The 61,405-nt window shown below is 57.6% G+C and overlaps 6 protein-coding genes across 9 annotated transcripts in view; 2 read left to right on the plus strand and 4 right to left on the minus strand.

The window, feature by feature from the left end:
• The window catches only part of CCT7 (chaperonin containing TCP1 subunit 7), an 11,766-nt gene extending 10,385 nt beyond the window's left edge, over positions 1 to 1,381 (minus strand). The window contains exon 1 of the mRNA XM_032187157.1: positions 1,299 to 1,381. Within this exon, the coding sequence (XP_032043048.1) occupies positions 1,299 to 1,304 (6 nt within the window). The 5' untranslated portion in view covers positions 1,305 to 1,381. The remainder of the gene's footprint in view (positions 1 to 1,298) is intronic.
• Positions 1,382 to 1,611: 230 nt separating this feature from the next.
• On the plus strand, positions 1,612 to 4,328 carry PRADC1 (protease associated domain containing 1). Its single transcript, XM_032186942.1, has 5 exons — positions 1,612 to 1,741; positions 2,401 to 2,501; positions 2,820 to 2,929; positions 3,457 to 3,624; positions 3,843 to 4,328. The coding sequence occupies exons 1-5, from the start codon at positions 1,612 to 1,614 to the stop codon at positions 3,961 to 3,963; spliced, it is 630 nt and encodes a 209-aa protein (XP_032042833.1). The 3' UTR covers positions 3,964 to 4,328.
• Positions 4,329 to 4,545: 217 nt separating this feature from the next.
• SMYD5 (SMYD family member 5) lies at positions 4,546 to 10,776 on the minus strand. Its single transcript, XM_032186624.1, has 13 exons — positions 10,630 to 10,776; positions 10,239 to 10,347; positions 9,478 to 9,617; positions 9,124 to 9,245; positions 8,439 to 8,508; positions 7,911 to 8,015; positions 7,480 to 7,542; positions 7,207 to 7,277; positions 6,800 to 6,906; positions 6,395 to 6,451; positions 5,991 to 6,085; positions 5,706 to 5,776; positions 4,546 to 5,565 (listed from the first exon to the last, which is right to left on the minus strand). Exons 1-13 carry the CDS (start codon positions 10,717 to 10,719, stop codon positions 5,427 to 5,429), a joined length of 1,239 nt encoding a protein of 412 aa, XP_032042515.1. The 5' UTR covers positions 10,720 to 10,776; the 3' UTR covers positions 4,546 to 5,426.
• A 2,716-nt stretch (positions 10,777 to 13,492) lies between these two features.
• Positions 13,493 to 16,902, minus strand: LOC116488473 (homeobox protein not2-like). Its single transcript, XM_032186028.1, has 3 exons — positions 16,734 to 16,902; positions 13,903 to 14,111; positions 13,493 to 13,651 (listed from the first exon to the last, which is right to left on the minus strand). The coding sequence occupies exons 1-3, from the start codon at positions 16,900 to 16,902 to the stop codon at positions 13,493 to 13,495; spliced, it is 537 nt and encodes a 178-aa protein (XP_032041919.1).
• Positions 16,903 to 23,627: 6,725 nt separating this feature from the next.
• LOC116488940 (homeobox protein notochord-like) lies at positions 23,628 to 26,586 on the minus strand. The gene is given in 5 exon segments (XM_032186943.1): positions 23,628 to 23,729; positions 24,536 to 24,562; positions 24,565 to 24,648; positions 25,728 to 25,903; positions 26,349 to 26,586. Coding segments are annotated over 5 exon segments (627 nt in total).
• A 7,887-nt stretch (positions 26,587 to 34,473) lies between these two features.
• RAB11FIP5 (RAB11 family interacting protein 5) lies at positions 34,474 to 60,706 on the plus strand. 4 transcript variants are annotated; one of them, XM_032186207.1, is made up of 6 exons: positions 34,474 to 34,960; positions 43,069 to 43,499; positions 44,671 to 45,382; positions 50,634 to 51,842; positions 56,960 to 57,143; positions 57,623 to 60,706. In XM_032186207.1, the coding sequence occupies exons 1-6, from the start codon at positions 34,533 to 34,535 to the stop codon at positions 57,833 to 57,835; spliced, it is 3,177 nt and encodes a 1,058-aa protein (XP_032042098.1). In that variant the 5' UTR covers positions 34,474 to 34,532; the 3' UTR covers positions 57,836 to 60,706. The 4 variants fall into 4 exon arrangements, with proteins under 4 accessions (XP_032042098.1, XP_032042099.1, XP_032042101.1 ...); XM_032186208.1 differs by having other exon boundaries at positions 50,634 to 51,839; XM_032186210.1 differs by lacking the exon at positions 50,634 to 51,842.
• Positions 60,707 to 61,405: the final 699 nt, after the last annotated feature.

Consider the following 61,405-nt stretch of genomic DNA (forward strand, 5'->3'; position numbering starts at 1 on the left):
ACGGCAGGGCTGGTACTCCCCTCTCAGTGCTCTGGGGCAGCCCAGCATGATCCCACTGCACAACGAGGCCAAGGACAAAACCTGCAGACCCCTCAAACCCCTCTGCCCAAAGTACCAGCCACTCAGCTTTTAATTTTAACCACACTGCTCCAAAGCAAGGCTCAAAGTCCTTCCATGGGATAACAGCAATCACTGAGCCAGCAGGATGTTTGGCACAACAGAACCACAGAATTATTAGGGTTGGAAAAGCCTCGAAGATCATCTGGTCCAACCACCCCCCTGTCACCACTGTCACCCACTGAACCATGTCCCCAAGCACCTTCTCTTGAACACCCCCAGGGACGGGGACACCACCACCTCCCTGTCACCCCATCCTTACACCTGACCGCTCTTTCTGACAGAAATGTCTCCTCATTTCCCACCTGAGCCTCCCCTAACACAACTTGAGGCCATTTCCTCAGTCCTATCACAGTTACCTGTGAGCAGAGGCCAACCCCCAGCTCCCTTTCAGGCAGTAGCAGAGAGCAATGGGGTCTGCCCTGAGCCTCCCCTTCCCCAGCCCAAACCCCCCCAGCTTCCTCAGCCGCTCCTCATATATTTCGTGTCCCAGGCCCTTCTCCAGCTTCATAGCCCTGCTCTGGACATGCTCTAGTGCCCTGATGTCATTCTTGTACTAACGGCCCATGCAACCCCAAGGAGAACAACTGGATAGCAATGTATTCAGAGAGAACGTGGTGAATGAACACAAAGCGTTCACAAAGCGACCACACCTGCCTGATGTCAAACGGGGGGAGAGGTCTCTGAAACACAGGCAGGGCCTAGAGGGCATCCAAGCCCCCAGCAGGCCCCTCGCTGTGCTCCACAAAGGGAACCGGGCGTGTTGTGCAGGCACAGCCCACGTCTGTCACCCCCAGCTTTAAAACACCTTGAGGGCAGGACGACCACCGCCAGGGGTGAAGATCCGAGGGCTGGGAGCGCCACAGCCCGCCCCACACCAAGGGCACCGTGTGGGGGCCGGATCCCAACGGGGAGCAAACCCCGCACCCCCCTGCTGGGACTACAACTCCCAGCAGGCCCCGCGGCCGCCCCCCAACCCCTCAAACCCGGGCCTAGCCCCCGGCCCGCCGCCCGCCCGCCCCCCCCCAGGCCCGGCCGCGGCGCCATCCGCGGGCCCAAAGCGCGATGGATCCCGCCGCATCCCCTCCTGCGGTGGTCCCCGGAGGGCGGCGGGGGCCGGGCGAGGCAGCGGCGGGGCGGATGGCGGAGGATGGGGACGGATGGCGGCGGATGGCGCTCACCATCATCCCTGCGGCGCTCCTCGCGGCGGCTCCCGGCTGCGGCAGGCCCCGCGCCCCACAATGCCCCGCGCGTTGCTAGGCAACCACTTCCGGCCGCGCTCGCTGGTCCTGGAGGCCAGAGCGGGCCCCGCCACGGGGGTGCCCTTCTATCCCCCGGTGACCATAGAGACGGGTGGGGCTCACTATTTCGCAGGGGGCGCGGCCCGCGACGAGCAGCGCGCGGGTATGGATCTGTATTTGGCAGGCCCGCTGGAGGACCGCCCCCCCCCGCTCCCTTCTCGGCCCCTCAGGAGATTGACAGCGGCGGCGCCCAATGGGAAGGCGAGGCGGGGGCGGCGCGGCCAATGGGAGCGGCGCGGGGGCGAAGGGGGCGGGGCCGGGCGCAGCCATGCTCCGCCGCTCGCTGTGGCTCTGCCTCTGCCTCTGCTCCTGCCCGGCCCGCGGTGAGCGGCCCCGGGGACCCCCGGGGACCCCCAGGGACATCCCCGGAGAACACCGGAGACCCCCGGGAACCCTCGGGGACCCTTGGGTTCAGGCCCAGGCGCTGCCGGAGGGTGCAGGGCCCGCCCGGCCCAGCGCCCCTCAGCTCCCCTCAGAGCCCCTCAGGGACCCCCAACTCCCCTCAGATCCCCTTAGTCCCCCTCAGGGCCCCTCAAATCCCTCAGACCCCCCCAGCCCCCATCAGAGCTCCTCAGCCCCCCTCAGGGCCCTTCAGCTCTCCTCAGAGCCCCTCAGGGCCCCCCAACTCCCCTCAGGGCTTCTTATCTCCCCTCAGACCCCCTCAGCCCCCCTCAGGGCCCCTCAGCCCCCCCAGAGCTCCCCAGGGCCCCTCAGGGCTTCTCAGCCCCCCAGCTCCCCTCATCCCCCCTCAGCACCTTTCAGGGCTCCTCAGCCCCCCTCAGGGCTCCTCAAATCCCTCAGACCCCCTCAGGGCCCCTTAGCACCCCTTAGAGTCCATTAGCCCCCCTCAGCCCCTTCCCAGGTCCTTTTTTATTATTTTATTATTATTATTTTTATTATTTTAATTAATTTTTCTATTTTTTGTTGGGGAGTTTTGTGTTTTCCCTCAGCCTCTCACCGCCTGCTCTCCCCCACCCCGCAGGCCTGCGCATCCACGAGTACCTGTACTTCCAAGTGCTGAGCCCTGGCGACATCCGCTACATCTTCACGGCCACGCCGGCCAAGGATTTCGGCGGGGTGTTTGTAAGTACAGCCATAAACCCGCGTCCCCTCCTGACATTTCACCACGGGGGCGTTTGTAAGGATGGGAATAAACACAGATCCCATCCTGACGTTTCACTGTGGGGCCCCCACCTTGACGTTTTGCCACTTCAGGGCCCCCGATACCATTTTTTTACGGAAAATGAGCAAATTTAGCAAATTTCTTCCCCATAAACCTTCTCCTGGCAGCTCTAAAGCCCCCCCGGGGCGCATCCCACAGGGGGCAGCGGGACAGAGAGGGGCGGGGGCAGCAGATTTCGTGCTCAGCCCCGCTCAGCCCTGCCTGTCTTGTCCTCGGAGAACACAAGGTACGACCAGATCCACCTGGTCCCAGCGGATCCCCCCGAAGCCTGCGGAGAGCTGAACAATGGAGTCTTCATCCAGGACCAGATCGCTTTGGTGGAGCGGGGGTAGGTCCGCGCTGCGGGAGCTGCTTTTGGGGGGTGGGGGGGGGAACCTCGAGGCAGGATGGAGCCGCTCGTGGGGCGGTTTGTGGCAGTGCCACGGCACGGAAAGGTGCTGCCACCACCCCCAGCTTCTCTCTGCGACCTTCCCCACGTGTGGAAAACGAGTGGGGATGCTTTCAGCCCCGAGTATTTCACGTGGCAGCTCTTAGAAAGCAGTTGGAAAAAGCTGTATTTTTTTTTTCTCTTAGGAAAAAGTGGCCCAACAGCAAAATTTGGGCAGTCACATCCTTAAATATAAACGCGGGGAGCTCTATTTTTATTTATTCGAGTCTGATTTACTCAAAGAGGCGTTGGGAGAGGCACGGTGACAGGGAGATGGATCCTTTCGTGGGTATCTCCAGCGCTTGCTGCCTCAGTGGTGCCTCTGCTGGTTGCAGAGGCTGAACCCGAGGCAGATACCCACAAATCTCCCAGCTTTGCTCCCCAAAAGCCCTCAGTTCGGACGAAATATTCCTCATCCCGTGCCCCAGGGGCTGCTCGTTCCTCTCGAAGACGCGCGTGATCCAGGAGCACGGAGGGCGGGCGGTGATCATCGCGGACAACGCCTACGATAACGACAGCTTCTACATCGAGATGATCCAGGACAGCACCAGGAGGACGGCCGACATCCCCGCGCTTTTCCTCCTGGGCAGGGACGGGTAGGTGCCTCGGGGGGGCTTCTCCTCGGCCCCAATCTCACAGAAGAGGCCGAGAAAATCCCGTTCCTGCTAAAAAGGGAGCTCCCGGCATCCTACCAAGCTTTGAGCCGGATTTTTGGTGGATTTTGTCTAATTTAACCAAGTTTCTGAGCCGGCCAGAGGTCTGTGCTCGCCCCGGGGCTCTGTTTTCCCCTCCCACGTCGCTTTTATCCTCACAGGTACATGATCAGGCGCTCGCTGGAGCAGCACGGGCTCCCCTGGGCCGTCATCTCCATCCCCGTCAACGTCACCAGCATCCCGACCTACGAGATGATGCAGCCCCCCTGGACCTTCTGGTAGCAGCGGATCGAGGACTTGTTTTTTTTTGGGGGGGAAATCCCTGGATTTCACCCCCCCGCGGACCTGTTCTCCCAAAATCCCAGCCCCACGGGGGAGATCTTCGTGCTGGCGTGGAGCTGGGCAAAACCCCAGCGCCCGAGGTGGGGCCTCGAGCAACCGAACAACCTTTGTAGGGACTTTTTGGGAGGGAGGGGACGGCCCGGCGCCTCCCCAGGAAGGTTTTAAGGACGCTAACGGGAGTTTGTGGTGCTGATTCGGGGGGGATGCAGCATTACAACCCGAAGGGGAGGGGAGGGAGGTGGATACGGGCTCGCCCATCCCCTGTGTATTTTTGGCTGAGCTAATGAAGTCTGGACAAGTTTTAGAGAAAGGGGAGTTTCTCTTTTTTTTTTTTAGCTGCGGATAAAAGAACGATTTCATCCCTTTTTTTTTCCCCCAGTACCCTTCCCAAGCTGCCTCCAGCTGCTGTGGCAGGGTTCGTGGCTGCCCTCACACCTCACCCTGCCCCCCCAAAATCCTAAACCCCATCTTTTTTGTACCTGCTGTCCCCCCAGTTCCCACATAACCGCAAAGACGCAGCCCTGGGGCTCACCAGGCTCAGTTTATTACCAACACTGAAGGGCCCGGGGGGGCCACCCGAGGCTGGGGACAAGCAGAGGGGCGTGGGGCTGGCAGGGATGGTTGTGGCAGAGGTGCCCAGCTCCCCCCAAACACCCCTGGAAGGGAACGGGCTGGAAAAACAGCTCCAAAAACAAACAGGGTGGGGGGAAAAAAACACCCCGGGTGCTTCCCAGCCTCGCTGTGAAACCCCAAACATTTTCTGGGCTCTGGGAGGGGGGATTTGCTTGCACGACCCAGCCTGTGGCAGCTGCAGCCCTCCCTAAACAGCCCAGCAAGGAAAGCTGGGGCTGAGGGAGGGAGGATTGATGGCCCACCCCCACGGATTTGGGTGTCCGAGCCACCCCGAGGCGTTTTTGCCCCACTTTTAAACCCATTTCACCCCTCAGTTGCTGCTGACCGAGCTCAAGGCGTGGAACGGAGCGCGCAGAAAGCCCCCAGCCCCTCGGCGTGTTAATACAGACATTAAATAATTCCCCTCGTGCACGCACACCCACACACTCACACTCCCCTCATCCCTGCGGGGTGGGAAACGACACCCCCACGGCCCCAAGAGCCCCTCCAGCTGCCCCTACAACCACCACTCGGCCCCAAGAGGTACCGGGACGAGGCAGGGGGCTGCTGGCTCGCCCCCAATCCTCGCAGGGAGGACGGGGACGGCCTCACACGCACGCACACACAGCACGAGGGCAGGTGGAAGCGGGGCCTGCCTCCTGCTCCCTCACTGCCCTGCTCCGACACAGCTCCACGCCCCCCGACCCCACAACACAACCCTGTTTTTGAATAGTTAAAGCTGCAGCCCTCCGGGAGGACCCTTTCCTCTCGCCCGGCCCTTTTCCTCTCGCTCACACGTCGGTCATCTCGTCCTCCAGCTCGGCGTCGTCCGTCTCCCCTTCGCCTTCCTCCTCCTCGTCCGACGTCGCGTCGGGGTCGTCGGCTTGCGCCAGGCACTTGGGACACGAGCAGGTGAACAGGTAGTTCTCCCTGGGAGAGGGGAGAGGAAGGAAAAAAAAAGAGGGAGGGAGGTGAGAGGGGCGCAGATCTGACGAGGCAGGGGGCTAAAACAGGTGGCACTTGTGGGTTTGGGGCTGCTGGGATGGGGTTGGGGGGTGTCTGCCCCCTACCTGAGTATCTTGTTGCGGCTGTGTCTGCTCCGCTCCCTCTGACAGCAGTCCAGGTAGCTGATGCAGATTTCCTGCCAGCAAAAAGAAAAAGGGCCGGGCTGAGAACCGCCCCAAAAGCCTCGTGGAAACGCGGGGTCAAGCGGCAACTCCGTGGAGTAAGGCTGAAATTCATCCCAGCCAGGGAACCGTCCCGTGGCGGGACAAATAAAGAGGTACAGGGCTGGGGTTTGGGGTTTGGGGTGAAGGTAGGGAACCACCGGGTTCGCCCGCACGCCTCTGCCTCACCTCTCCTGCTTCGATGTCCTCCAGAGCCGTCAGATGCAGGAGGAAATTGTTGTCTGGGAAGGACGTCTCGGCGTTGGGGATGCAGCTGTGGTTACCTGGGGGGGATGAACGCCAGTCAGGGCTCCTCCAGACAAAGGGAACATCCAGGACCCCAAAACAGGCAGCGGGGCTTGTGCCAGCCATCCCAGGTGGCCCAGGAGCACGTTTTGCTAGCCAAACCCTGCTTTTTTGGCTACTAAGCAGTGCCTCCAACCGGGAGGGCCACAGCTGGGCTAAGGACACGACGCTGCGACCACCCCACCCGCACGGGGGACACGCTGGGGGCTAGGAAAAGGTGACTCGGGCCAGCAGGGCGCAACCTTTCCCTGGCTGCCAGCTCCTCCCGCAGCCCTCCTCTTACTTACAGCAGCTCTGCAGCACGTAGAGACCCGATCCCTCGCAGTTGAGGAACTCTCCCGATTCTGCAGCAGAGTAAGGGGAAGGTTAAGAGCAGGTTAAGGCTTTGTGGGGGCTGCTCTGGCTCTGCCACGCACACAGCATGAGGAGAAAACCCCCAGCCAGCTCTCATTTGTGGCAAGCAGGGAGAAATTTCTTCCCTCTGCACTTCCACACGGCCTTTACTTGTTGTTTTTTCCCTTTCCCCTTTAGTTAAATCGTTTAATAATAGTTTTTCCTTAATAATTCTGCGTTCCCGTTAATTAACTCATCCTTATCTCAGCCAAATGAACAGCACAGGCAGGTCTTTGAGTGTTTTGAGTGTTTTTTCCAAAGGGGATCCCTCGGCTGAGCCTTCCTTTTCGAGCCCTCACCCTTCTCGATGTCCTTGTAGAGCTGGTCGATGAAGGCGTCCAGCTCCTCTCGCTGCAGCATGGGGAGATCCAGCGCGTCGCAGGCGTGCACCCACTGGCTCAGGGAGCTGTCGGGAAGCAGAAAAACACCACTACAGCCCCACAGCGCTGCGGGGGCACGGTGGGACCCCATATGGGGTGGTCTAAGGGTTAAATTCGTGTTTCAAGCAGCCACGGTCTGGCAGAGGGACACTAAAAGGTTGGACGGAGCCTAAATGAAGGGGCTGCTTTTAATTTCCCCCCCCCAGCTTCACCCCTCACATCCAAACCCAGAAATTACTGAGGTCGATGCAGATTTGCAGGCTGTGCACCCCCTCCGTGCCCCGTTTTCACAGCCCTGCAACAAGCACCCAGGAAAGCCTCGTTACCTGGTTCCTATGCCTTGGCCGTTGGTCCCAACGAGGGCGAAGAGGGATCGAAAGCCTTCTGGGGTGAACCACTGCAGAAGGGAGGTGAGAAATCAGCTGAGGCCAGGCCAGTGGCTGCAGCACCTCGCCCTGCACGTACCCCAAACCCCACAGGGAGCTTTAGGGGCAGCGAGAAAAGGGGCAGAGTCCCAGGGCAGACGTGAGCCAGGGGAACTGGCACCCAAAAAAAGGTCCTGCCACGCTCCTGGGTTAGGAGCAGGTGACTCAACTCACCCTGCTGAGATGCTCATCGTAAAGGGCTTCGGTGAAGAGCAAACGCAGCAGCTCCAGCTGGCCCTGGCGGAACACGGGAACACCATTAGGGTGCATCAACACCACAGGGAGTCAGCCCAGCACAGGGCAGGAGGCTCAGGAGCCAGGCTCCTCGTCCTTCCCTGCAAGGCTGGAGGGTTGACGCCCTTAAAGCAGCAAGAAACCGCTCATTTTAGCAGCAAAACCACCTGCTGAGGAGACAGCAGCTCAATATCATCACCCTGTCCCGTTCCCAGAGCTGAAGCAGTCCCACAACAGAAGGGCCAGCAGGTTTTTGCTGCAGCATCCCAACCCCAAAGCCCTCTAAGCGACCTCCTTCCTCTCTGCCACAGGCACAGGCAGGTCGGAGGGCTCCCAGCACTCGATACACCCACGTCCTGCCAGGCTCTTACCTTAAATTTGTCCCCCAGCAGTTTGTGAGCGATCTCCTCCTCCTCGTTTGCTGTCTTACTGCAGAACTGCGAGAAGGCCTTGATCCACCAGTCCTTGTCCTTAGCCTGAAAAGGGAATCGAGCAAAGAAACTGCACCAAAACCGCTTTCTTCCCCTGCCAGGAGAACTGGGGGGAGAAGACGAGCCCCGCTGAGCTCAGAGGTGTTCAGCCACCAGAAGCAGTTGCATGGCAGGAGTTTACTGCCAGCGAAAGCATCAAGAAAGCCAGGCCAAAGAAGCAGAGCCAAAGGAAAGGTTCAATCCTGCCTAATTAATTTGGGATGGAAAAAAAAAAAAAGATCTGCTTGGCTCAGGACACTGAAGCCTCCTCTGCTGCCTGCTCTGTCTACAACCAGGGATCTCTAGACATTGAAATCTCTTCAAGAAGGAAAGCGCTCTGCCAAAAAGAGATCAGTCCCTGGAAGTAAAAGCCACAGCAGGAGAAAGAAACCTCACACCAGCAGCCGTGGAATCAAACGACAGCCGTACCTGTTTGACAGTGGCAACCATCCGGGCCATCAGCATGATGCTGGAAGTCTCCGGTGGATAATGCATGTTTCTGGAGAGGAACAGAGAAGGAAGATGAGATCAGTGCTGGTACGGAAAGAAAAATCCAGAGGGAGGCAGGGGCAGCTGCTATCTTTGTGCTCAGGCCTGAGCTCATCACCAAAGCGGCCAGCCCAGGGAGAGAAGCCTGCACCCACCTGGGAGTCCAGAGGATACAAATAATCCCCTACAACTCCGCTAAACCAGAGCCCAGGGAATAGCCCTGGTCCCGTGGAAACCCAAAGGCTGCACAAGAGCTGGGGTTTGTGACTGGGTTTGGGGCAGGGATGTCACTTCTTCCCCCTCTGTGCCCATTTTGTCACTTGCAAGCAGGGACGGCAATTTATGGACGTGCAGGAGTTCTGTGAGACAGATCTCCAAGCAGCTGGAGATGTGGCAGGCATGCTCTAAAACTGCAGGAGCGAGCAATGTGCAGCTCAGGGCTTTGTAGCCCTTTACTGGGTGAAAAATAAGAACTGCTCAGCCCGTGTCCAAACCCACAGCCACCCCATGCAGGGATGCAAAGCGAGAACGGTCTTCAGAACTGCTCCCAAGTTAGTGTCACCCAGCCTGTGACACTAGAGCCACCGCCTCTGCCCGTGAAGCACCAGGCAGGTCGATCCCCTACCTCCATGCCTCCTGCAGCTTGTTGAGGGGGTGCGTGGGGTCGTCACGGGACGGGCCGAGGCAGAGGACCTGGTGGTACTGCTCCAAAGCGGCCTGCCTGCATTCAGCACTGCAGTACGTCACCTAGAGCGAGGGGCACAGCGCCCGGCGTCGGCTACAGCAGCAGGAAAAGGGCTCCTGGGCCCCGCTGTGTCCCCTCCCTGACCGGTCTCTGAGCCCCAGCTCTTTAGCGATGCGGAAAGGGGAAAGGCAGGAACCCATTTTGGGGCAAAAAGCTTTACTGAGGGCCTGGCCAGATGCTATAAAGGACTCAGCGACCCCAGGCAGGCCACGATCCCTCTCGGTAACCCCATACCTGGCAGCGGGGACACTGCTGGTGCAGGTCTTTCCGGATGCTGCACTGCTCTGGGTGAGGCAGCACCAGGGAGCTCTTCCCCAGCAGCCGCTGGGCGTTCTCCTCCGCCGTCTCCAAAGCCCGCAGGCAGTGATCGCAGGCTGGAGGGGAGAAAACACAACCAGACACGCAGTGAGACGTGTGTTTAAGGGCTGTATGATGCACACCACAAGCATCCTCATTTTGCTGATCAGCTCAGCAAGCAGCGCGGTCTACGCAGGGCAAGGCTCGGCTTGTGTACAAACCCCATTTTTGCATTTCTCTTCTCCAAGTCACACTATATCATCTCCTTAGACCCAAAAGCACCAGCCCAGCAGCGCAGTTTAAGCCACGTACACTAAAAAAGTTTAAAAACCTTGCTTTTCCAACCAGTGCCCTGCGTTTTCACACCTCCAGAGCACTTCGGCATCCTTGCGGGCTCTACCTTGTGCTGGGGTAATGAGGATTGGCACCCAAACCACACAAAATTTGGGGTCCTCACCCTCTCGGTGGCATGGGGTAATGGGGATTGTCACCCAAACCACCCAAAAATCAGGGTCCTCACCCTTTGGTGGCACGTGATGCTTTTTTTTTCCAGCTTGAAGGCTGGGCGTTTATCCCCTCACACCATTCGCAAGGCAAAACGCCAGCAGTGCCACACACCTGGCGGTGCCAAAACCAACCCAAAAACCCTTCCTCTGGAACAAAAAAAATAGCAATTTGTCAATAAACCTTCACCTCACCTCGGTAGTTGTACAGCGCGTTCCAGAGGAACTGGGAGGCCACCACCGGCCGCTCCACGAAGACGGTCTCCCCTTTGCGGATGCTCCTGGTGGCGAACAAGCCTTTCCCCTGCGAGGGAAGAAAACGTGGTTCAGGGGAGCAGAGAAAAGGGGCCACACACCCCAAAGCGAACCCCAAGTTTTGAGCTTTTCACCCCAAAACCGAGCCCGCCCGAGCACAGCGCTGCCTGAGGCGAGGCGGGGAGCCACCCCCCTGAGGCGGCGCCGGGGCTTCTCCCCCTTTACCAGCGGGGATCCGCCAGGGCTGTGGTGGCACCGGGGGGCTCAAGGGACCGAAGGAGGAGAGCTGAGGGACAGGGGGAAGGCAGGACGCCCCTCGGGCCGGCCTCACCTTGGCGCTGCTGATGAACCGAGCCTCAGCCGCGGCCCCGGGCTGGGCTCCAGCCGGGGAGCCGCACACGTCCCCCGCCGCGGCGGCCATCTTCGGGCGGCGACTTCCCCGCTCTGACCCGCCGGGGGCGGGAAGCGCTTCCTCCTCCTCCTCCTCTTTCATTTTTTTTTTTTCTCCTCCTCTTTTTTTCTTCTCCTCCTCTTTCTCCTTCTCCTCACCGGCCGCGGCCGCCCTCACCCCCTCAGCCCCTTGTCCGAAGGGCGGGGGCCAGCCGCCATCTTAGCCCTCCCCTCACCTCGCCGCCACCCTGGTCCCCTCCAAAACACACCAAAAAACACCTCCAAAAATCCTCCAAACGGGGCCTCCGCCGTCAGCCGGGAGCGTGACTGGCTCTCCGCTATAAATTAGTGTTTTATTTTAACCACCCTGACGGGGAGGGACAGCCCCTGTCAGGCGAGAAGGCGCTGTGCCCCTCACGGTGTGAGGAGACGCGTCCCGCCGCCCTCAAAACCGGCCCAGCCTTCTGCAAAAATAAACACAAAATTTACACACGTTAACATGCGACCTTGCTTTCCCCAGCTTGGCTGTCTGCAAACGCCTAAAATCAATGAAAACAGAGAGTTCAGTTGTATTTAATCAGACTTTAATTCATGCCGACGCTGACAGAACCTGCTTGACTCAGCCCCGCTCCTTGATCGCGGGTTTGGGAACGGGGCATGGTTTCTTTGGGGAGCTTTGGGGTTTTTTTCGGTGTCACTAGGTGTCACTGTCGGCTCGTGGTTCTCCTCCAAGTGCTTAAAATCGTTTTAGCTTTTATTTCCTGCGAGCTCCTGTTGGGAGCGCTGCTAAGCCGTGCCCGCAGTCCTGCAACAAGGACTGGGGCGCAGGTGAATAAATGCTACCTCAGGAGTGATATTTTACTTGCATCTTCACACTAACAGCAAAAAGAGTAGCCATTAACGTAATAATAGCGCTATGTGTCCTCTTTTTGTAAGGTTTCAGTGGAAAGTCATAGTGTAGGAGCATCAGCTTGAGCTCAACCATTTCTGCCCATGCTAACCTAATGTGGCATTTATTATAAATGCAGGAACTGGACAAAAAATATCTACTTTCAACCTTAACGTGGGCTATCAATTTCCATTTTAAAAATAAAAATGTAAGGGAGGATGGAAATACGTGTTTTTTTGTTTTAATAAATTTCACGTTAAAATTAGAGTGGTTGGAAATGTTTCCCCCCTGCTTTCTCGCACTTAAAAGTTAAATTTCAGCTGATCTGTTTAAAAGCTGTCCTTGCTCAACTCAAGCCGAGGTCAGTGCATGGGTTTACCAGCAAACACAGACGTGTGTGAGGGGGAAATGCTTGTGTTTGTATTGGCATTTTGGGAAGGAAAATGGGTTAGAGGAAACCACATTGTGATGGCTTCTGCTGCTTGAAAGCTGCTGTTACTTTTTGACAACAGGAGTCTTGTCAGGAGGTTTCCATTTTTTATTTATTTTTTAATCAATTTCCTGGAAAACACGGAAAACCAAGCACAACAGAAAGGATGGATAGCCCATCTTCAGAGCTGTGGGACAAGAAGCCACCAAGGCATCGCTGCCCACCTCAAAAAACAAGGTGATGCCAAACCCTGCCATCCCCACCCAGTCCCATTTCTTTTTTAAAACACGCTATTTTTATTAAGAAACAGAGCAAATAAATAACACTTAACAAGAAAAAAAAAAAAAAAAAAGATATTTCTATAAATAATAAAAGAGTAAAGTGATATACAGTGTTGGGGGTCAGGAGGAGGCACGATGAATTATCCTGAGCTCGCGGCACCCTGGGACTGCAAGGTGACAGCCAGAGCGCTTAGCTGCTGCTGGTGTGGACCCAAAGAATTACTAAAACAGACAGGAAAGCCCAAATAATTGTTTATCACCAGCCCCTCGGAGCCCTTCCACCCACCACACAGCAGCACAGGGTTGCAGATGTGCTCGCCAAGCGCTCCAGGTGCTGCTTCCCCCAGCACCGTGGTGTGTAACGAGGAGAGCAGAGAGCAGCCGCCGTCTGGGCCAGGATCAGCACATCTGGCCGAGGGGCAGGGGGCCGTCTGAAGCAGCAGAGGTGTTGGAAAGCTGTGGTTTTGTAACAGCCCCCGATCCCCACACCTCAGCAAGCCGGGGGAGCGCCTTGTTCCCTGCTGCGGCAGCGTGCACGCACCGTGGGGAAGGAAGGCAGTGTTGGAAAGCTGAGAGACCAACGTGGGGTTTGGGAAGGCAAAATGAAGGCAAAAATACAGCAAGGCACAAGACAGGAGGCACTTCTGCTCCAGGGGTAGACCCAGGCCCTGTTCATCATACTGCAAGGATAATATATGAACGGAAATACGAATAAAGATAATACAGGTGGGAGCAAAGGACTTAACAGCTTTTGCTTTTTTTTTTGTTGTGATCTCAGTATCAAACATGGGAATCCAGATATCCAGGAGAAACGACCAGGGCTGGTTCTCCTCCCAGCACAGGTTTCCCCTCTTAGGAGCACACGGTCACCTGCAACACCCTGTGTGCAAATGCCTTCACAGACACCACCCGATCGTCACCCCAGCCTCTCTTAACGGGAACTGTTTGTGCTCCCTGGCACTTCAACAGCAAACGAGATCACACACACGCCTTGCCACAACCATGGCACCAGCATTGCAGCTGGCCTGGCGATGAGCCCCAGGAACAATGGGGTCTCTGCACTTGGGGGGGGGGCAAGCTGCATTTCTCTCAGACTGAGAGATTTAAGTCTAGCTTGGACCAAACAAGCACAAAATTGCTTGTACCTCCCATCGGGCAGGCACATCTGCAAAAAAACAAGTGGCAGCTGAATCCCACCAGCTGCTCAAAGCTCGACGTCTACTGTGTCCTCCTCGTGGTCCTTGGTGTCCGTCGTGTTGGCGGAGGTGGGCTGCATCACCCCAAACTGTGCCAGCTTCGCCTTCTTCTGCTCCATGCTCTGCTTCCTCCATTTGATCCTCCGGTTCTGGAACCAGACCTTCACCTAGCAGGGAAACGGCACAAGAGCTCAGCACGAGGTTTTCAGAAATACACAGGGGAGAGCAGAAAAAACTTTAGATCCAGTGTCACGCGAGGATTTCTACTGCAATAAATTGTCTCCGGAGGATCTTAACAATCAACATTAGTCCTCCCCAGCTCGAATTCCCGAGCAAACAGCTTCGTGCGCCTAAATGTTTTTGTTCTTAACAAAAATAAGTAATAAAAAGGATCGTCCCCGGCTGCCCCGTCTCTTACCTGCGTCTCCGTGAGATGCAGAGTTGCGGCCAAGTCGACCCGCTCCGTGCCCACCATGTATTGCTGCTTGAGGAACTCCTGCTCCAGCCGCTCCAGCTGCTCTGGTTTGAAGACCGTGCGGACCCTCTTCATCTTGCAGGGACCCCCGGACCTCCAGGGCCCAGCGGGGCCCAGGGGATCGGTCCCTACGCAGTGAGACAACTCCAGACCTGCAAAAAACGGGGATGGAAGCGATTTGCATGGTCCAGGCCATTCCTCCAGCCCTGTGTACGTGCCATGCCCAGCTTGCTTTTGCTCCAGCTGAAACCCCGCAGCACACTGCACCGAAGGGGATCACGAGGAAGTAGCACTAAAAGCAAAGCAGAAATGTCCCCACAGACAGATACAACCTAGAACAGCCCTGGACATGCAGCCAGACCCGAAGAAATCAGGCAGCACTCAATATGAGCGGGGTTTGACCCTTTTACAGGATCCCTGTAAGATGATAAAATCCATCTTTATGAGCTGCACAGAGAGCTGCTCTCAGAGCAGGTCCTCACCTCCTCATCCCCATCCCTCAGCAGGGTGAAGGAGCCACAACTTTCCTCATCTGCAGAGGCATCAGTGGGATTTCTTTGCGTCTAGCACGGCCCCCAGCCTAGTTGTGGCCTGACGATAACAATAATTACCTAATTAACACACAATACAGCACTGCCACCACGGGATCTGCTGGCACCAGCCTCAGAGCAGCGCTGCTTTTGGTCCTAAATCTCATCCCGATCCTGACTCCCACACATCCCCATGAACAGGAGCATGGCTGTGACCCCCAGCCCTGTCCCCCAAGGACCTCCCGTGAGCCAGATGTCCCCAGTGTCACCCCCAGGACTGCAGAGACCTCGGTCAAGGACCAAGCAAAGGGGGCAGCTGCTGTCAAGGTAGGAAACTTCACATCCAGGGTGCTGGAGTTATGGCACACACATTGCTGGGGGCTTTGCAAAGAAGGGTGTAAAGCATTGAGGGATGGTCAAGTCCCTGAGATGCTGGATCGGGGACCTCTGCTCCTCCTCGGAGCCCCAGAAGGGCTCCAGGCAGTGGGGTCTGCACACACAGGTGAGCCAACGGTGCCAGAACACCCCCAGGTATCAAAATACACTCGTGAAGGTGCTAAGAACCTGGTAAGCTACATCTGATGCTACAGCAGAATCTGTCCTGCCAACATTTAGGCACACTTTAAGGATGAGAACCCACTTTTAAAGCCAAGCGTGTGCAGGATCAGGGCAGTAACACTCAAATCTGTGTTTTTTGAAACCTCAGCCCCCAAATAAAGAGACCTGGTGGGGATATCGGCTCTGCTCTGAGCAGGAGCTGGGTTTGGCAGCCCGTGGGCAGCATCACCAGGGTACAACAGCAGCTTCGGAGGTGTAACAGGTCTTGGAAAGCCAACAACTCCTTTGTCTTTCAGGGTCATGCTGTACAGAACGACGCTGACTCCTCTCCTGTAATGACTGACACGTTCCCCAGCCACAAACGGGCACCTTGACCTCGTTCATCTCATTAATTGATTAATTGGCAGGAAGTTCTGTGTCTGTGTAAGGATTTGTGCCAGCTCAACAACCCCAACTGCACTTAGGATATTTTCAGCGTTCAAATAATTTCACCGGTCACACTTTTTCCCTATTTTGGTACTTGGGATAGCAGTGAGTGTGACTTCAAGCACGAAATACTTTGTGGGAATAGTTTTACAAACTGTTCAACTATATTTTCATATTTGTATATGTAATATGATTAACTATATTTTCTTATCTGTATATTTGATAGAATACATCGAGTAACACACATAGTTATAAAGATGCCGCCTGGTAAAAGAAACAATATGTTAAATAGTTAGGCTAAGAAGTTAAAAAAAAGATCCAGGTAGCAAATATTTTTGGTGTCTGAATATCGTAGCTGTCAGGATCAGGCTAGAGGTCCCGGTACAGGTAAAACTCTGTGCTTGGCTGCAGGTTTTGCCTGTGCAATATGAAGAATCACGCCCTGAATGCTGAAAATTTCAAGAAAAAGAAGGGGGCAGCTATCCTGCAGAGAGGCACTGCCTGTAAATTACTGATTCTGCCCCAAACTTGCCGCTCCCCTCCCTGAGAACACCGCGTGGTGTTAGCATCATCCATAACCACAGCATAAATTTACCCACAGCCATCAACAGCAACAAAAACATTTCATCAGGTGCTCTGGCACTAGGAACACAACCAGTTGTGGGGGCCAGGTGCTGCAAAACTTCAGCCAGCAGCCCCAAAATGGTCCCAAAACGATCCCAAAATGGTCCCAAAGCGGTCCCAAAGTGGTCCCAAAGCGGTCCCAAAGCCCAGGGTGGCTGCGGGAGATGCAGGACCCGGGGCTTTGGGGAGCACAGCAAGGCACCAAGCGTTGTGCTGCCGTTTTTAGTGGGTGGAAATTAAAAAAAAAAATCACTTCCATCAACTGAAGCAGCCCTGGAATGGGGCTAGGGGTAGCCAAGGGGACTGTCCCCTGCCCCAAAGCGACCGGGAGGGACTAAATCCCACCGGGGGCTGGCTTCACCCCACTCAGTTATTGTCGGGGGTCACACGGCTGATAATTACCGAGTGAGAAGGGGGGAAAATAATTATTAGGGATTTTTTCCTCTCCCCCCTTTCTTTACTCCAGCCCAGCCCTTTTAACCCGGGGGTCAGCCGAGGGGCTGCAGGCGATGAAACCGCGGCCGCAATTTTGGCAAAAGGGCAATTTGGGGGCCAACCACCCCCCCGAAAAGGGGCTGGGGAGCAGGGAACCCCCCCCCCGGACCCTCGCGGATCCCCTCTCACCTGCGCCGCTGCCTCCCCAGCTCCAGCCCCAGCCCCAACCCCAACCCCAAGCCCCCGGCAGCGCCCCCGGCCCCGGCCAGCGCGGGGGCTGCGGGCAGGGGGCGGCGGGGCCGGGCCGGGGGGGGGCGGCGAGGATCGCTTCGATGTGGAAGGGGGTCCCGGGGGTCTTGGGGGGCGGCATGGCCCGAGCTCGTTGCCGCCAGCCGGCCCGAGGGGTTTATATGGGGCGGCGGGGAAGGGGCGCGCTCCCGTATGCAAAACGGGGGGCGGGGGGCTGCCCCACAACGCCGGACACCCCCCCCTCCGTCTGGGCTCAACGCCCCCCAAAGCTCTCCTCCCTCAGTAACACCCCCCCCCAAAATCCCTCCTCCCGAAATAACAGCCCCCACAACAGCCCTGATCCCAAATAACAGCCCCCAAAATCCCTTCTCCCGAAATAGCAGCCCCCCCAATAGCCCTGATCCCAAATAACAGCCCCCAAAAAACCTTCCTCCCGAAATAACAGCCCCCCCAATAGCCCTGATCCCCAAATAACAGCCCCCAAAACCCCTTCTCCCCAAATAATCGCCCCCCAAAACTCCTCCTCCCGAAATAACAGCCCCCCCAACCTCTCCTTTTGAAATAACACCCCCCGACACCCCTTCTCCCCAAATAATCACCCCCCAAAACCCCTTCTCCCGAAATAACACCCACCCTAAAACCCTAAAACATCTCCTCCCGAAATAACACCCCCCTAAAAACATCTCCTCCCGAAATAACAGCCCCAAAAAAACCTTTCTTCCAAAGTAACACACCCCAAAACCCCTCCTCATGAAATAAAAGCCCCCCCAAACCCCTCCTTCCAGAATAACACCCCCCCAAAACCCCTCCTCCCCAAATAACAGCTCTCTGACCACCCTCCTCCTGAAATAACACCCCCCAAAATCCCTCCTTCCATACTAACCCTCCCCGACAACCCTCGTTCCAAAATCTCACCCCAAAAACACCCTCCCCTTTGAAATTATCCCCCCAACACCCCGCCTTCCATCATACCAGCACCCTTTTTCACCCCTTTTTCTCCACCAGCACCCCTCCTTCCACCGCCACCCACCCCATTCCCCACGGACACCCCACAGACACGGTCCCCATCCCACACCTCGCCCCGTGGCACCCCAAATCCGCACCCACGCGTGTCAGCAGAGCATCACCCCCTGCACACCAGGCTGGGGGGGTGTTTGGGGCTGTGCACCCCCCTGGGACACGGGAAAACCATCTTTGAACAGTGGTGTGACCGTGTTTTGGGGTCTGGTGTGGGTGGCACCCCCGTATGACACCCCTGGGGCCGATGGAAACCCGCAGCCGGCGTGGATGCCTCCACGAGCACAGGATTCCCACCCAAAATTCATTTTCTGGTGCACAAACGCAGAGAAATCCCCAGAACTGAGCGATCGGGTTATAAACAGGGAGCCAAAATCCCCCATAATAATAACCCCGCACCGAACATCTCCGTGTGCTCAGCCCGCCGCAAACCCTGCCCCAAACAGGGGATCCCTGCAGGTTGCTCACGCTTTGAACTTTCTTTTCATCGCCCAAGCCAGGGAAAATAGACCTCCCCAGAAAGGAGCAGCTCGGTGTTTTGAGCAATTGGGGCATTTCAAGGCAATTTTGGGGCTGCCTCAGCATGATTCCCCTGCTGGCGTGGCAGCACCCCGGCGATGGCTACCGGGAGGGACAAAGGAATCCCTCAGGTTTGCCTTTGAAACACTTTTTTTGTTGTTGTTGTTTTTTTTTTTTTCCTTTTTCCTGCCCGTTTTAGCATCCTGCCTTCCACGGCAGCTCCGAAACGGGTGAATAAATACAGCTGCTGCTTTATGGCCCCCTGTCCAAACACGCGGCCCCTAATTGAAATCACACCTCCAAAGCTGGGCGAGCGCCGAAACCTCTCCCCCCAAACCCCCCCAAAAAAAAAAAAGCTCCCCCGAGGAAAAGGTGCGAGGGATTTGTCCAGGTTGAAACGTGGATCCAAACACGCTCATCCACCACTTTTCCTGCCCATTTTTTATATCAGGAGACTGCGAAATCCCTTAATTATTATTATTATTTTTAATTATTATTATTGTTTTTAATTATTATTATTTTTTTCTCCTTCTAGGGAGCCAGGAGCGCCACAATTTTGCTCCCCGTGGGAAGAGAGGGGAGAGAGGCGGCGGCCGTCGACGTTTCTGCCCTGCAGGTGTTGGGATGGGCAGAGGGGGGGAGGCAGGACAGACCCCAAAAAAAGGAGCTCCCATTAGCGCTGTGTGCTCAGCTTAATGCATTCCGCTTAAAAAGCTGGAGATTTTCACCCGCTGGTAACGACTTGGGAAATGTAGCACCCAGCAGCCAGGCCGAGCAGGTTGAGCCTCCCCGGCCCCCCCCCCGCCATCCTCAGGACCTTCTGCAGGGGGAGATGAAAGGACGGACCCTGATCCCCTTTTATTTATTTTTTGATTTTGGGGGGTGTTTTCTTCTTTTTTTTTTTCTTTTTCCTTTTTTTTTTTTCCTTTTTTTTTTTTTTCAGGAGCGCAGAAAATCAAAGGGGAGGGGGAGCTCCTGAAGGAAGGAGGGGGGGGGGGGAGGAAAAAAATCCCAACAACAAAACAACAACAAGAAATAAAAAAAAAAAGCCCCCAGCCCTTTGTAAACATCCCCCCTGAGCAAAGGGAAGGGGGTGAAAAGCATTTCCTGATAACTCCATTAAAGAATGAGGCTGCATTAACATTCCAAGTACCTCGACAAGAGATGAAAGTGGGGAACTTGAGCTCAGCCTCTCCTTGCTCCAGATGTTATTATGGGCTCCCTGAAAGGTTTTTTTATTTCTTTTTTTTTGCGCAGAGACAAAGATGTTGCCTACTTCAAACGGGGCTAATTGATGCTAATGACTATCAGATAGAGTGGGGGCCCTCGTTCCCCCCTGCCAAGGGGAAAGAGAGAGCGCATTTTACAATCCCCCCATAGAAAACGCCCCACTCTTCAAACCGGCTCGCTGCTTTGGGGGATTTTTTGTCTCTCCTCGGCTGCTGCTTTCTCTCCTCCTCCTCTCCCAACTCGTTTTTTTTTTTTTTTTCTGTCCCCCCCCCATCCCCTTTCTCCCTGGCACCCCGCCGCTCTCGCTTGTTGGCCCATGAGAAATTTCGCACCTCGCCTCTGCCGGGCACCCTGCTCGAGCCTCGAGCCTTCCCGGTGGGCGAAATTTCCCCCAAACCCACAGCAGCCCCATGTGAAAACGTGAGCGAGGTTCGGGGCATTCGTAATCCTACATCGAGGGGGAGAAAATCGTCCCGAGCATCCTCTGGGGCAGGGCCTGGCGGGGAGAAGAGGAGCTCGTGATTCTTGCTTTAAAACACCCAAAATCGGCTTCGAAACGGGGTGCTGAGCGCCAGCTTTACCCCCCTGCTGGATTTTTGCAGCTGTGATCCCCTCCAGGATCCCCCAAAAAAGCAAATATCCCGGATAGGGACGCGGTGATGCCCGCAGAAAGGCGGTGGGGAATGTCCCCAAACGGGGGACCCTTGGAGCTGGTGGCTCCCCCATCCCAAAACGGATCCTTGTGGGGAAAGGAGAGCTGGCCTTCATCCACGCTGCACAAATAACCGAGGGATTGGTCCAGTCCTGACAAAAATCTAGAGAAGTTCCTCGGGCCGGGTGCTATTTGCACCGTGCATCACCAGGGGTGGCTGCTGGCTGCGGGGCAAAGCTGCTCGCCCCCCAGTTTGCTCCACTGGCCACTGGCCGGGTTGTGAGAGCCCCATGAAAGCAGCAGAAACCGAGCCTACAAAAAGGGGATGCTCCTTTTTTGGGGGGGGGTGGGAGGCAAAGGGCAGCATCCTCCTGCCCCAGACAGGCAATCCACAACCCAGCCGGCCCGCAGACGCTGGCCCCGGCGGCATTGTCAGGTTAATTTGGGGTAATGGGCTGCAAAGCACCTCAGCCCCATCCAGCTCTCATTAGCACTTGATAATGTCAAGCATCCTGAGGAATTGCTTCTCCCCGAGCCTCTCCCCGGGGGCTTTCCGTGCTCCGGCACCGGGCTGCAGCAGGTCCTGTCCCCCCAAAAAATGAGGGGTAGAGTAAATCTTGCCCCAAAATTGCGGGATACTGCCCCAAATTGCGGGTTCTGCCCCAAAAAGCTGTGGGATGGAGCCCTGGGGGGCTGCAGCAGGCTGGCTGCTGAGTGGCGGGGGGACCCCAAAACGCTCGCCACAACTCGCCACCAGCTCGCCACGGAGCTGCGAGGCCGAGGAGCATCCCCAAGCCCCGCATTCCGAATTAATTGGGAATTAGGAAACCGAGGCAGCCCTGGGACAGTCCCGAGCTCGCCATCAGCCCGCTGCTCCCTTCAATTATCTTCTCTCCCCTCCATTGTTCTCTCCTAATGAGGAGGCTAATGACCAAAGGATGGTTCATAAGTGGTTCCCAGACTCTCCTTGCCCAGGGCAAACACCGGCCACAATAGGATCACAAATTGTAGGGAGAAGCCCCGGCTGATCACATCAGAAACGGTGCGGGGATTTATCTCTCGGCCTTAACAATAACAGTATGTTCTTAATCGCCTCTCCAAAGGGACAGCTAGCGGGGGATCTGCCCGGCCTCATCATTAAAAGCTGGCAGCATCTTTGCTAGCGCTGCCCCTTTGTTCGTCTTGCATTATCCCGATGCTCCGGCCCCGTTAATTCCCCTCCATCTTATTAAATCAAGAGAGAGGGAGCGGGGGCAGGATGGGGGCGGCGCGGGGGTCGCATCCTGCTGGGATGCTTCGGCACTCGGGGGGCACCTCATCCGCCTGCCAGTCCCAAATCTCCCACGTTTCCCCTATTTCTTCCATCCCACCCCATCGGGACGGACCTGATTGAATGCAAGCGAGTTTTATAATAAAATCAGCCCCCCTTACCCCCAAACCCGTTCCCCATGAACCATTTGCAGAGGGTGGGGATGTCGCCGCGCATCGAGGGCTGTGCCCATGTCACCTTGCCTGAGCAGGGGGTGGGAAGGGGAGAAAACCCCAAAGACTGGTACCAGGGAGCCCCCAGGAGCTGCTTAAGTGGTCCCTCCACTGAGCTCTGCTCTGCAGAAGGAAAAATGGGGGGTCAAAATAATTAGGATAGAAAGTTGTTCTCCTGAAAGCCAAAGAGGGGTTGCCCACATCAGAATCCTCCTGGGAACGTCCCCACAAATTGCCCCGGGATCCTCCTTGCAGGGGAATTCGGGCTCGGGGCTCTGTACCCATTCCCATGACCGACAGCGCAGTTTTCTTCAATTTTTTATTTTATTTTTTTGTTTTTCTCTTTTCCCCAGCTGCTCGTTTCACCAACACAAACCAAAGAGGTTCCTCGGAGCCCTGTGGCACGGAGCAGAGCGAAGCAGGGGACGGAGCTGCTCCGGATCAGGGCCAGTGGCACCAGCAGCCGCCCCATGGCAAACCCAGCCGGTTCCCTTAGGACTGCGACCCCTAAACTCAGAGATTTGGGACCCTGCGGCTGCGTTTCCAGGCAGGTCACCCCATTTTCACCCTGTTTTCATGCACCAGCCAGGTGCTGATTGCCAGCTGGGGGTGTAACACCAAGAGCCCCTCGGTCAGTGCCACCCAAGCAGGGCCAGGTGACCCAAGGCATCACCAAAGGGTGAATTCACCCCATAAGGCTGCAAAACATGGGATGTGGTGGTGTTTCCTCTTCCCCCGAGCAGGTGGAGCTGCTGGCAGCCTCGGGAAGCTTTATTTGATGTTTCAATCGGGAATTAAAGGGGAGGGAGAAGCGGGGGAAATGCTCCCTGACCATTTAACAAGATTACACGACGAGACGGAGCTGGGAAACGTGCACGGCCGACCCCGCTGCCCCGTGACTCGAGCCTCTGCTGCTGGCCCCAGCACCCCGACCCCTCCACAGCATGCCATAATCCCATTTAGCAAAAAGAGAGGGTGAGGGGACAGCCAGAGGAGGAGAAAGGGGCTGGTGACACAAATGTGCCTGGGAAAGCGCCCGGGACGCAGGGATCTGGTGGCTGGTGGCAGTTCCAGCACCCCGCTAACTCCATGTCCTGAGCAAACCTGGCCCTACAAACAGATCGGGGCCGTCGCCGTGTGCCCAGCAGGAATAATCCTAGCAGGAAGGACAGCGGGGGGCACGGGGAGCCGCAGGGCTGCAGCCCCACCCCGATGATCCCTTCTGCTATCTCTCCGTCCATCTCCCACCCCGTCTCATTGAGCCAGCCACCCCTTTGCACCTATTTATCTGCGGCCACCCCTCCATCCAGCCCCGACGTCCCTCCATCCCTCTGTCCCCGTGCAGAGCCTGCTCCTCTGGGCAAATAAATCCAGTGACTGAAAACCAGCTAAACAACCTTTTTTTTTTTTCATATATTTTTTTTTCCAGATGGGTGAAAGAACAGCAGGACGGTGCACAGGTTTGGGAAAGGACTGCTGGGCTGCAGGGATCAGGACCCTCGGGGGACACAAGGAGCCAAAAGCTCTCTCCCAGGTGATTTTATCCAGCCCCAAACCTTGTCAAGCTCTCGGGGCGTTTGGAAAACTCAATCAAGCCCGTTAGTTTTAATTAAAGCCCTTTCCCCAGTCGGATGCTGCCGGAGCTGCAGGGGCATCGCCTGGCACAGGGACGGGTCCCCAAATGGCCCAATCCTGCCTGATACCGAGCACTGCCAGCTCCCAGGGGATTAAAGGTGTCCTGAGAACAATTTAACTCTCTCAATCAGCTCGGCCCCCGGCCGGGTGATATTAAAACACCCCCGTGAGCCCCGTTGTCTCGGGGATGATTGCAATAAACCCACCGGCACGCCAGATTAGCGGGTCAAACCCGCCCGGCGCGCCCCATCAGACATGTGAAGACATTAGCACAGTTTGGGTTCTTTGAGCCACGCCGGCTAATCCCGGCCCTAAAAACGGCCAGAACAAAGGGCAGCTTCCTCCGTCACGTCGTCCCCTTCTCCCTGCATCATCCCCTTCTCTCCTTGCCTCGTCTCCTCTCTGTTTCTCACCTGCCAGCAGAAAATCTTTACCTGGGTCCCATCCTTAGCAGGGATTGGGGGCCCTATTTCCCTTTTCCACTACCTATGTCCCTGGTAGTCTCTTCCTTTACATCCTTGCAGGGGATTCAGCTTTGGCTCATCATTTTCCCCATTTTTCCCCAGTTTTCCTGGCTCCTGTGGAGAGCAGGATCCCATGGCTGCAGCCCCGAGCCCCCGCTCGATGCGAGCTGTAGGCAGAGCGGGGGCATTACAAGGGAACTCTGCTGGCAGGAAAGACAAACTGCGGGGCAGAAGGGGTCTGCAAAGGTCCTGAGCGATTTTAAGAGCCAAAGGAGGCATCTGAGCACCCCGGTGCCTTTGGGACGAGCCCAGGTAAGGGGGCTGACAGTGGGTGGGGTGTGTGGGATGCCCCCTGCCCTCCAGAACATGCTCCCACGCACAAACCCCATTCACACCCCCCTTATTCCACCAAAGACGACCCCAGACGCAAACCCTATACCCGCCAAGGCTTAACCAGCCACCCCACAGCCGGGTGACGACTCCCAGCCCCACGGGGGACCCCATAAACCACCACCACTTCCTCCTCCAACCCCGGCCTCGCATAAATAATTTATTTTCGCCCTGCAAAAATAACCGCTGCCCGGCGGGTACCCGACACGCTTCTTCCCACCGTGTGACACACGGGACGAAACCCCCTTAAGGGGACATCTTAGGGGCATTTTGCCCCAGTCCGTGCAAAGGGGGCCGCAGGGGGGTCCCGGGGGTCTTCGGCCCCTTCTGGGAAGTCCCGATCCTCCTCGATGCCGGGGCTCTGCGAGTCGGGGCTCCTCTGTGGGGTGGCCAGGCCCATCCTGGCCAGTTTGGCTTGCTGCTGCTCCAGGCTTTGCTTCCTCCACTTGATCCGGCGGTTCTGGAACCAGACCTTCACCTGGGGAGGGGACGCCGAGCTTGGTGCTCCAACCTGCCTTCGCCACGGACCAGCGGCCAAAAGCAGTGCCCCCCGGGCCCTAAACAGCTTCCTGGACCCTACACATCTTCCCCCGAGTGCCCGGGCCCAGTGTGGCTCCCCCTGAGCCCTATATGGCTTCCCCCAAGTGCCTGGGCCCCACACAGCTCCCCCTGATTGTCCGGGCCCTATACGGCTTCCCCTGAGCCCTATATGGTTCCTCCTGAGTGCCTGGGCCTTATATGGCTCCCCCTGAGCTCTATATAGTTCCCCCCAAGTGCCTGGGCCCCACACAGCTCCCCCTGAGTGTCCGGACCCTATACAGCTCCCCCTGAGTGTCTGGGCCCTATACGGCTCCCCCCCGAGAGCCTGGGCCTTATATAGCTCCCCCTGAGCCCTATATGGCTACTCCTGAGTACCTGGGCCCTATATGGCTCCCCCTGAGTACCTGGGACCTATATGGGTCTCCCTGAGTGCCTGAGCCACACACCGCTCCCCCTGAGCCCTATATGGCTCCCTCCAAGTGCCTGGGCCCTATATGGCTCTCCCTGAGTACCTGGGCCCTATACGGGTCCCCCTGAGCCCTATATGGCTCCTCCTGAGTACCTGGGCTCTATAGGGTTCCCCCTAAGTTCCTGGGCCCTATATGGCTCCCCCGAGTTCCCAGGCCCTATATGGCCTCCCCCTGAGCCCTATATGGCTCCTCCTGAGTACCTATAGGGTTCCCCCCAAGTGCCTGGGCCCTATACAGCTCCCCACAAGTGCCTGGACCCTCCACAGACCCTGGCTGTCCAGTACTGCCATCCCCTGCCACACTCTGTCCCCGAGGTGACAAAAAGCCATCCCCCAGCAGCTGATCCCACCCTGAAGAGCCGAACCCTACCAGCAGGGGGAAAAAACCCCAAATCCTTCAATCCACCATCAAGCCAACCCCTCTGGGTATCCGCGCTGCGCCTCATTCCCCCCCCCCTTCCCCCAAAAAAACCCTTTCCACGGGAATTTTGGCAATTTTGGAGCCTGATCGAGGACATTTAGGGTCTGTTAGAGCCCGGCCCTATTACCTGCTCCTCGGTGAGTTGTAGGGTGGAGGCGAGCAGCCCCCGTTGGGCTCCCACCAGGTATTGCTGCCGCGCAAACTCCTGCTCCAGCCGGGCCAGCTGCTCGCTGCTGAAGGTGGTCCGCACCCGCTTGGCCTTGGCCTTGAGGATGGGCAAGCAGCACTTGGACAGGAGGAAGCCTGGGGAAGAGGGTGGAAAGGTTGAGGAATGGGGTTTTGAGTTTTTTTTTAGGGTTTGTGGGGGAGATCCTGGAGGGTGCCCCCTAGGAGCAACGGGATGCCATGGGAGGCAGAAGGGGAGCTCCCCAAGGGGGTCTCTCCATATAAGAGTGGAAAGGGGTCTCTCCAAATGTCCCCAACCCCCATTTTTTAGGGGATCTTCTCACCCTCCCCCATTTTTTAGGAGATTTTCTCACCCCCTCCCCATTTTTACAGGATCTCCTCGCACCCCAATTCCTCCTCAACACCCCTAGAAGAGAAAAAAGGAGCTCCCCCAAAAAGAAACAACCCCAAAGGGGAATGTGGGCAGGGGTCCCCAAAGGGATGAGGAAGGAGGTGGCTGTTTGGGAACCCCCTCACAGCCACCCCACAGCCCCCCCAAAATATGGGGGGGGTCAGACCCTACCTGTGGCCCCCAGGCGAGCTGCCCAGGCTGGGGGGGGTCCGCAGCAGGCGGCGCAGAGCGGCCGGGGAGGGGTTGTGGGGTCGGGAATGGGGTCCCGGAGGGGTCCCCAGGGGGGTAAAAGCGGGTTTGGGGTCAGGGTTGGGTTTGGGGTCGGGGGGGGTGAGGCTCGTCCCAGTAGGGCTGCGATGGTGAAAGCCTGGCCGGGCTGGGAGGGGGGCGATGGGGTTGGGGGCGGCATGGCGGGGGCTGCTGGGGCTGCACTGCCAGCCTTTATAGGGCCGGGGGGGTAGGGGATGGGGTGGGACGGGATGGGTGGGATGCAATGGGATGGGATGGGATGGGACCGCCCCGGGACACCCCCCTGAGGCCGCCCCCACTGGGTTTGTGCCCCCTTTGCCCTGCTTTGGGATGCGGAGGGGTTTTTTTTGGGGGGGGAAACCCCAAAGCCACCAGAGCTGCCCCCCCAGGACACTCGAGGTGTATATAGGGGAAATTTTGGCCACCCTCATGCCACCCAGCTGTCTGCACCCCCTATTTTTTTTTTGGGGTGGGCACAGCCATGCCCAGACCCTCCAGGTGAAGGGACATGACCTGGGACCCCTGGGGATGCGGTGGCAGAGGTGGGTGCCCCCCTAAATCCCCCCCCCAATCCCGGCAGGGCCCCGCTGATGGGATTCAGATGGTCATTAGGGTCTGAGATCCTTAAACCCCAGCGGCTTTCCCTAATGAGCTGGGAAAAATCACACCTCGGGCCCAGCCCAGTGGGGGAGCTGGGCCCGGTCAAAGGACGCCACTGGGTTTATGGGGGAGGAAATGGGGTGCGGGGGGAGCTGTGGGGCCAGGACCCACATCTGTGGGGTGTTTGGAGCCTCCCCTCCTTTGCTCGGTGTTCCCAAGGGAGCCGGGATCTTGCTCTGGGATTAACGGGGGCATCGCTGTGGCACGGAGGAAGAAATATTTTGGGGTATTTTGGGGGGGTCTGAGCATCGTGGAGCAGCCTGGGATCAGCAGCTCTATGGGGTGGGGACCGAGGGGATGGGATCACGGCTCTGTAGGGGGCTGGGGATGGGATCAAGGCTCTGTATGGGGCTGAGAATGGGATCATGGCTCCGTATGGGGTTCGGGACCATGGGGATGGGATCATAGCTCCATATGGGGCTGGGGACATCGGGGATGGGATCACAGCTCTCTATGGGGCTGGGGACCATCTCAGCTCCTTATGAGGCTGGGGATGGGATCACGGCTCCTTATGGGGCTGGGGACCGTGGGTATGGGATCACAGCTCTGTATGGGGCTGGCTGCTGAAGGCTCCCTGGGTGTTTTATAACAAAAAACCCCAAAACACACCACGAAGCCACGATCCCCAGCTTGCCCCACGGACACCACCCCACAGCCCCTGCGTCGGGAGGCAAATAAAATCCCTGGGGGGGGGGGCAGAGATGAAAGGGCGGCAGATTTGGCCTTATTAGTTCTTAATTATGGCCTTAAAAGGGCCGAGATAAAAAGGCACCGCAGCGAGGTGCGTGTTTGGTTATGGGGTGCTCTCCCTTTTATTTATTCCCTTTTATTTATTCCCTTTTATTTATTCCCTTTTATTTATTCCCTTTTATTGATTCCCTTTTATTTATTCCCTTTTTCCTCCCCCTCCTGGCGGAGCTGTGTGATGGCACTGAGCAAACACCCCTGGCCCTAAAAACCGGGGGTCCCCGACCCCAAAAGCATCCGGGGGGTTGGGATGCGGGTGACAAGGGACCCAAATGGGGACACCGCAGGGTTTTGGGGTGGCAGCTGGGAAAATCCTGCCCCGGAGAGAAGGAGGGGAGGTTTTTAGGGCTTTTTTGGGGGTCCTCCTTCAATGGGGTCTGGACGCAGGAATGTGAGCAGGACCGGGGCATTGCACCTGGCTGATCCTAAGCCCCAAGGCCCCGTTGTGGGATTGGGGGGGAAGCTCCTGAGCTAATTAATATCAATGCAGGTCATTAGCCCCAACCCGGCTGTCTGGGCACGGTGTGGATTGCCCCGTCTGCCCATTGGGATTGGGGCCTCCAACATCACCCCCCTCCCGGATAGGGGACACCACAGTGGCCCTGCTGGGGGCTGGGGACACCCCAATTTTTAGGGGAAAGCAGTGTTTTAACCAACACAGCTGAAATTCCCATAAAAAGCAGAGGAGAGCCGGGGTGCCCGAAGAGCTCTGCTTGCGGTGACAAACCAGGATGTTTGAAAAGTGGGAAGAAAACCCTTTTTTTTTTAATATATAAAAAAGTTCCAATGGGATCTCCTCGCCCAGGAGCCCTGGAAGGTGAAAAACCCAGGGAGAGGGAGGTGTTCCTGCAAGAGAAATCATCCCGAGCTAGGATGGGGGCTAAAATATGAGGGGAAATCAATGGGGGAGACGAATCTCGCTTGGGGCATGGTGTCGGGGCCCCCAGCATCAGGGTCGTTTGTCCATAATCCCCCTCAATTTGTGTTTCAGGGCTTTTGTGGGGTTGGTGGCTCAGAATAAGTTAGTGGGCATCCCATTTAAAGGATATCCCACTTAGTGGGTATCCCAGTTAGTGAATATCCCAGTTAGTGAGCATCCCAGTTAGTGGGTATCCCAGTTAAGAGCCATCTCAGTTAGTGGGTATCCCAGTTAAGAGCCATCCCAGTTAGTGCAATCCCAGTTAGCACAACCCCGATCAGTAGGATCCCAGTTAGTGAGGCTCTTGGTTAGCAGGGATCCCAGTTAGCACCTGTCAGTAAGTGGGGATCCCAGTTACCAGGGATCCCAGTTTGCAGCCTCTTATTTATCTGGATCCCAGTTAGGAAGCATCCCAGTTAGTGGACTCCTTCATTTGCAGGAAGCCAGTTAGTGGGATCCCCGTTAGTGGGATCCCCGTTAGTGGGGTCCCAGTTAGTGGGGTCCCAGTTAGTGGGCATCCCAGTTAATGAGCATCCCAATTAGTGGGATTCCAGTTAGGGAACATCCTGATGAGTGAGCATCCCAGTTAGTGAGGATCTTAGTTACTGGGGATCCCAGTTAGTTCGGGATCCTGGTTAGTGAGCATCCCAGTTAGCTGGGATCCCAGTTAGTAAGGATCCCAGTTAGCGGGGTCCCAGTTCGCAGTAGGGCCGGGGCCGTTCCCCCGCTGTCCGCCAGAGGCCACTGCGACACCGCGCTGCGACACCGGGCGGCGACACGGGGCGACACGGGGGGGGGGGGGGACACCCAGCGGGGCTGGGACACCCTGGGGTGGGACATCCCGGGAGGGGACATACTGGGATGGGACCTTAGGATGGGACACAGTGGGATGGGACACAATGGGGTGGGACACAATGGGGTGGGACACAATGGGGTGGGACACCCCAAGGCCAGGTATTTTCTCCCAGGACACTGCCTGGCTAGAGGGGGTCCCAGTGGTGGGTGCCACCCCGCGCACCGCAGCCACCCAAGGGTGACCCGAGGAGGGTGGCTGGGGCACCCAGGGGTGCTGTCCCCCAGCGTGGCTGCTTTAGGGGCACAAATGGGGATTCTGCCCCTTCCCTGGGGCTGGAACCGGCCCCAGAGCCCACCCTAAACTCACAAACCCTATGGGGACAGTGCCCACAGCACCCCACACGGTAGCCAAATTCAGCCCGTCGCTAGCCAGGACAGCACCAGGGCTGCTGCCGGCTCCAAAAAAAACCCCAACCAGCCCTAAAAAGGGGCACATCCTTGTGGGGTGACATCAATTCGGGACCGTGGGCTGGTGGCGGGGCGCCTTTCTCCACCTGCGGGTTATGGGATATTGGGGCAAAAAACGGTGCGAGACGCTTGGGATCCTGCTGTTTATTCCCTGCTGGGGTCTTTACGCATTGGGGTCCCCTCTGTGCCGCGACCCTAAAAGACAGAGGGCTGGTTCCCACCCCCTCCATCTGCCCGGGAAGTCAAAAGCGGGGTCACTGCCGGCCCCGGAGGCGCTTCTGGAATTGATGGCGAGGGATTGTCACCGTCCTTTTGTCAACACAAGGGCGAGCGAGCGCCCCGGCCCCGCGGCCCCCCGCTAATCCCCCGCTGCGCTCGGCGGCGGCGCGTCCCCGGGGCGGGTAAGCCGGCGGGCGAAGGGCGGCATCGCTAACGGGGGATTGCCCTTCTCCCACCCTAATCCTCGGCCGAGAATGGGGTTTTCGGCTCCGGTCCCGCATGATGAGCTATTGATTGACTGCTGGGAAGGGGAGCGACGGAAGGAGATTGCGCCTCTCGCTCCCCGCTTTCCCCCCACACACACACCGTGAACATTTCGGGGGCCTTCGGGAGGTTTTTGGGACCGCTGAAGGGTTTTGGGGTCACCCCCGTGGTTTTTTGGGTCTTATCTTTTGGGATGTGGCGGAGAACCCCCTCCGTGCCGTGCCTCACCCCGGCGGGGACAAGGACACCGAGGCAGCAGCGGCTCCGGAAAGGTCAACCCCAGCCGCGCTGCGCCGCAAAACCAGAATAATCAAACAGAATTATTTCTCCCATTTCCCTTCCCCAGATTAACGATAAACCCTCCATCCCCTCCCGGCCCCGATAACGCCTCGAATTTCCCTCGCAGGCCTGGAAATGCCATTTCCAGGCGGCGCGGGGCCCTCCAGGTCCCCTCCCTGTCAGCCTTTGATAGTTTTTTTCTCTCTTATTTTTTTTTTTTTTCACGGCCTTTTTTTTTTTTTTTTTTTATTTTTCCCCCCCCCCCTTTCGGTTCGAAACTGGAAATGCCCCCGGAGCTACAAACAATGCACAATGCAGCAAAATCATATTTTAGTCAAAATAGGCAGCCGGCGCTTGCAGCCAACTTTCAAATTAGCATTTTGAGGGCAAATATGCAGACAATTTGAGATAATGAGGCCTGATTATTCAATCCAATGAATGTTAAATAGGGAGCGAGGGCGCCCGCGCCTTATCTCCCCCGCTTTCGATTTATTTTATTTTATTTTATTTTTAATCGTTCCACATTTGAACTCTTTATTTGTCTTAGCTCCAGCCCCCCCCCAACCCGCCCCCATGCCCCGGGGGGCTTTTTGCAGCCGGGTTTTGCGAGCGGGGACTTTTATTTGCGGCCCTATAGCAGGGGACACTTTGCAGTGTCCCCAAAATTCGGCCCCATAAGGGTCTGCAGGGTGCCCTCCCCTTCTGTCCCCAAAATTTGGGGTGGTTTGGGTGTGATTTCCAGGGCAGCAGGGCTATGGGAGGGATGCGCACCCGTGGGCAGGGGATTTGGGGTGCTCTCCGCCCCTGGATGGAGATTTGGGGTCCTCCCCGGCACACCCCTTGCCCCCATTAATCCCAGGATGGATTAATTAGTTTAATTCACCTAAATGCAATTTCTTTGCCCCCCCCGCAGTGGGGACACCCCACGTGGTGACCCCGGTGTCCCCATGGGACGAGCAGCACCCGTCACCCTGATTTTTCCAGCAGCTTTCCCAGCTCAGGGGATGGAATAATAATAATTAAAAAAAATAATACACCGATTCAGGGGTAATTAAAAACCTCTTTATGCCCCAAATTTGAAGGCAGCAGGATTTTTTTATTATTATTATTATTTAAAGATGAATAAAGGAGAGCTACAAACCGGGCAGGGCAGGGGTTGGGGGCACAAACACAATTACGGGGCAATGACAGCGGAGGGGGCGCAGCGAGGGGAGAGATAATCAGCAGGAGGGGGGAAAAAAAGAGGGGAAAAACAATCAAAGGAAGGAAAAATAAAAGGCAGATGCTGCACAGGGATAAGAGGCGGCGGCGGAGCGGGGCCGGGCACCGGCACTGGAGGTATAATTGGATTTCGGTTCGTCTCGGCGGCGATAAGAAATTCCCTGAAAAAGGAAAAAGAAAAAAAAAAATCTATTTTTTTTTGTTGTTGTTGTCGTTGTCCCTGTTGCGAGCATATTTTAGTGGGAAATTTGCATGGGGGCCAGGGCAGGGAGAAAAATAAGTGCGAGGAGAGGGGGGGATGTGGCCGAGCGGAACGGCGATGGGGCCGATAGAGCAGGGCCCCGGCCCCGTCCCGCTGACCCGTGCCACCGCCGCCAGCCTTATCTCGGTGCCATCGGTGCCCTGGCCCCGAGGGGCTGCGATCGTCCTAAGATAACACCCCAAAAGCCCCGACCAGCACGGTGTGCCAGCCCCGGCACGGTTTTTTGGCGTGACCTTGCTTGAGGGGCCCGGGGAGAGGCGGATTTTGCCGTGCGGTGAGGTTATTAGGCTCGCCGGGGAAGGGTTTTAATTGCTTATTAGGAACGGGGCTGGGCGCGCTGTCCCGTTTGCTGCGTGGGAAATGGCTCCAGGTGTTTGGAGGAAATAGGGAAGTGGTGCAGGGCATGGTGGCCACCGGGTGCTGCTGCCAACGGGGCTGCGTCCAAGGGCACGGAGCTGCGGAGGTTTTGGCACCGCTCCCTCTGCTGGGTGTGGGGTTTTGGGGTGCTCCCGCTGCAAACGGTGCATGCTTGCACAAGCACGTGCATGCACAGGCAAGCAGGGGCATGCTTGCACAAGCAAGTGCATGCACACGCATTAACGGGCATGCCTGTGCGTGCACACACTTGTACGTGCATGCACAAGCACAGACGTGCATGCAAACACAAGCAGGTGCAAGCTAATGCAAGAAACTGCATGCTCACACATGCCCATGCATGCACAAAAGTGCATGTGTGCACACAGAGAAGCAGATGCATGCTTACAAAAGCAAGTGCATGAACACGCTTACCTATTCATGCCAACTCATGCCAATGCATGTGCACGCACACACAAGCAGGATGCACACACACACACAGCTGTGCATGCACACCCATTCCCATGCAAGCACACACGTGCAAATGCAAGGAGGTAGATGCTCACACACACCTGTGCATGCACACACAAGCACACACGCCCATGCATGCACACACACAAATGCATATGCATACCCACACTTAGCCATGCATGCACACACGTGCATGCACACACATGCACGCCCATGCCTGTGCATGCCCAAGAGTGCGGACACAAGCAGGTGCATGCTCGCACACACCAGTGCATTCACACACACCCTTGTGCCCACACATGCACACACATCTATGCATGCACACACACATGTGCATATGTACATGCATTCACATGCACACGCATGCCCATGCATGCATGCACAATAAGGTGCATGCACACACATGCATACACAAGCAGGTGCACGCTCACACATGCCATACATTCACACACACACCCGTGCAAGCCCTCATGTGCCCACACATGCACACCCATGCATGCACACACAAGCAGGTGCATGCTCCCACATGCTCCCACATGCATGCCCATGGCTGTGCATGCACAGACGTGCACACGCAAGCAGCAGCATGCCCACCCATGCCTGTGCATGCACACACGTGCACACCCCCACACACACACGTGCACACCCACACGCACACCGTGCAGCAGGCACGAGCAGGGTGAACGCTGCCAGCAGCAGCCCCAGGGTGCAGTGTGGGGCTTGGGGTGAATGGGCGTGGGTTTGGCGCTGTGGGCGTGGCCTATGGGAAAACGGGCGTGGCTTATGGGTGTGTGGGCGTGGCTTTGGGCATGAATGGGCGTGGTTTAGGGGGTGAATGGGTGTTGGCTTGGTGATGTGGGTGTGGCTTATGGGGGAGTGGGCGTGGTTTGAGCCAATGGGTGGTGTGGAGGGTGAGGCTTGGATATTGTGGGCGTGGCTTGGGGCAATGATGGGCGTGGTTTAGGGGTGAACGAGGGTGGGTTTGGCGGTGTGGGCGTGGCCTGGGAAGAACGGGCGTGTCCTAGGGAAGGACTGGGCGTGGCTTAGGGGTGAATATGCGTGGTTTGGTGATGTGGGCGTGGCCTAGGGAAGAATGGGCGTGGCTTGGGGATGAATGAAGATTGTTTTAGCGATATGGGCGTGGCTTAAGGATGAATGGGCGTGGTTTAGGGATGAACGGGCGTGGTTTTGGAGATATGGGCGAGGTCTAGGAAAGAACGAGCGTGTGTTAGGGGTGAGTGGGCGTGGCTTTGTCCATGTGGGCGTGGCCTCGGGGCTCGGGAGCGCGCTTAATTGGCATGGGCGGGGCTGTGGGCGGGGCTCAGGGCGGCTCCCGCTGCGGCCCGGCTGCGGCAGCAGCAGCGGGGGGCTGGGGGGGGGCGGCTCGGGGCCCGGCCGGGGCGAGCCGGGTCGCGTTATCCCGAGCCCAACCGAGCCGAGCCGGACCATGGCCCTGCTGCGAGCCGCCCCCTTGCCCACCGAGCCTGCACCGTGCTGGCTGCCCACCCACGTCCAGGTGACGGTGGTGCGGGCCCGGGGACTGCGCTGCAAGGGCGGCGGCAGCACCAGCACCACCACCAGCAGCAGCACCAGCAGCAGCAGCAATAGCAGCCCAGCAGCGGGTCCCGGCGATGTGTACGCCGTGCTGGAGCTGGGCCGGCAGCGGCACCGCACGGCGGTGGCGGAGCGGAGCGGGGGCAGCGCCGAGTGGCAGGAGGAGGGCTGCGCCCTGGAGCTGCCCCCCGAGCTCGGCTCGCCCCCCGTCCTCACCATCACCCTGCTGCAGAGAGCCCTGCTGGGTGCCGACCGATTCCTGGGGCGCTGCAGCCTGGCACTGCCCTGCCCGGCCCCCCCCGGGCGAGTGGCGGAGCTGGGGTGAGTGGGGGAGATGGGGGGGGGCACCCTAAGGTGGGGGGGGGGTTGGGGTGTTGGAGGGTTTGGGTAGGGTGACCCACCCGCAAAGGGGTTGGATAGGGAGGTGGAGGGGTCCTGGGTGAGTACTGAGTGGGGAGGGGGGATGTGGGGTCCAAAATGGGGGTGGGAGGTAAGGGGGGGGTCACTGGGTGTGTGTTGGCCCCAAAATGGGGGTGGGAGACACGGGGGGGTCGCCAGGTCTGTGTGGGTCCCAAAATGGGGGGTAGAGGCAATGGGGTGTCACGGGGTCTGTGTGTGTCCCCAAAAGTGGCTTGCAGGCAATGAGGTATCACCGGGTCCCTGTGTGTCCCCAAAAAGGGGACTGCAGGCAATGAGGGGTTGTGGGGTCCGTGTGTGTCCCCAAAAAGGGGATTGTGGGCAATGAGGGATTGCAGGGTTCGTGCATGGCCCTGGAAAGGTGTTGCAGGGAGTAGGGTGTCATAGGGTCTGTGTGTGCCCCCAAAATGTGATTGCAGTTAATGAGGTGTCACCAGGCCCATGTGTGACACTCGAAAGGTGTCACAGGGGGTAGGGTGTCACACGGTTTGTGTGTGCCCCCAAAAGGGGATTGCAGGAGGTGGGGTGTCATAGGGTCCATCTGAGCCCCCCAGAGGGCCATCACAGGGCATAGGGTGCTATGGGGTCCCTGTGTGCCCCAAAAGGGGATTGCAGTTAATGAGGTGTTATGGGGTCCATGGGAGCACCCAGAAGGATTTCATAGGGGACAAGGAGTCCCAGGGCTCCCCACATCACCCCAAACGGAGTCCCAGGGCTGCAAATACCCCAGGATCCCTCCTCCCCCAGGAATTGGGGTGCCACAAGCCCCCCCCAGGAGGCTGTAGCATGGATCCACGCGGGGTCTGGTGGCTTTACACCCCCTGGGGACATCTCGCTGCCACATCCCAGTTTATCCCAGTGCAGTTCCCCATCCCGTGGTCCTGCTCCCAGCCCCATTAGGCGCTGCCTCCAGCAGGGATCCCCCTGCGGGGGGAGGACTCGCCGTCCTTCCTCCTCCTCCTCCTCCTCCTCCTCCCAGAAGGGTTTAAAAACAGCCCGGCGTTCCCCAGCTTTCTGCCAGGCAGCGGGGAGGCAGGAATGCGGATGAAATTCCTTCGGGGAAGGAACTTTCTGAGCCTGGCCCCACGCACACCCGGCTCCTCCGTGCCCCCAAAACCCGAGGAATTCGGCTGGGAGGGCACCGTGCGTGCAACGGGGTTGCGAGCGCTTTCCTGCAGCTTGTTGGTGTCTACAACCCACTCTGGCTAGCCCTAAAATGGGAGAAAACGGGACAATTTGCATTTATTTTGCTTTTATTCGCGGGCGGCGCCGGGGAGAAGCCGGGCCTGGCTCCCTCAGCTCGGCCCTAATTCAAACCAGCGCTGCGGCCCTGTGAGGAGAGGGGCCTGTGGCGGTCCCAGCAGGGTTTATGGGGTCTGTGGCGATCCCAAGAGGGTTTTAAGGAGTCTGTGGCAATCCCAGGAGGGGTTTATAGGGCTTGTGGCAAAGGTCTGGGCATCAGGGACCGCTGCTCTATGGGGCAATGTCCGCCCCGGCCAGACCCTGTAGGCCTTGGGGTGCGAGGCCTTGAGGCGCAGGGCTGGGGGTGCCCTGTTTTTTTTTTTATTATTATTTATTTTTATTTTTTGCTGTTTGTCTCCCTCCCTTCCTGTAGCTCTGCTTGCATCAGGAGAACCGACTTCCCCTCACAGGAGCTCTCGAGGCCTTTTTAGCTTCACCCGGGGCCTCCGGGATGGGGGCGAGCATAGAAAACATTGGGGGGCTCTCAGGCTGCACCCATGGCATCTACATTCACATTAACCCCCCAAAGTGGAGTTTGGACATGGAAAACGTTTGGGTTTTGGGCAAATATTACTAAAAATATCTCTTTGCTGTCGGCCTCGCTGTAAGGCGGATGGTTTGCAGGCTGCTGCGTGTTTTTCACAGGGGGAACCAACTTGTGACACCTCACCCAGCACCGTCACCAACAGCTTGTTTAGGAGGAAGTTTTTAGCTTTTTTTAAAAAAAAAAGAAAAAAAAAGAAAAAAAAAAAGGGCAAAATGAGCCCAGGCTCCCCACCTCCACACACAGGCTGTGCCATGCAGATAACCCTGGTGGGGACAAGGTGGGGAAGTGGCAGGGAGGGAGCTGGTGTTACCATGCTGGTGAATGCTATGGGGCTGAGCCCTGCTCCTGCCTCTTGTCCCCTGCACATTTCCCCTTTTTCTGCAGCATTTGAGGCACGGGGAGCTCCCTCAGTGCCCCTTTAGTTTTAGGATCCCATCTGCAGCCCTTGCTCCGAGGCACGAAAGTGCTGCGGGCTTGAAAAAGTCCCAAAAACGAGGAGAAAAAAATAAATTAAAAAAAACAAAACAAAACACAACAAACCAAAACAGGCCTTGATTGTCAGCGTGTTGACCTTGCTCTCGTTTCACTGCTGAGTTTTGTTGGGCGGAAACTTTCCCGGTGGTTTTTATTTTATTTTTTTTCTCCTTGTTTTCAGCTTGATGGAAAAAGTGCCGTCAAACTTGGACCCGTGGCTCGGAGCGGGGCCGGCGTCCGGTGGCATTTAGGAGCTGCCTGGTTCAGCCCTGAACGTCCCTGTTGTGTCTGGGGGAAAAATCCGCTCCTGGAGCCGCCCAGGAGCAGCCCCAGGGCTCCCGTGGCCTTTTTGGGTATCCCAGGGCTTAAACCAGGCTCCACGGCTCAGGGCTGGCGGCACAGCCGTGGTGCAGAGCATCGTTCCTCACTTCTGACTTGTGCTTTTATTTTTAACCCTCTTGGTCAACAGGGCCCATCCCAGAGCTTTTTTTTTCCCTGTGTTGATCGCCGTGTCTGGTTTTTGTGTTGGGGGTAAGGACGGAGCCCTGCTGGTGTGGAAACACGTGGATGCTGGGGGTGTCAAAGAGCAAAATTCAGGGTTTTACAGCGCCAGGTCCTGTTAGCATCCTTGCTCCATCCCTGCCCGGAGCCGTGGTGCAAAGTCAGCCGTGGAAATGTCCCTCGTGGAAGCAGCCTGAGGCCAGGGGCACAAATCCTTGGTGCCGTGCCATTCCTCTGGGTGCTGACCCTTCCTATTTGAAGCCCTTGGGGATGCTGCCCTGAGCTCAGCGTGGCCCTGGGGAGCTGGAGAAGACCTCCAGGAGGTCACATCACCCTGCCCACGGCCGTGACAGGGACCTTGGAGGGGTGAGGAGCATCCTTGGGACGCAGGGATTGTCCCCAAATCCCTGCGGGGCTCCCTGGCTGGCTGTTGGGCCTTCCCCAGCTGGTGGCTGTGCCCTTCGAGTGGGTTCAGGGGGTGAAAAATATTGAATTGGGTTCTTGGGGGTGGCTGAGAGCGACGGGGAGCACCTCGCATGCTGTGGGCTGTGATGAAATCCCCCTTTTGGGGCTGGAAAGGCAGCCCCGAGGGGTCATTGCATCCCCACGGCCTGGCCTTGCCAGGAAATGCTGTGCTGTGTCGAAACCCCGTGGGCAGGAGCAGGAGAGGTTGGTCCTGATGAAACTCAGCTCGGGGTGCTCCGTGCACCACCCGTGGCCGTGAGATCGGCTTCCTTGGCCAGGGCTTTGCAGCTCGGGGCTCGGCAGGGGCTCAGGGTTTGGGTTTTCTCCCAGCCTTTGCTTCTCCAGGTTGTTGTGAGCCTCGTGCCTCCGGGTGCTTGGTTCTGGGAGCCCTTCCCCGTGGGATTACAGGAAAAACGAGCTGCTCCTGCCCACCCCTGCCTTCATTTCCACCTCCTTCTCCGTGCCCCAGAATCTGCAGCTGCACCAGGGGAGCCTGCCCAGCAGCTCCTCGCTTTGGGATCCCGCAGAATCATCTCAGGGCTCTTTTTTTCCCTCTTCTTGGTGCTTTTGGGGCCAGCAGAGTGGTCCTAATCCCTCCTGCCTGGCTTTTCAGGGCGTCTGCAGGCAGGGAGGATGCAAACCTTGGAAGCTGCGGAGCGTACGCAGATGAATTTAGCTGCGGAGCCCGCTTGCTGCCTGCAGCTCTCACCCTCTCCTCTCCATTCATAAATGTTTCACGCTCCTTTTTACGGCTCCTTCAACCTTCCCTCCCCTCCTCTTCCTCCCTGCCCAGCCTGCGCTGGGCTGGGGGAAGTCTCTGAGTTTTTCAGCATAAATTGGTGCGTTTTGGAGTTGTGCCTGGTTGCTCCCGTGCTGGTGCTGCTGATACCTCCTGTCCATCCCTGCTCTCTGTCCCGCTCCCTTCTCCAGCTCCTGAACGTGGCAGGAATGGATTTGGGGCCACCCCAGAAACCCCAAAACCAAGGGGAGGTGGTGAGGATGCTCGGGAGCTGGCTGGGACAGACCTCGTGCTGAGGTTACGTGCCGGGCTGGGCTTGTTGGAGCTGGACCCACAGGAGGAGCAGGGCAGAGCCGCCTCGTTAGCGTGCCTAATTACCTGCCCAGCAGTTTGCTGCAGCTTCTTTCCGAGCTCTCGGAGGAACTCCTGGAGAGATGGACGTCCCCTGCCTTCCCTATCCATGGGGGGGATCATTTTGGGTTTGTTTGGGTTTGTTTCCCATCTGCGCTCGCGGGGATCACCTCGCAAATCAAAAAACCAACACGAGACAAACCAAGAGGGAACAAACCGACAGGGAACGAAGCTACCCAGCAAAAAGTTTGCCTGCGCCCCTGGGGGAAGCTGCATCGAAAACACAGACCCAGGCGGGGAGCCCAAATTCCCTGGGTCGTTTCCCACCCTCTGCTTCCCCTCTGGGCCCCGCGGGCCCTCGGGAGAAGGAGCCCTTTCTGCAGATGTTTGGGGTTTTCCCGTGGATCTCCCCTTCTGCCCCCCAACCCTACAGGGCTCTGGGCTGCCCCCAGCCCTGTCTGTGTCGCTAATTAGAGACGTGGGGCTCCTCTGGCAGCAGGGCTGACCTTGGTGCAGGGATGATTCAGCAGTAAATGATGGGCTGGTGCGGCCGGGGACGAGGCTCTGGCTCCGTGCTGGGCTGTCTGGCTCCATCCTGCAGCTCGTGCAGCCGAGCCCTGTGGGGCAGGAGCACCTCGAATCGCTTCGAGGCAAATTTCAGCCACCCCATCCACCCCAAATGAGCTTTGGGGAGGAGGCCGGCTGCTGGAGAGCTGCAGGAGCGCCCCGTCCGTGCGTCCTTCCCTGCCTGCAGCCCCGAACGTGAGGTCTCCGAGCGATTTGGCCACCCGAGGAGGCTCTCAGGAACCTGCTGCTGGGACCAGTCCGGCAGTGAGACTGGGACACCACTGCTGCAGGTACCTGGGGCGTGTGGGAGGGCTCTCAGATCAGGAATTTGGGATGGCCAAGCTGCTGGTGTGGTGCTGAAGGAGTCGTGGAAGGGACGAGGGACGGGAAGCCTGGGCTTGGTCTCCCCTGGGATCCCCCCTGCGTGATTATTTCCATTAAGGCTTGGCTCCGTGCCCCCTGAGCCATCTTGGCAGCTGGGGAACAGCCCGATGCAGACAGGTACCTCTCAAACCCAAACTCATTTTCTGCCTGATGGATTTGGGAGCACCCGAGCTCCTTCCCCCTTGGGTTTGGGTACCCAACGAGGCGTTTTTAGGAGCGCCGCCCTCACTGGGTGCTCCCCGTGCCTCCTGTAAGCAATCACCCGTGGCCTGATGGAGCTTCCCCAGCCGTGGGGACAGCAGGCTTCGTGTGACATTTATCTGCTGGCTGCGAGGAGGGAAATGCTCCGTGCCCCACTGCTTCCAGCTGCTTTTATCCGGGTCACTCATTTACAGGAGCGGGGAGGGCAGGGGCCAGGCGCTGACCCCGAGCGCAGCATCCTCGGTGTGGCCACCTGCCCCCCTTCACCACCAGCTCCTCTGCTCCCTTTCCACGCCAGGAGTTTGGTTTTTTCCTTTTTTTTTTTTCTTATTTTTCCCCTTTGCTCAGCACTTTCCAAGCCAGGAGGCTGCTGGGGGGGGGGGAGGAGGGAGGATGGGGGCAGCTCTTGCCTTTCGTGGGCAGCGCGCTGCTCTCCGCGCCTCCCGCTCGGCTCCGATCGATCCCAGAGGCAGCAAAGAGCCCCTGTGCTCTCCTCCCCGATCCTCCCCGCTCTCCTTTTCGCCTCTCGCTGCTCTCCTTGGCGGAGGTGAGTGGGAGGAGAGAGAAAGAGAGAGAGAGAGAGAGAGGATCCTCGGCACGGGGAAGGTTTCTGGCTGTGCCGCAGCAGCGCGCTGACCTACATGAGCGCACAGCGATCCCGGAGCAGGAGGAGGGAACCTCGTGCATCCGGAGAGCTCCACGGGGCCCCCAGCTGCTTCCCCTTTCTGGGGCATCTGCAGGGAGCCAGTTCTCCCTTTGTGGTTTCCTCTGCTGGGCCCTTCCTTCCCCTGAGCCACCCGAGGGGTAAATGCGCCCCGTGGGTCCGGGGGACTCGTGCCCAGGCGCAGGGCACGAGGGAAGGAGCAGGCTGGGGTGCTGAGCGTGCCTCTCCAGCCCTCTCTCAGCCCCTTTTAGGTACAGACAGGCTTTGGGGAGGATTAAAAACCCCAAAACAACCTCGATGTGGAAGGATTTGATCCTCCCAGAGGCTCAGGGTGCCACTCACTGAGAGCCCTGCCCCAAAATGCCGCTTCGCCCTCGCCGAGGCGCGTTCCTGACCGGCTGCTGGTTGGCTCTCGGCAGCCCAAAATAGCTCCGTGGTCCTGTGCCAGTGTAAGCAGAGGTTTTCCTTGAGCTGATCGTTTTTTTTTTTTTCTTTTTTTGAAGCAGGTTTAAGGCTTGTTCTTTTAAAGGCGTCGCCGGCGAGCACCCAAATGAGGTTTAATGACTGCAGCATTAAAAGGGACGCACGGGGGATGCGGCGCAGGGCTTCTCGGGCTGTTTCATCTCATCCTCGCCTTCACCCACCCAGATTTTCTCTCTCGCTCCTTTATTTTTTTTTCCACGGGGTGATGTAAGGTATAAAAATGCCTCTCGGGATGTTTCCCGTCCGATGAGTCAGCCTCACATCACTCATCCCCCCCCCCCTAAACCTCTCCCAGGTTTGGCTGCGGGCTCCGTGCGCCTTCCTGCAGCCCTGGCTGTTCCCAAGCCTCAGCTTTCGGTGCTGAAAACCTGAAATCGGGCATTTTGTGGGGGTGGAAGGGGGTGAGCTTTGGGGCAGAGCTTTGGGCTCGGGGAGGATTTCAGCCCGTGAAGTGCTGGTGCTCCTCGCTGCCTCCTGATTTGGGAATTCAGGAACTTCTCGTGCTTTGAATTTCCTCCTCAACCCCGGTGATTTCAGCAGGGTCCCGCCCGTCCCCGTGGCTTCACATTTTCCTGCCCTGGCTTTTCCTTTCCAGTCAACGCCAAGGATGGAAAACTCAGCGGGGATTTTCAGCTGCTGGGAGGTCACTAGGACGGGCTCAACGCACCTCTTAGAGATTTCCTCCAGCTCCTGGAGGACCCTGCAAATCCCCGGGGCTGGGTTTTGGGGCCAGAAAAGCCATGACCATCTCACCCTCCTCTGCCTGGGGTGGTTTGGGAGGAAATCTTTGTGGGGACAAACCCGGGGCCGACCCGGTCTCGTTGCCTTCCTGCAGCCCTGTGATAAGTGGCGGGGGTGTTATCGGGTCCCTGTCCCACTTCTCGTGGCCTCGGGGCACACGGGGGATGCCCTGGGTGCGGAGAGCAGCCCGTGAGATGGGTACAAGCCTCCTGGCTCCACTTTGGGCCTCTGGCTGCCTCATTTTTGGTGGAATTTCTGCAGAATTGGGGCATTGGGGGCCATTACAGAAATATAAATATTTTATATATAAACCAACAGAGGTCTGGGTGTGTTGCACCCTCCATCACCGACCCCTGGAGTAACACGGTGTCAGTGCCGACCCCGAACAGAAGGATTTGTTCTGAATCACTGCCTTTATGCACCAAAAAGCAGGATAAAACTGTCTTTTTTTTTTTTTAAATATGGGCTCACAGCAACCTCCCAGCTGGCAGAGGACTCAGGCACTGGTGACATCCCCCTGGCACGCACGGAGGGTGCCTGATGTTGTGGGGACGGTGGCAGAGCTCTGCTGCCCTACAACACCCCCGTGCTGGGGTTTGCAGCACTGGAAAGTGATGGAAACCCCTTTCCTTTCCTTTTTTCCCCGTCCCCAGGTGGCACAAGCTCCACTCCAAGGCTGGGAAGAAGGAGAAGGAGCGTGGCGAGGTGGAAGTGAGCGTGCAGTTCACGCGCAGCAGCCTGACGGCCAGCATGTTCGACCTGTCCGCCAAGGACAAACCGCGCTCGCCCTTCGGCAAGCTGAAGGACAAGATGAAAGGCAAGAAGAAATACGACCTGGAGTCGGCCTCTGCCATCATCCCCAGCAGCGTGGGCGCCCTCGACGTGGAGGATGACTTCGACGTCGGGGCCAAGAAGTCCAAAATCAAAGGTTTCCTGAAGAGCAAGCTGCGCAAATCGTCCCTGACGCAGTCCAACACCTCGCTGGGCTCCGACAGCACCATCTCCTCGGCCAGCCTGGGCCCGGCTGCAAACGAGGGAACCAAATCCCCCAGCAGACACAGCAGCCTGTCCACGGAGCGCTCCGGTAAGAGGATCAGGGCTTTAAATCCCTCTCCCAGCCTTTTTTCCCTTTTTTTTTTTTTTTTTGTTGCTGTTGCGGCTTTTCCTGCAAACCTGGTCACTAATTCCTTCCCCAAGGAGCAGCGTCCTGCACGAGCACTCCAAGACCTTCTCCGTGCTTGCTAAAATGAGGGAAAACACCCCAATTTTTGCTTTTAATGCCGAGCCTGTGTGCAGACAGCCGTGCTCCGGGGCTGCTTTGCGCTGCTGCGTGCACACCACGAGCCCGCGTGCCACCAACCCTATAGGCAACAGGTTGCAGGGGTTGTGTGGGGCCGTTTCTCCCCTGCCACCCCAAAACTGGTCGCAAACACCAGCTCGTGGCAGAGATCCTCGAGGAGGGAAGCTGCACAGTGCTGCCTAACGAGGTGCTGGTGGCCGGGGGGTGAAGCAGTGACCGGGTGCTGGTAATTAAAGCAATCCCAGCTCTTGGCGCTGGGAGGGAGGCGATTTGCAAACAAACAAGGCCCTTGTAGTGAATTAATTCTCGCTGTCCCTTGAAAATGAAACGTAATTAAAGGGCTTAATGGGCTGGAGACGGGCAGTTCCCGGATGGGGTGGGAGTCCCGGGGTGCTGGGGGACCTCCTGGGCACGGCTGGAGCCAGCTCAAGCACCGGGCTGGTGCCGTGGTGAGGGACACAAGGAGCACAGAGCGGCTGAGCATCGCCTAACGCGATTCCTCGGGGAGTTTCTGGAGTCTGCTGAGCTTTTGGCAGCAGCTGCCGGAGGGAGAAGCCGGCGCTGCATTGACCTGACTCGTGCTGCTCAGAGCTCGGGGGCTCGGCGGCTTTAATTCGAGGCAAACTCTCCAACAACACCGAGGCACGAGCCCTGTGAGGAGCTTTTGGGTGGCTTCTCACATTTATTATAGATCTTGGATCGTCTCAGACAAGGGTTTTGTCTTGCAAAGAGGTGTGTCTGGATCGGGAGGGGGAGGTGATGTGCGTTGTTGTCGTGTAGCCTGTGCAGCCTCGTGCTTGGGACCCCTGCTTTGTGTTTCCAGCAATTGGCAGAGCCTGGGAGAGAGAAACCAGTATAATTTTACAAGTCTCATCAGTATTTAAGTAGCAGATAAGGCTTTTCGTGCCCTTTACACAGGGCCTCACCTATTCTGTGTTTTTCCCCCCCACTGCAGTGAGGGACTTCTTGCCGTCCCCAAGGCTGACCCACAAGAGGGCCTTCAGCGACGACGTCTCCCAGGTCAGCCCGGTCCTGGAGCCGAAAATCATCCAAAACCTGAAGCCAAAGAGCGACCCCGTGTCCCGCTCCTCCCTCTGCATCAACGGCAGCCACGTTTACGGCGACGAGCCTGCCCTGCACAGCCCCACGCCTGCCCCACGCAGCTCCGCGCCGCTACCCGTGCCCAGCGGCCCCAGGAGGTCAGAGGAAGGTTTTGGCTTCGTCCCCCTGCACCCAGAGCCCCCCGAGGCGCCCTGGGGGGGCTTCGAGAGGACGCAGCCGAGAGATGAGCCTCGATTCATCCCGTCTCCTCCCAGCTTAGTGCTTCAGGAAGAGCTGAAGGTGTCCACCAAAGCCGTGACCCTCAGCAACCACCTGGGCAGGGCCAGGATGGAGGAGAGCGGCCGCTCGGAGAGCAAACCCACCCAGGCTGCGGCCCCTATGGTGTCGTCGGTGGAGACGAGGCAGGAGAAGCAGCTGGAAGAATCGAGGAAGGACGAGAAAAAACCCAAAGGGGGCTTCTTCCACCACGGGGGCACCAAGAGCGACACGGGGGGCAGAGGCCAGGGAGAGAAAACGGGAGGCTCGCCCGCGGCAGGCGATGAGAAGAGCAGGGCCGGCAGCTGGTTCGCGTCCAAGGAGCCCAAAGAGAGCCCCCAGAAACCCAGGTCAGTGCCACGGGGGTGTCGGTGCCCGGGCTGGGTGGGATCTGCCTGTCCCGGGCTCGTGGCTGTGCTGGGAAATGCTCTCCAGCACCGCTGGGGGATCAGTTCCCCCGGCTCAGGTGGGATCGTGGCGGTGGGGATGCTCCCTTGGCACTGCGCCTCTCAAAGGGGGGGATTTTTAGCTCGATTCTGTGCCACAGAGCAGCTCCGTGTGGCCTGGTTGGGGAAGGGGAGGTGAATCCCCCTGCGGCGTGGTCATGCCAGGCATTTCCGTGGCCTCAGAGGCCCCCCCTGTTCCCTTTTAACTACCTCAAAACCTCCCTAGCACCCCGAGCAGGACGTGGGACGCAGCAACATGCAATCACTTTTTTACTGACATTCCACCCCCTCTGCATCGCTGCTCTGGCCCGGGCTGCAGTACTTTGTTCATCAGAGATAATTAATTAATATTTCTCAAGTAACTAACCCCGACGCTGCTCTTTCCTCTTCCTATCCCCTCCCCAAGCCTTCCCTGCTCCCGACCGCAAATCTCCGGCTGTTCTCCCTCCACGTGGTGATTCCTCCCGCGCTGATGAAGCTCAGCCCCTGCTCGCGGCGCAGGCGAGGTGGTGCCCGTGCCCTTTTGGTGCTGGCTTTGTCACCAAAATGCCCACATTTGTCCCCAAAATCCCCAGCAGCTGAGTAGGGAGCTGGGGGCTGACTGAGGGCACGGTGCCCTGGGGTTAAAAGCAGCTGGAGGAAATCAGCAGCTGCTGGAATCCAGAGGGCTGCTGCGTTACCGGGATTTTCTGCGGGTTTGCTTCTGGGTGAGGCCAAACGAAGCTGGTCTCTGGGGAAGGACAGCGTCTTACTGCTCAGGATTGCTTTATTTTATTTATTTTTGACTTCCAGCTGAGCTGAAGCTTTGCCTAGGCTTGGTTTGTTGTGGCGTGCCCGAGCTCAGCTTTGCAGCTGCCTCTTCTCAGGCATGATCAGGACCCCATCCCCAAGGGGATGTCTCGTAAGGAGAAACTCCTCCAGCTGCAGGTTTTGCTCCCCAAAATAGGAACCCCTCCGGAGCAGCACGGGCTGGAGGGAACAGATTCCCAGGGGCCCCTTCTGGGATGTCCCCGAGCATCCGAGCGGGCTCTAATTGCGCCCGGCAATTTCCAGGTGGGGAGTAACGAGCTTAAAGCGTGGCAGGAAAAGTCTCTGGTGGAGAACGGCTCATCCTTGGTCATCAATGGAGAACAGATCAGCTCCTTTTAGGAAAAACTCTCATTTTTTCTGTTTTGTTTTTTTCTTTTTTTCCCGTCCTCACACTGGGTGACCTCGCGGGCCGTGAGGTTGGAGCCGAAGCCGTTGGAAGATTTATTTGGTGCTGGCGGTGCCGGGGCGAGCACAGGGGTCGATGCCGTCTGCATTTCAATAATCAAACCCGTGTTCTCTCTCAGGCGTGCGGTGGAAGAGCTGCCAGGGCTTCTCCGTGGGTGTTTTGTAGGCGTCCCATTTGCATCTGGAGGAGAAGCCAGCCGGCCACTCATTTACCAGGGCAACTTCTGCACCCGGAGACGGATTAACCTTTGCTTCGTAGGGAGAACCGTCCCCTGAATCGAGCAGTTTTATGCCTTAACTTTATCTGCAGCAGGGATTTTATTTTTTTTTTTTTTCCCTCCCACTCTCCTGACCTGCAAACCTCAGCTCTGCAGCTCCTGCAGCCTCCTTGGTGCCCTCGGCTCGGTCAAATTTCCCCTGCAGCGGGACGTGGGGGAGAGAGCATCAGAAGCCGTCGTGTTTGCGAGATGGAAAAACCTCACCCTGTAATTAGCAAAAAGCTCTAATTAGAAATTAGAAAGAAACCTTCCAGCTCAGGTTCAAATCAGCCTGCAGCGAGGACGGGTCCGGCACGGAGCTGCCTGCTCTGCAAAACCCCTCGGGGTTGTTTTGGGGAAGTTTTCTGCTCTGGGCTGTTCTTGTCCACCGTGTTTTCGCCCGGGCTCTCTAAGCCCTGGTGTCCGAAGGGCTTTGATATCAGCTTGGATGGAAGTGGGAGGAGAGAGGGAGGCCTGAATTAAACAAAAAAAGCCAGTTCGTTGGGTGTTTGTTGTGTTTTAGGGTTGCGGTGGCCAGGGGTTGTATGTGAGGAAGAAGCTCAGCAGGGTTATTTCGGGCAAGACACAATCGGTTTGAAGATTTTTCAGCCTTTCCCACAATGTTATCGGAGCTCCACAGGTCCCGCTTCCTGCGGCCTGGGTCGGGATGATAAAACGGGGCCGCATCTTGTGCCGGGCAATAGGCAGAGAGAGAAGTTGAACTCCTTTTTTTATATTTATTTTATAATAAAATATATATTTTTATATATTTTTTATATAAATCATCAGCGTTTGGGGATGAGAACCCTTTCCTTCTGCTTTCATGGGAGGAAAATGCGAAATTGCTCCCCGCCTTGGCTGTCACTCCTCTTTTCCATAGTCAGCAGAGGCCAAAAATTGACTCGAGTTCTTCGCTCCTCATCACACGCTCCTAAAAAATGATTTGATGATGATGATGATGATTTCATTTCTGAAATGCTGGGAATTGGAGGAAGGTTTCGGGGCAGCACCAGAACCAGGGCACCGTGGATCCCGGCAGGAGCCCCCAGGGTTGCATCTTGGCCCTTCTGTGTCCGCACGAGCTGCCCAGCTCCTCCTTCTGCTCTTCAATGCTAGTTTGTGACTGGTTTTGGGTGCAAATCTGGAGATTTAATCTCCATTTTCAATGGCACGAGGGGCCACATTCCGAAGAACACATCCATCCATCCATCCTAGCCACCAAAACCCTGTCCCCAAATACTGGGGACTTCACCCGTGTGCCTGAGGGGCTTGGAAATCCTGACCCCGGGTGATGGGGCACAGCTCTCCACGGCCCCACGGAGGGATTTTTCCATCCCACCTTCAGCACAGCTCTTAACCTCGCTAGATTCGAGCCCTGCCCTGCCCCAAACCTGCTTTTTTTTTTTTTTTTTCAGCCCAAGCCTGGTTTTTCTTTATCTGCAGGGCGCAGCCACCACCCCTCCTGCTTGTGGTGCACCGAGCCTCAAACCCAGGCTGCGAGCCGCGGGGGGAGATCCTGCACCGAGCAAGCTGCTTCCAGGAGCCTTTCCATCAGGCGGTTGCTCAGCAATATTTTCTTTTCCATTTTTTTTTTTTTTTTTTTAAATTCTGGGAGGCTAAAATGCGCCGGGGAAGCGCTGCCAACCAAATAAACGAGGGCAGCAAGGTACCCGCTATTTATTTTGGCTGGCGGAGCTGGGGATGGGAGGAGGAGGAGGAGGAGGAGGGTGAGTCAGCAGAGATCTGCTGCGAGCGGAGGTTTCCCTCTAGAGGAGCGTGCCGTGCTGCCAGCCGCCTTCCTCCCAGAGAAGCAGGGTTTCTGTAGGATTTCTGTAGGATTTCTGCAGGATTTTTGTGGGATTTCTGCTCCTGGGGAGCGTGGATCTGCTGCCAGCACCCGGCCAGTAACCAGAGCGGGGAGGTTGATGCTGGTTACTGGTGTAACTGGTGTGTTGGAGAGCCTTGCTTGGTGGGCACCAGCAGGAGTGGGGCCAGGTGGTGAAAATCCCTATTTGGAAGGGGGTTTTGGGGGAGGGATGTTCACCAGGAGAATAAAAAATAAATAAAAGGAAGGAAATGCAGGCTCCTGCCGCAGATGGAGGCTGTTGGAGGATACCGTGAGCCTCTGGAGAGCCTGAATTTGAGGGAGATCAGAGGAAAAGGTGAATTTGCAGCGAGTGGTGAAGGAGCCCGTGGCTAACGTGTGCCCAGCTGAGGGGCTGGGATGGCAAACACCAAACTGAGAGAATTTGGGGCAGCTCGGTGGCCCTATCTCCCTGTGCAGCCCCTGGCACGCTGCCTCGTGGCCTTGGTGTGGCTTGGGGACGGGCACCACTGCTGCTCAGTGACAGCAGGAGAGGGCACCCACGAGCTGTCTGTGCCCGCAGCGCTGAGGGAGATGCTGCTTTTGAGTGGAAATGAAGGTTTTTTGGGGGGCTTTTTGGTGCCTGGATGATTGGTTCTGCTCAGCAGTAGCTGGCGGAGTGTCTGGTGCGTGCCGGAGTTGGTTTGGCCGTGTGCATGCGGGCAGATGCCCTTCAAATGCCATCTCCGAGCTCAGAACCTTAAACAAGGGAGGAAGGAGGAGTTGTCGGGGTGTTTTTGGGGCTTGAAGCGGGGCTTTGGAGCTGCCAGAAGAGGAGCAGGGGGTCCCTTAGCCCTGCTGCGGTGGGCGCAGGTCCTGGCGCACCACGCATCGCTCGCGGACGGAGGCGCAGAGCTTCCAGGGCACCACAAAATGTTAGCGTTTGCCTCAAGGTGGCATTTTTGTGCTTTGAAATATTTCTTTTGTGTGTGTGTGCGTGTCAAAACCATCCACAATGAGCGAAAATAGCTGCCCGAGCCACTTTGCCGTTGAGCAGGGCGCTGACAGTGAGGCAGGCCATGATGGGCCCGGGCTGCACTTGCCCTGTGCACGTTGGCAGAATAATTCCTTTATAAAACCTCATTATTTATCCTCAATTAAACTTCGGTGGGCCACATCGATGTCCACATTTCTCCCAAGCCATGAGTTGGGCCTCTCTGAGGCTCCACGGGGAAAAGGGGCCGGTGTGGAGCTGCCCGAGGGGGCAGACCCACAGCAGCTCCCCCGGCTCGTGGTGCTGAGCCCCGTGGAGCTGGTGCCTGCCCGTCCTACCTGCACGAGCAGCCGGCGCTCACGGCCTCTTCTCTCACCCCTGCGCTGTCTTTTGCTGGCTGGGCTGTTGCAGCAGAGCCTGGGGAGGGCTGGGGTCAGGGTCACCTCCACCTGCCTGCGAGGTTTTGGCTGGAGAAACCTCCCTAGAGCCCCCAGATTGCAATCCTCGAGGACTGGTGGCTGAAAACCAGAGAAGAAAACCGCGTTTAGCCCCCCTCTAATAACTCCCCTACGCGCGTGCGTGCAGCCCTGTCGCGGCACTAACCAGGAGGACCCTTTTGTCTTCCCTCCACAGCCTGGAAGTGTCTCCTCAGGTAGAAACCAGCTCAGCTGCTCCCGCTCCTCCTTTTCCTCCCCGCTCGTTTCCTCCTCCCGCCGCCGCTCGCATGCCGCCCGCTCACCTCCCTCCCGCTGCAGGAGCCGGCCAGCCTGGCTGCTTGTCCCCTACCAACCCCTTCCTCAGCTCCCTGCAGAGCAACCCCTTCTTTGAGGACCTCGTGGCGGAGCAGGTACTAAATTCTCCTTCACCTACTCGCTTTTTCTCTAGCTCCCCGCCTGGGCCGCCTGCTTCAACAGAGGTCGCTGCTGGCAGCTTGGGTTCCTCTGCGGATTGCAGCCCCCCTGCCTCCCTCCGCCTCCCGGACCCGCTGAGGGATCCTCCAGCCCCAAACGTTGGCGTCCCCGTGCCCGAAACCGCTCCCCCGCCGCACGGAGACCTTCCTCCTCCGGCCGAGCAAGCCGCCAGCGCTCCTCTTCCTCCTCCTCCTCCTCTTCCTCCTCTCTCCGAGTGGGACGCCACCTTCGAGGCTTTTGCCAGCAGCAGGCTCAACCCGGAGGCGAAGGAGGAAAACCTCTCGGCTCCAGCGTTGGCGGAGGGCATCGCCTTCATCGATGATCCCGAGGGGATGAGCCCCGCGGGCGGATCGGCCGAGAAGGGGGCGAAGGCGTTGGAGAAGCCGCAGGTCGGCGGCGAGGTGGCCCCGGCGCTGATGCCTTGGACGAATTTCTCCGGGTTGGACGTGGGGGCCAACCTGGTGAGCACCACGCAGGAGGCGACGGTGATAGAGGACGTGCTGAGCCCCGTGTCCGCCGGCTCCGGGGGGAGGAGGAGGAAGAGCAGCACGCCGATGGTTTGGGCGCCGGCGTTCTCCCCGGGAAAGGAGGCTTCGGCGGGACGAAGCGCCGAAAAACGCGACGGGGAGGGCGAGGAGAAAAACGAGGAGGAAAGCTCGAGTTTGGGGGAGAACGGCTGGATGACCATCGCCACCGAAACCGCTTCCGAGCCCTCGGAGAGCACCCGCAGCATCGGCCAGGAGAGCGCCTTCGGGCAGCGGCCGTTCCTCGGCGAAGGCGCCTCGGAAGCGAAAAGCGCCCCCGGCGCCGCCGCTTGCGTCCTGCCCAGGAGCAAATTCCCCCCCGAAACCTCCTCCCAAACGCTGCCGGGGGGCAACGTGGCCGCCGTGCCCCCGCGGGTGCTCCCGGAGGGGGCTCTGAGACGCTTCCCCGAGCCGGGAAGGGATCCCCAAGGTCCCCCGGGGGGCCGGGAGGAGATGTTTGACATCAGGACCTCGGTGTACCGGCTGCAGGCGAGCATGAGGCTGGAGGCGGGCGAGGGCCGCTTGAGGCTCAGCTCCGACGTGCACGAGAGGCGCCTGGTCCTGTCCCCGTGGCCGGCTGTGCGAGGGGAGCAGGAGGAAATCGTGGTGCCCGGCTCGGATGCGTCGCCCCCAGCGCCTCCCCCCAAACCTCCCAGGTGGTTCGCGGCCGCGGGGGGCAGAGGGGATGAAGAGGAAGAGGAGGAGGAGGAGGGGTGTGAGATGAAGGGGAGGCAGCAGGGCGGCGAGGGAGGTGCTGAGGGTCTGCAGGGGGACGTGGAGCTGTCCCCGAGCGGCGAGACGTCCGTCCTGGCACCTCCCAGCACGGCTGCACCCGGAGCTGCCACCGCTGAGGCTGCTCCCGAGATCCCAGCCCCCGGGGACGCCTCTCTGGGGACGGAGCCGTCGGAGATGAGCGGGGAGGATGCGGCCGAGCGGTTTGAGACGTGCCCGTCGAAGCTCTCCCTGGGGAGCTGGAGCCAGCCAGCTTCATCCCCTCAATCCCCGGGGCCGGGAAATGATGCTGAGTTGGAGACAGCCCCCGAGCAGCAGCAGTTCCCCGAGGAGCTGAGTGTTTCGGGACTCACCCCGTCTTCCAGGCTGGATTCGGGCCAGTCTGAAGCTTTCTGGACGGCCGTGGAGGAGCAGGAGGCAGCGGGCTGGCCCCAAAGGTTAGCGCCTGGGCACAGCCCACCCCAAGCCGAGCTGGAGCTGGCGGTAGGGCACGGTGCGGGGCGGCGCGGGCAGGCTCGGGGCCGGCCATCCGAGCTCCAGCGCTCATCCGACAGCAGGATGGACTTCAAGAAGGCTGATTTCTGGAAGGCAGATGGAGCAGAGGAGAGGAATGAGCGGGATGCTTCAGTGCCGGGCAATCCCTTTGTCCCGGCAGCCAGCCCCATCGCCCCGAGCAACCCTTTTGTGGAAAAGCCACCAGAACCCCTCCCCGTGCGAGCTGTGCCGCCCGAAAAGCTCGGCCAAGGCTTCGGCTTCCCCCAGCTCCCCGAGGAAACCCTGCAGCCCACTAACCTCCCCGGGGAGCCTCCTTCCCTGCATGCCAGCCAGCCCTTGGCCTTCTCCACCCCTTTCCTCGTGGCTGCCACTAACCCCGAGCCGTTCCATTTCCCCTCCCCTGCCGCCAGCAGCCGCGCATCAGCAGCCCAGCCCTGCCCTTGGCTGCAGTCCGGTGACACGCCAGCTTCAGCCCTCGTGGTTTTGCCCAGGGAGACACAGCCAGCTGAGAAGCCTTTTTGCCAGCAGACGACCAGGTGAGCACTCCGGGGAAGGCGAAGGGTTTGTGTTTCTGGTCGAGGTGTGATCCCGGCTCGCTGTCGGCAGCTCCCGGACACCACGGAGGTGCCCTCCGTCTCCTTCCCCTCCTGATCCGTACCTGTGGTCCCCAAGAGCTCTGCCCAAACCCTCAGCTCTCTCGGATTTCGGTGGGGAACAGCCACAGCTCTCCCCTCTTCGCCCTAATCCAGAGCAAAAGGTTTGGCGCGGCCGAGCTCTGCCCCAGCTGGATGTGCAGCCACAAATTGCATCTGCATTTTGCTCGGTGCTGATTTTTGGCTCCATCATCTCCCCCCTGCTTGCAAAGCGTGGCTGCCAGGAGAGCTTCCAGCTGGCCCAGCTCTCGTGAGCTCCTTCGTGGCATGTGCACGGCTCCTGCCCCTTCCGTTCATTCAGCTTTGGTCCCTTTTTTCCTTTTTAAACCACCTCCAGGTACTACAAACTTCTCTCCGTAGCCAAAATAAACATGAGTTTCGCTGGGGGGGGTGGCAAAATGCCCTTCCCCACTCCCCTCTGCCAAGGTGCCCACCGGTAAGGAACCAAGCAGGGCTTAGCCATGGGGCTACTGGGAGGAAAGAAAGCTTTCTTCCTCCTCCCAGGTCTTTTGCTGGTAGAAAAGCTGTGAAGTGGAGAAAGGTGCTGAGTTTAGGGCATGGAGGCTTTGCTCTGTGTCCTGTATTTCTTCTGGTGGCCCTTCCTTGGGTCCTTCGGGGCAGGAGGAGGTTGGCCCAGGCTCTTTCTGCTCAGAGCACCAAGGGTCAGGTTCCCTGTGCTGGGAAACTACGGTTTACACGGGGACCTGGTTCTCCTGGAAGTGATTTGATCAACTTGACAGAAGGCAAGTGGAGCTTTTTGAGGGTGCTGAAGTGATCAAATCCTTTCTGGCCCAAGAATAATGTGGGAAATGTTCCTGGGGAGGGAGAGGACAGGAGGATGGGGACAGTAGAAATTACCTGAGCTCCACTGCTGCAGGAGGATCCCTCCTTGGCGTGGGGTTGGTGTGCAGAATGACGCTGGGAGCAAAGACCAGCAAGAGATGGGGCTGATAAAGAAAAAAATCACTTATCGAGGCCAGGTCCTTCAATCCCTCTTAACTGGATTATTCATTCTCTGTCCGATCACCTTGTTCAAAACCTGCAGGCAGAGCGGATACACAGAGTTCTGTGAGCATTTCATGGAAAGAGAAGTGTCCTGCCAGCCCTACGGGGAGAGGAGTCAATAAGGTGTGCTCCCAGCCCCCTTTCAGCACCCTGTGCAGCCACTCGAGGGAAGAAAGGGGGATCTGAAGAGGTCCTCATCCTTTCGGTGCTGGCTTCTGTCACCTTACGTGTCTCAGAAGTCCTTGAGCATCTCCGGGCTGGTTCCTCTGCCTGTAGAGGCGGGGATGGCGTGGATTTTTGGTGTTATGGTTCAAGGAACTTGGAAGAGTTATTAGGGTCTCTGCGGGAGGCTCTGAGTGCGTTATGGGGCTGGGGAGATGAGCCTGGTTTGGGGGAGAGGTGAGCTCCCTGTGGTGGCATCTGCTTTTCCCAGAAGGGTCTATTAGCACGGTCGAGGCGTGCAGAAGTAATGTATGGCACAAAAGAGGTGGAAGGACGAAGGAAAGCTTCAAACCTGGAGCAGGCAGAAGGACCGTGACGAGTGACTGATGTTGTTGTCTTAAAAGGACCCTTCAGGTTCACCCACGTGCCAGTTTTGGCAATCTGAATGCAATTCTTATTTTTTTTTTTTCTATCCCTTTCCTTCTGTAACCCCTGTCTGCAGGGAGCTCTGGCCCTGGGGTGCGGCAGCGGCGTACACAAGGAGAGTCGGACCATTTTCCTTGGATTTGTCCTTTGTTGCCTTGTTGGCTGTGAGGAGCATTTTAATGGGCAGATAAAGGACTTAATTCCTAAGCTGCTGCAGGGAAATCCCCCCAGGCTTCGTTTGCGCTCGGCAGCGACCTTGGGAGCCGTGCTGCGACCCAGCGAGGCTCGCAGGGAGAGGGGCCGGGGTCGTGCTGCCTTCATCTTGAGCTGTCTCACCTCAAAGGTGTGAATTTTCATCTTCTTTACGGTCACCTGGAGGCACAGCAGTGGATTCGCAGCTGGAAACGGGTCCCACATCTCAGCAAGCCCAGCGGGACGTCGGATGGGGCCGTGAAGTGACCCTCTGACTGCTGCTGGCAGTGCCCTGGTGCCCGGCCCCATGAATCAGGCTTCTCCTGGCCAAGAATGGGATCGTTTTATTTTTATTTTTAGTGTTTTTCAGCCCTGCAGAAGTTCCTGCGTTCCCACTGGCAACAGGAGCGAGAGCTGCCCGAGGCCAGCCCCTGCTACCAAAGCCCATCCCGGTTACCCCGCTGCCACCCCAGGGCTGGGGCTGGTTTTCTTTTTGCCGAGTGGCCTTCGAGTTTGGGGCAAAAGAAGACACATTTAGGGCTTAGAAATGGTTCCGGTGTCTGACTGCCAGCAGGCTTTTTCTTACAGGCGTGCCTCCTGCTTCTGCAGCCCTGCTCCGTGGTTCAAGCAAGCAAAATCATTTCTTCTGGATTGTTTTTTTTTTTTTTTTTAAAGGACTGTGTAGGAACGTCTTTCAGGATTTGTTCCTGGCCTCTGGTCCTCTCTGGTTCACCCTCACCCATCTCGTGTGGTAACAAAAGGACGCAGCCAGCTGCTGGGGGGCATCGTGCTGCTTGCAGTTGGGGTGAAAAGAGTGAAGGCAGGGCACTGGGTGCTCGAGGCTGGCGTGTGGAATGGTGATTTCCCCAGCCCTGATGCTTCAGTGGGCTCCCACCCAGGTTTGTGGGATCCCTCTCTGGTTTTTCGAGCTGTGTGGGACCTGTCCGTGCAGCTGGACAGCTCTGACAGCTCTGACCAGGGGTTTTAATGGCTTGTTGGAGCCTGGCGGTGTTACTGCTGCTAGAAAATAGGTGACAGGAGGCATCGCCGTGGTTGGAGAGCACATTTGATGCGAAGAGAACTCCCTGGCAGCACGATGGGGACGTTGTGTGGCACATCCTGACCTGCCACAGCCCACAAGGCCCAAGGACACCAGCCCTGGGGACTCGGGGCCGAAGCCTGACGTGATGCCACCTCCGTCCTGGCCTCAGCTGCCCCACGACAGGGCTGAAAGCTGCCTGCTCTGCTTTGGAAGCTGAAATCAAGCACAGCCGGGCACTCACAGCACAAGCTGGGCTGGAGAGGCGTCTGTCAGCCCGGCTGGCAGCTCGCACGATAACCGTGGGTGTTCTTCTGCCTCCCACGCCTCGTCCCACCGACGCCTGAGGTCCCTGTTTGTGAAGACAGGCTGTGCTTCGCCTGCCTCGCTCGAGAGCTGAGGCCCTGTGAGCACAACGCCCCCCTTCCCCTGCAGTATTGTTGGGATTTTAACCCCCCCTTGTAGGGTTTCTGCTGCACCTGAGGAGTGCGGAGGCTTCCTGAAGGTCCTGGGTGGGTTTGAAGATCTTTTTAAGACCTTTTTATCCCAAGTAGTGTGCACAGGTCTGTTTGTTGCTTGCAGGAAGGTGCCGTCAGGTCACTTCTCTTTCCATCGTGCTGAAAAGCAACGCGCTGCATTCCATCTTCTGGATGGAGAGTGAAGCAAAAATGAAAGAAAACGTAGTGAAGCCTGGCTGTTGGGCTGGGGCAGTGCAGGAATTGATGCATTGAGGTTCAGGACCATGTTTTTGTGGAACCTGGGTTAAGTTTCCCCGGGCTGTGCCAATATCTGGTTGCCTGGGGCTCCTTGTCCGTGCAGATCCCATCTCGGGGTGGAAACGGTGCTGGGGAGCGCCGTGGGCTCTGCAGGGCGCTGGCTCCTCTCCCCTGGGAGCAGGCGAGCTTCGAGCAACGCACACGTAGGTGATTTAACTGCTTGGAGGTGACCAAATTTGCTCAGTGGGTCCCATCCCCCTTAAAACCCTTAGGGACAGCCAGCAGCGTTGCTCCCCAGCTTGCCAGGGTGCTAAATATGAAAGAAAGGATGCTAAAATCCTCCTTTTTCCACTCAGCCCTCACCCGGTGAAGCCCATCAGCGCTGTGGTGCAGGAGGAGAAGAAGCAGCAGCAGCACAAGTCCAGCCTGACGCAGGCTCTGAGCAACGGCCTGGAGAAGCTGAAGACGGTCACCACGGGCAGCATCCAGCCCCTGGCCCCGTCGTCTCACCCGGAGAAAGCTGACCCCAAGAAGTTAAAGGTAGGAACAAAGTGCTCAGCTGCTCCACGTGCCTTCTTTCAGCCCTTAATTCTCTTCTCATGCCATCAGCCAGGCCGGCTGCTGGGGGATTGGGGAAGGAGGAAGCCCCCGAGCAGCGAATGCCAGGCTCATGGGGTCAGTTGTGCCCCTGCCCTTAGCTTGTTGTTGTTTTTTGAGGTTTGAAATTGTCTCAGGGGAAACCCTTTTAAATGATTCACTCGGTGGGAGCGCTCTGCGAGGCTGTATGGGCCTGGATGTCCGGGCAGTTGTTCCATGTTCCACCTCCTGTGGTTTTTGGGCAAGCAGTGGCATGTTTTTAGCTGTTTTTAGACCACGAGACGTGGTAGCTCACCCGCTCAGATTTGGAAACGAGGCAAGAACAGGAAAAACTAACCTCGTTGGGGGCTGCAGCACCTTGCCAAGGCTGAGGGGAGCGGTGGTTTTGACTTTCTGACCCTTCCTCTTGGTTTCTGCCGCAGGATCCCGGCGTGCTGGACCAGTCGGCCAGGTATTACCACCTGACCCACGACGAACTCATCCAGCTCCTGCTGCAGAGGGAGAAGGAGCTGAGCAAGAAGGAGGAGCACATCCAGGAACTGGAGAACTACATTGACCAGCTGCTGGTGCGCATCATGGAGCAGTCTCCCACCCTCCTCCAGATCCCCCTGGGAGGGGAAACCAAGACCAAGTAACCTCCTCGCGGAGCCCAGCAGCCCTTGCCTCGAGCACCTCCGCAATAACCGCGCTGCAAACGTCCCCGCACTCCCCCCCCCTCCTCTTGCAAGAGGGCTTCTGCTCGCAGAGTGTAGCAGGAAAGGCGCTCTGCTTCACCCAGCTCCTGGGAGCTGTAGGGTGGGAGGCTGTCCTCCACCCTATGGGGAGGAGCGGAGCCCTCCTGAGGTCCCTGCCCTCGTGGCACCTTCTCAGGCGCTCGTCCTGCCGATGCTTTCAGTGGTCCAGGGACGCTGAGAGAGCTGGAAACCACCTCGCCCTCGTCGTGTCATGCTGCTGCTGCTCTCCCGCCTACGCTCGTCCGCGGTCCCTTCTCTGAACTGGTGTGCTCTGGCTGGGGGAGTGGTAAACCGGGGAAGAAATCGGGGTGAAAAAACTGGGGGAGGGTCTAGGAGCGCGTCGCCGTGCCCTGAGTGCGCTCAGCAGGGCAGCCAGGGCGAGGGGCTGCTGCTGGGTGCCTCTTCCCCTTCCTGCCCCCTATGTTGTACCCCGAAATGAAGGGTGTCTGAGCAGCCAGCTCCTCCGTGGCAGTACCTGGGGGTATTGGAGGTGGTGAAACAGCAGTGCTGGAGTCAGAGGCTGTGAAGAACTCGATCCCACGTTGCTGCCTGGTGGGGAGCTGCGCTGGCTCTTTCGCGTCGTGGTGCAGCTCAGAATAGGTTTGGGAGAAGGATCGTGCACCATCGGTGCTGGGGGAGAGCTCCTCGCACACCGCCCGGCCCTCCACCTGCGTGCACAAACCACGGGTGAGATTTAGGATCAGTATGAACCCCCCCAAATCCTGCGTCTGCAGGAATTGCTTTCCACCGGCTGCCTCCCCCCGCCATCCACTTGGCGTTGTCGTTAACACTCCAGGCTAATCAACACCCTAAGGACCAGAGCTGGTGTGCAAAGGCTGCCCTGATGTGCACAGGCTGCCCTGCCACCCCCGTGCATGACATCCCCGCAGCTCAGGCAGCCGCCCCACACACGCCAGCACATGCTGTGACAGCTAATCGATGCAAAATCACCTTCCAGCCAGTATTCGTCCCAAAGCAGCTAGAGTTGTATCACATTTATGCGCCCAGGGGAGCTTGGGCCCACCCGTAGACGTCCTAGGCCAGCTCTCTCGGGAGCTGGGTGCTTCTTGCTAGCTCGGAGTGGCCGTGGAGAGGCTCCCTGAACGCCTGGTGTAGTAGCTGTAGGTGGTGACGGTCTGAGGCTGGCAAGCAGCGCTCCTGGCAGCGCCTTTTGGTTTGGAGATGCTGGGGAAGGGCACCGAAAAGAGGTGCTGCTCCCCCTCTGCTTGTGTTTTGGAGGATCAGCGCGTGTGGGACTTGAGCTGTCTCCACGTGCAGGGCGTCTTTTCTCTTCCGTAGATCTTAAAAAGTTCCTGGATTTTTTTTTTTTAGCTTCATATTCTTCTTTTTTTTTTTTTTTCCTTACTTGTTTCCGTGTATACCAGGACTGAAAAATGGTGCCTTTCGCAAAAGAACAACGGCAGTTTCCTACAAAAAAAAAAAAAGGCTCTGAGATCTGATTTCCAGCTCAGCGCAACGTGGCTCGGCCACCTTTTTGCCTGCTAATTCGAACGAGGCGAGTTTATTCCTAAAAGCAGTCAGCAGAGCCCTCCTGTCCCCAGGGGAGATGCAGACACCAAGGGATGATGCTGAGGGTAGGGCATGGCAGGTATTACAAGACAAAATTCAGCCGTGTGAAGACAGGACTGGGCCGTGCTCGCAGCCTGAGGCTGTTGGAAGTGGGAGGCATCAGCTTAAAGGGGATTTGGGAAGTCCTCTGGGGTTTTGCACCTCGCTACCTGCATCTTTCTCTTCCTCCGCGTGTCTCAGATGCAGGGAGTTGCGTTTCTGGTGTAAGATGTGAGGGCCTGAGGGAAGGGGTTTCGCTCTCGTTGTATGGAGAGCTAAAAAAGAAGCTTCTCTTTGCCTTTATAATCAAAATCTCTCATGGCCTGGGAGCAAGGTTCCCTTTCTGGGTGCCCGTGTCCTGTAGAAAAGCCTTCGCTTTCACCTGGAACCAGCAGGGAGGAGCTGTGGGCAGCTGGTACTGCGTCAGGAGAGCTGCGCAGGTCAGGGATGCTGAAAAATAAAAGCTCACGTCAAAGGGATGTTATTAGGGGAGAGAAAATTAATTAGGGCAGAAATCCTGCAGTGTCCACGCTGGTGCTCCCCAGGGTAACACCCGGGGCTCTTGCTCTGTGCTGAAAGGAGCAGGAAAATGGATTTTAGGGAGGTCGCCTGGGCCAGCCGCAGCCTTTCACTGGTTCGGTTCCAGACACAGCCATAGCAATAACTCCGTGTTTTGCCTTTTGCATCCTGCTCTGTCCTTCTTTTTTTCCCCGCACCCAAGCTGTTTCCACGGGTTTTCTGCAGGGTTTGCTCTCACCTGCTCTGTTCTGTCAGCCCCACAGCTGGGTGCATTGCTTATAAAGAAGCCGAGCGATCCGTTTTTGTGTTTGCTGCCCCTTCGGGCCCGGAGTTTGGGCCAGAAGAGCAGCCGAGGCGAGTCCTTCAACTGGAACAAACCCCAAGGGACGTGGGTACCGAGGTGTCACGTAGGCCCAGCCTCACGACTCGTCTGTGAAGAAACAGCCACGTGTCTTGTGTTACAAACGTGGGGTGAAGAAACATCCCAAAACGGCCGAGGGAAGTGTCGGGGTTCGGGGAGTTGTTGATTTTTTTCCCCCGTGCTTCGTGTACGTGGGAAGCGGGTTCTGTGTGTCTCATGTTTTAATAGTTGCCACCGATGTTTATAAAGAGCTTGTTATTTACGTTTTAAGCACTTTAAAGGAGAAAAAAAAAATAATAAAAGTTGTTCAAGCTGTTCCTAGATACTTCTGATTTATTGACAACAGCGTCTGTGCTGATAGCACTTGGACAGTGAGTGACATTTCTCTGTTTATTTTCTGAAGGAGGAGGCTGGTGCCCAACTTCTCCGGCAGCTTTTCCACTCCCGGGAGCATCATTAGCAGTCCCGCAGCACCCGCTGCCGCGCGTGGCTCTCCAAATGTTGGGTGTAAGCCCCTGGTACCTTTATTTTGTGTGCCCTGCTCACGGGAGCGCAGGGTTTTTACCTGAAGTGCTTGTTTCTTCTCTCTGTGCAGCAGACGGGGCTCAGCAGAGGGCCCAGACCTTTGCCTTCAGCTCCTCTGCCCTAATCCCAGGCACCTGTTGTACCTCTCAGCTGTTTTCCTTCTCCAAGGCCTGCTTTTTTCCTTCATTCACACCCTTTCCTTTAAAAAAAAAAAGAAGAAAAAGCCTTTAAGCTTCACTAAATGACTTTGTGGTACCAGACAGAAGAGTTTCGTGAGCTCTAATCCCGGTTTGTTTTTCATCCAGCCAGACCGTGGGCCCAGCACCTGCCCGGGGGGCTGACGTTAGCCCCGAGAGCTGGGGGGAAATGTTCAGCACGCCGCCGAGCGGGATCAGGGCACTGACCCATGACCCTCTGAAAGCTGACCCTAAATAAAGGCAGCCCCAAATTCCGGGGCTGGTCGGGCTGGCCGCAAGGGGTGGAGCAGAGCAGCAGTA

This window comes from Aythya fuligula, chromosome 4, assembly GCF_009819795.1.
Source record: "Aythya fuligula isolate bAytFul2 chromosome 4, bAytFul2.pri, whole genome shotgun sequence".
NCBI classification, from domain to species: domain Eukaryota; kingdom Metazoa; phylum Chordata; class Aves; order Anseriformes; family Anatidae; genus Aythya; species Aythya fuligula.

Coding starts and splice junctions, on each gene's coding strand:
- PRADC1 (XM_032186942.1), top strand. CDS start 1,612: ATGGGAAGGCGAGGCGGGGGCGGCGCGGCCAATGGGAGCGGCGCGGGG. Junction 2,502..2,819: donor AGGATTTCGGCGGGGTGTTT/GTAAGTACAGCC, acceptor TTGTCCTCGGAG/AACACAAGGTACGACCAGAT. Junction 2,930..3,456: donor ATCGCTTTGGTGGAGCGGGG/GTAGGTCCGCGC, acceptor CCCGTGCCCCAG/GGGCTGCTCGTTCCTCTCGA.
- SMYD5 (XM_032186624.1), bottom strand. CDS start 10,719: ATGGCCGCCGCGGCGGGGGACGTGTGCGGCTCCCCGGCTGGAGCCCAG. Junction 7,278..7,479: donor ACGATGAGCATCTCAGCAGG/GTGAGTTGAGTC, acceptor TCCCTTCTGCAG/TGGTTCACCCCAGAAGGCTT. Junction 5,777..5,990: donor AGGACATCGAAGCAGGAGAG/GTGAGGCAGAGG, acceptor TTTTGCTGGCAG/GAAATCTGCATCAGCTACCT.
- LOC116488473 (XM_032186028.1), bottom strand. CDS start 16,902: ATGCCGCCCCCCAAGACCCCCGGGACCCCCTTCCACATCGAAGCGATC. Junction 14,112..16,733: donor CTGGGGCTGGAGCTGGGGAG/GCAGCGGCGCAG, acceptor CGTTTTTTGCAG/GTCTGGAGTTGTCTCACTGC. Junction 13,652..13,902: donor TGCATCTCACGGAGACGCAG/GTAAGAGACGGG, acceptor TTTCCCTGCTAG/GTGAAGGTCTGGTTCCAGAA.
- RAB11FIP5 (XM_032186207.1), top strand. CDS start 34,533: ATGGCCCTGCTGCGAGCCGCCCCCTTGCCCACCGAGCCTGCACCGTGC. Junction 43,500..44,670: donor CCTGTCCACGGAGCGCTCCG/GTAAGAGGATCA, acceptor CCCCCACTGCAG/TGAGGGACTTCTTGCCGTCC. Junction 45,383..50,633: donor GAGAGCCCCCAGAAACCCAG/GTCAGTGCCACG, acceptor CTTTTTCTCTAG/CTCCCCGCCTGGGCCGCCTG.